This window comes from Homalodisca vitripennis, chromosome 4 (assembly GCF_021130785.1).
Source record: "Homalodisca vitripennis isolate AUS2020 chromosome 4, UT_GWSS_2.1, whole genome shotgun sequence".
In the NCBI taxonomy this organism is placed as follows: Eukaryota; Metazoa; Arthropoda; class Insecta; order Hemiptera; family Cicadellidae; genus Homalodisca; species Homalodisca vitripennis.
The window spans coordinates 172,879,511-172,942,223 of record NC_060210.1 but is presented as its reverse complement, the minus strand read 5'-3'; the positions used below and the strand labels follow the sequence as shown (position 1 = coordinate 172,942,223).

Sequence of the window (62,713 nt, the reverse complement as noted above, 5' to 3'; positions counted from 1 at the left end):
ATCTAAGTTGGATTCCTAAACCCACAAATGTTTGTTTTCTTGGGTCAGTGCAACAACATAAACTCAATTGTGGAACTGTAAATAAATGAGAGTGAAAGTGAATTTAATTGTTATAGCTGACTCTTTTGAACTGTAGTAACTTTTCAGTCTTACGTAAGTTATATATTTTCTTTATTGGGGGAAAAAAACAATCTACCTCTGTTGCACTTGAAAAATCTTAAACAGAAAGTAAATTAAAAGAGCTTAAAGTAGACGCATTTTAATCAAAGTTTGTTTTAGTTGGTATATAATATTTTTCATTTAATTTTTATGCATCTTTGCAGTGTTAAAATATGAAATCACAAATTTCGTTATTTATTGACTGAGTTCTTATAATTTTTTTGTTTTGTTCAACAATTTTTATATTAACAATCTTGTATTCATACCAATCTTATAAGTACTGGTCTTAATTTAAATATACAAAATTAAATATCTTTGTAAAAATCTTTTTAGAAGCGACTGTCTTAACGGCACCCAATATATCCATTCACAAATAAATAAAAAAAACACTTAATAAAATAAATGTCCATAGATAAACAAAATTTTAGAATAAAAATGGCAGTAACAAAAGTAATCTCTGTTAGCTTATATGTAATGAATTGATCATTAAAACTGACTGATTATTTGATTGTCAATTTGTAATACTGGGTTAAAATTATTTTAAAAAGGTTTTTGGTTCTTATCTTGACTTCCTAGTAAGTCTCTAGCTAGTAAATGCCTTGCATAATACTTACAGATTATACTAGATATGAACTTGAAATAGTTTTTATTTAGACTAAATGTTCAAAATCATCACTATAACATAATTAGAAAACTACTAATTATCAAACACAATAATTTTCCATCAAAACCTATTCGAAATGATATGTTTTTCTCTTTAGTTTTTACAAATACAATATTTTTTATAAACAAAATATTAAAGAATATTAATATACAATCAGGAATAAATTTTAATCCTGGATTTGGCAGTTAACACCTTCACTGTAATACAAGTCATGTACCAACTTAAGAATGCTGGTTTTGTTATAATATGTGTTACTACTATAAATGTTAATCCTGGATATGGCATTTAACTTTTCACTCTGGTACTAATCTTGTACTGACTTAGGAGAGCCGATATAGTAGTAATGTGTTTTACTAACATAAATGTTAATCCTGGATATGGCAACAAACAAACAAAAGTTTCATCAGTCAGAAAAGAGACAAATCTTATTTTATTTGTACATACGATATAATACATTTCTTACTAATTTATACCAAACAAAAGCCTAATATCTGTAATATTGTTTGATATCCTTTATATTCGTTGTTGATCAGCCGTCACGTGATACAGCTATTTCTCAAAAGCGACCATTTTGTAGGTAGTTTCATCACCGGACACAAAAACACTGAAGTCAGTTTGAGTTGTATATTGTTTAGTGCACATGTTGATGTTGTAATAAAATGGTAACATATCAATTTCTTTTATTATAAAATGCATAATTCAGAGTATGAAATAAAGCATTCAATTATATGATGCTGAATGAAATATTGTTTTGTTGTACACAACGCAAGAAAATAAAACTCGTTATGTTTTCATAAGGGACTTGAATAAACTCGTATTTTCTCAATTGTCAAAGAATAAAAACTAAAGATTCTTATGTAGAAGCTGTTTAAGTCATTTTTACAAGTCGGAGGATATAGAAATTTATAAACAATATGAAGGTTTGTAAACCAATTTGGAGTCCAGGTTTGTAAGACCATTTGCAGATCAAATAACACAGTGTTTTAACAATCAAAGAAATTTTCCTATATCTATGTCATTTATATGGATTTGAGAGTATTTTTGAGAAAATTCCAAACTATACAAATATTCCTGTAAAATTAGTAACTACTAAAATTCATAAGCATATTCCTTATAATTTTACATTATATCTAGTTTAAAATGTAACAAATAAAACCTATGTGTTATAGAGCAAAATCTGAAGGTTTATTTACTGAATGTTCAACAAAATTATTCAAAGAATTCAACAAATTGCCAAAATATAAAGGAAAAATATAGTTCTAAATATCTAAAACCTATTAGTGTAACTGTAGAAGACGAAATTTTATAAAAACATTCAGACATTTATAACAGTTGCAGAACTGAAGGATTCTAATGAAAAAGTTTAATAATTAGAGATCATTGTCATTTAACTGGTACATTTAGAGGAGCAATTCATTTATCTTGTAATTTAAATCTGAAACTTCCTCAAAATATTTCTGTTTCTGTCATAATATATCGTACTATCACAGTCATTTGTACATTAAGAAATTTCCAAAATAATACAGAAATAATAATCTAATTCCAAACAATGATGAGAAAGAATTAACGTCGTAATTCTTTAATTCTTTCTCAATTTTAACAATTGAGAACATTTCTAAAGATTATCAACATTATTTGAGTGTATGAAAAAAATAAAAATTTTAAAATCTAGGAAATTATTCAGATTTATACAGTACTAGCAGTTACCCGTGGCATCACACACATTTTCACAGGCTTGGCACGTGTAAGAGCGCTTCTGGTTCGAGTGATTTATATTTCCGACGCAATTGTTTTGTTGCCACAATTAAGAACATACGTCAAAAATATATATTTATGGCTATCACGAAAATATATACAAATCTATGAGAAGTATCTGTCAAAAGACAACTGAGATGGGTTTTATAACAGTCTTTAAATTTCTAGTACAATTTGGATAGTAACTTTGTCTGTGATATCTGCATTACAGTACTGACCAAGCACTACATTAATTAATAATTTCTAAAATGTATAGTTAAAAGTACAATTTTAATAAAACTTTAAATTTTCTTATCTGGATATTTTCTTACTCTGTGCTCAACAGCGGTTGTAGAAAAGGTTGAAATAAGGTTATTAATATCAAAGATTCAAGCTTACTTTATTCTTTTAAGTCTATATATATATATATATATATATATATATATATATATATAAACAAATTTAAAATAGTAGTTAAAAACATGGTTGTGATGTCATATGTCATTTATCAATGTATAAAAATATATGTTCCAGCAAAAAATAAATATAAGATTTTTACGTTGATACAAATAATTTTGATGGTTGGGCACTTTTACAAAATGTATATTATGATGATATAAAATGGATAAATCCAAAAAATGGAAAGAAACGATTTTACAACTTACTGGTGAAGAATCATATGGATATATTCTTGAAGTTGATCTAGAATATCCAACAATTTACATGAATTCATAAAGATCTAACAATTGCTCCAGAACATTATAAAAATAAATTATGCACAACTTTTCTTAGTAAAACTTAATATTTTATGCATTTAAAAATTGAAAATATTATTAATATTATTAATTCTTTATCTTGAACAAAGAATGATTTAGAAATATGTTAATAGAGTTATTTGTTGTGATCAGAAGCCTTATATGAAAGAATATGTAGATTTTAATACATGAGAACTCTAGGTACAACATGAAGGAAGCAAGATATTTTCTAGCTGCGAGTGATTTTGAAAATGATTTCTATAAGTTAATGAACAATTTAAATTTTGAAAAATCAATGAAAAGTGTTCAATGTGATATGACACTAGGAAATGAAGAATTTCCAATGCATCAAGCAAAGAAAACAAAGTTTATATGCTTTAAAACATTTTATAAAAATAGTATAGAACATGGGAGAAGAAAAAAGTGAGTTTTAATATACCTTTGGATTAACAAATTCATATTGGATTTTGAATTTTAGACTTCTCAAAATTGTCAATGCATGAGTTTTGTTATAATAAACTTACAAATATGATCCAGATTTTAATCTCTGTTACATGGACACAGACAGTTATTTTGTTGAAATAAAACAAAATCATTAAAGAAAATTGGAATGAATTTGATACAAATGATTATCCAAAAAAATCACGAATGTTTTAATAATACAAACAGGAAAATTATAAGAAAAATTTTTAAAAAGATTAATTTAAATGTACATTTTTGAAGAATTCTGTAGATTGAGATTGAAAATGTATTTAAACAAATATTTATTTAAAATCCAGTTAAATATAAAGGAATTAAGAAAAGTATTGTGGGTAAAACAATAAATATGGACAATTTGAAGGGTTGTTTATTCAAAGATTTTTTTTTAATTGAGAGATGACATGAATTAGAAATTATAATCATCAATTGTATGTCTTCTTCTATGGGGGGGGGGGGGGGCTATTAAAATGCACTTAAACCTCAAGGGCCTTTTGCGCACTCATTATATATAATCACTATAATCAAATTAGCATTGTATTCAAAAGATAATAACAGAATATTGTATTAGATAATAAAACTGAGCAGTACCATATTATTACTAAATAAAATCTAATATTTTAGATTATTCAAACAAAATTAGTAGCTTTTAAAACATATAATCTATTTAGTTTTAAAAAGTCATATATTTTAATTATAAATGGAAGATGATTCAATACATTGCCACAAATGTAAAAAAAACTAAAAATATAGAATCCAAATTGTTCAAACTGAAAATGAATTGTTGTTGTTTTGTTTATTATTTGTAGTCAAATAAATCATGAAATAAATTATAATAGTAGAAGATTGTCAAAATTCCTATGACTGCCACTTCACAAACAAGGAGAAAACATTGGAAACCCGATAGTTGTCATTTATAGGATTAATGTCAAGATATGTCTTTAAGGACATAAAAGCTTGAAACCAAAAAACCTCCGTAATGTTTAAACATTACAAGAGTTAAATAATTATTAGCGTATAACTGGTACAAAAAAAGTACATTAACAAATCAATTGTTTTGTGTGTTGTATAAGAATTTATATTAAGATATAAAAATTGTATGGATATAAAATCTCGCCATTTTAGAGCATTTAAATTCATTAATCCGCTGTAAAACAATCAGTCAAATGTTTCACGAATTGATGAACTCTCCCACCAGTTAATGACGAAATCTCATTTGTCGGTCTACATTTAATAACTTTTGAACAAATTTACCTAGATGGCTGAGATTTGGTGTGACATCTACCTCTACATCGGTATTGGTCAATTGGCAGTCTTGATTTCTCCAACTCGAGGAAGGGACCCTGGTTACATTGGTCTTATTGGTAAACATATTGACAAAGAAATAAAGAACATCAATGAACTCTCCGAGATCATACCGAGTCCTGAGCAGTCGACACTTGCAGGACCTTTGTCGGGAAACACACTAACAACGGCCCAAAACTTAGATACTTCAGATATAATAAGAGTGATACTATAACTCCTGCACCTAACCCTAGCTGTAGTTTAAACCACGTTTTAGTAAGCAAGCCCTCAGGTTATTCTGAACAAACTAGAAATACTTCTGACTTTACTGTGTGTGTTATAGAATATTCAGTCAATAAGAAACAAATTAAATGAATTAGCTGGAGTTTTAGATGAAGCCAACTGTAACATTGTTCTTAGTTACATGTAAATATTTATAATGTAATTTTTATATCTGTACATAGGACACCCAGCTCTATTTGCACAACATTTCTTACATACCTTGACGATTTACTAAGCTATGTACAAAAGAAAAAACCTACTTGTAAAATTATACTAGGAGGAAACTTTAACATTGACATTTTAAAGAGTACTAATAATGATACAATAATGTTCATTAACAATCTAAAATCATTCAATCTGTACTGTGTAAACAAACTACCAACTAGAAATAAAAAATGTGTAGACAACATAGCCAATGATTTAAATAAACATTTGTACAGCAGTGGCATATGGAAGGTGAGAATTTCAGATTACTCTATAATTCACCTTGAATATACTGTTGTGGGTACTGGTCCTCAATCTAAAAATATTTCATACAGAAAACTAAGTGATGAAACTTTGAATAGGTTCTTAGACACAAGCTCTTCATTAAATTGGCATTTGTTGTATGATATGGAGGATGTAAATAGTGCATACGAATATTTTGTAAATAGGCTGTCAATTGTATTAAACCATAGCTGCGCAAGGAAAACTAAAAACATTCAACAAAGAAAACAAAACAAGCATAATTCTCTCTGGTTTGATGATAGCTTAAGAAAGTTGAGGAATACATTAATTCTGCTACAAGATCTGTTAAGAATACCAAACTATAAAAGTAACATGTTTCTAAGAAACTGCTATATAGCTAAAAGAAAATTGTATCGATAGAAAATTAAAGAAGCAAAGGTTATGTACAATGAAAGCATAATACAAAATTCAAAAAATAAATGTTTGGCTGCATGGCATGTAATTAAATCAGAGGCTGGTAACTACTATAAACGAGAAAATCCGATTCCACCCATTGCAGCTGAAGAATTTAATAACCATTATATAAGTATTGGGGAAAAGGTAGTTCGTACTAACTTACAAGGACATTAAATAATAGCAATTTAAGTTATATGTCCTACCTGAGGAAAGTTGAAAGGCCTTCAGAAACTTTTCACTTGAAGTGTGTTAGTGAGTTTGAGGTTCTTAATATTATGAGATCCTTAAAGTCTTCCAGGAGTGAGGATGTTTTTGGTTTTAGTAACAGAGTGATTGAACACATTGCTAATTGTATTGTTAGGCCCTTAACATTTTTAATTAATCTTTCTTTTAGCTGTTCTACTTTCCCAAACTGCTTAAAAAATTCCAAGAGTAAACCACTTTTTAAAAAAGGTAATAGATCCAATATAGATAATTATCGAACAATTTGTATAGTTTCAGTGTTTTCCAAAATAATGGAGACGTGTTAAAAACCAAGTTTTAAAATTTTTGGATAAACATAATATTTTAAGTAATAGTCAGTTTAGATTCCGCCCTGGTCGATCCACAAGAGAAGCTTTGAATGAAGTTGTAAATAGTATTTTAAGTGGTTTTGAGAAGGAAACAGGATTTTTTCGGACATTTGCCATTGTTCAGTGAAACAAGAAAACAGTAACACTACGTTTCGAGATCTGCAATCTGATCGTCAAAAATAACCTTTAAACAAAGAATGGTTTTGAGAAATGTGAGTATGCTAATATGACTCTTGTGGACCTAAGCAAGGCCTTTGATAGTATTTCCCATCACACTCTTCTCAGTAAGCTGAAATTTTATGGTATTATCGATGAACCATTGCACTTTTTTTAAACTTATCTTTGTGGCAGAATGCACAGAGTGTCAGTTGCTGATACAGAGTCCACATTTCGAGAGGTCCTTGCTGGGGTTCCACAGGGATCTGTTCTGGGTCCGCTTTTGTTTATTATATACATTAAGGATCTGCCTTTCAATGTTCCATGTAAGACCACTCTTTATGCCGATGACATTTCATTTATAGTTACTGGTGAATTACTTAATGAGGTAAAACCACATAGTGATGAGGTAATGGAGGTTGCTTATTCTTGGTTTAATTGTAATAATCTAGAAGTCAATACTGATAAAACAGAATCAATTTGCTTCACATTGAAAAAGTTGAACATAAAAGAAAATTGTTCTAAACCAGTTAAGTTGCTTGGAGTGGTTTTTGACCAGAAGCTTTCTTGGGAGGCTCACACCAACACAGTAATTTCCAAACTGTCTAGGGCATGTTTTCTACTTAGAAAATTAAAGTGTTGGTGGAGATATGATGCTTATCTCCTACTTTAGTGAATTTCACTCTCACTTGCTATATACTGCAATGCTGTGGGGAAATGGTAAGGGTGCTAGCCAGGTTTTCACATGGCAAAGAGAAGCAGTGAGAATTTTGGCCAATTTAGTTTATCAGGATGATTTTAAGCAATGTTTTATTGATTTTAATATAATGACAGTTCCTTCCATTTTTATATTTCAAAATTTAATACATGTAAAGAAAAACCAAAATGAATTTGTTTTAATGAGGTCCATGACTGAAGGGCACAGGATATTATTATATCTTCTTCCAGGCTACAGAAGACTATAGCTAGTCATAGACATTTGCAAATTAAGTGTTTTAACAAACTACCACAAGAGTTCAGAAGTTTAGAACTTCAACCATATTCATGTAAATTGTCACGTTGGCTTATAAGCAAGGCCTTTTATTCACTTGAGGAATTTTTTACAACAAATATTAATTTACCTTAGAATAGGTGGATGTGTGGCAGTTTCTCTCTGAATATGGCTTTTTCTGTTTGCGCTGACCTGAATCTATTATAGTATTCTTTCTGTGTTTTGTATAAGCACTTAAATGTGTCTGGATGGTACAGGCCTTTGGGCAGTGTGGACTTTACCTTAGTCTCATGATCATGTTTAGACTAATTATATTATTATGTATTTTAAATTAACATAATGTATAGTATGTATGTTTTGTATAGTGTAATGTATTATACATTTTATTTCTTGACGTTGTCTCTAGCAATGTAAAATTGACAAATGACAATAAATAAAAATGAAAATATTGTTTAAAAAAGCAAGAGAAAATGGATTTTGAAATTTTCTACATATAAACCAAATGATCACACAGACAACAGCATTTAATAAAGTCTTGTTACCTGGATGTTTACTCTGAAAGGGTTAATATCACTGAAACTGAGCAGATTTAGTGTTATACAAGGAGGACCAAGTTCAATTTTTGTCCATTTGGTACTAGCAGTGGTAATAGATAGCTAAAACTACTTATCTTTTAATGCAGTAGTAAACCAAGTACAAAGTTCTTTATTTTCCAACCAGGAAGCGGTAATTTACATGTGCACAGTAAACATCAGTTTTTCTTCACTGTTGAAGTGAACAAAGTACACAGGCTATTTTTATACATTTACTTAGTAACCTGTATTTGACTGTAAGTTCTTTTTGACTTAAACAAGATTTAACATTTTATAATGTCATCTTTATATATTGTTATGTCTGATGATCAGATTCCTTCTTAATTGTATGTACGGGATGAAACTTATGGAAGGAGTTCAGAGAATCCATGGACAGAAGCATGTACTGTATCATTAGAAAAATGCGTTTGTTACCAATAGGAAAAAAGATAATGAAAATGAACCATTACTTGGTTGAAATTTTACAGGTAGACGTTCGCCTTCTGAAAACAAATTTAAAGAAAATTAATGAATACTTCGGGAACTTTCATGAGAACTAACTCTGCAGCTTCTCATGAGGAGGTTTTTAGATGTAGGCAAGATGAAATTGAACATTAGTAACACAAAATTATCATATAATGAGCTACCACTGAATATTACATAACTACTATACCACTACTTTGGATATTTTTCTATATTGATATATTTTATACCTCATTTGAAAACTCTTTCAGAAGCAAAAGGCTACACGTTTTATTAAATGTTGGTCTATCAAAATACACGTAATAAATTATTAATTAATTACACATGTGTAATCCAAGTCAGACTCCTATAATTAATATATTATCTATATAATTACAGCTGTTTAACTTTAGAGGTGTTTTTCTCAAAACGGGGTTGTGTGAACTTGGTTCACTTTAACACAGCACCATCTATATTAGGCATAACTAAGGTGCCTATTAAAATACAATGTTAATCATTCTTCTAAATTTACAGATATTCCTCACAACCCTTTAGAGAGTAATTTGCCTGTAAGAGTAAGGGACAAAAAATGCCAAAAATAGTAAATAAAATACTTTTGCTGAAAATAATTAAACAGATATTGAAACTTATATTTATATGAATTTTTTAAATATTGATATACACAATGTAGCACATTACAGTCTTGACATTTGAATGTTGTATCTGTCCAATTCTTTTCATTAGTTGACGTATGGGAAAAAAACTTGGCCTCCCCTTCCCCTTTTGAGTTTTTTGATAGTGAGCCTCAGGCATCACCAGCAGGCGAGGAAAGTGCCTGCTTGTCAGACGGAAGAGTTGTTTGTCTCTGGCAGCAACCAGCAAAAGTATGACACTCAGCGCAGCAGCTATTAGTTTTCCTCTTCGGGTGTGATGAGTGTATCTCTAACATTTGGAGTATGAGATTCGATTTTACACTTTTTAAAATGAATGTAATTACTATAGTTTTACAGGTGGAACAAAATTGTCCTGTCAATTGTAACCTGAATAGTGGTACAAGCACAGTACAATTATATCGGAAATACCTTTAACGATGAACAAAAGAATACTTTCAATGGCATGGATTGAGTGATTTCTCCAGGTTTCTGATTGCCAACTGAGGTTACATCTCATGTTTAATGTCTCATTGTATTGATCAGGAATATTTAAAATTATGATAACAAAATAAGAAAAATGCTGGATAAGAATACTTAATTTTTTTTTTAATAGCAAAAGAAAAATAACGTTTAAATTTATAACTGACATTCTCTCTAATATAATTTGTAAATTTTATTTGAAATAATTATCAATCATTACTTGTATCTTAATATTATACATGAGTACTTATGTCGCATTGATTTGTCATTTTTATATCATACTAGCTGTTTCCCGCGGCTTCGCACGCTTTTCGTAAGCTTTGCCCGTGTATGTGTACTTCTGGTTCAAGTGAAATTATATTTCAAAACGACAATGTAGAGTTTGTATTGTTGCCACGATAAAGAAAATATGTCAAAATTGTATATTTATAGTCTACGTACATGTACTTTATTATAAAGTGGTCTAACATTCAAGCTTTAAGCAGAAATTTATTTGAAGACAAATATACATCAAAGCTTAACGCCTTCAAATAGTTTTTCGCTATTTAATATACGTAACTATCTCGTAATCGCAGTTTATAGTGTGCAGGCGCTTTAAAAACTTTTAACGTATGCAGTACGTCTGGTGGCGAGATACATTAATAGGCATAGTATATAAACCTTCTCCATTGAAAAATACATATGCATACTCATTTTCATAATGATCGATCAAATAGTTTACGATTCTATAAAGGACAAACACACAAACATTCATTTTTTATATACAGGGTGTACATAAAGTCCTGCACGGGTATAATATTTTCTGAACGATAACAGATAAAGAAACAAGATTTGGTACATCAATACTACACCTAAAAAATCTACTTTTTGAAGGAACTATCAGTTTTCTGTAATATCATGGGGACGTCCCGCAAGGAGTCAGAAGGAAATCTTAAATAGGAGCATAGGTCAATATGGACATCATTTTAAAGGGCTTATCTAGCAGAGTTTAATGCCGCAAACCGCACTCAAAAAGATTGATCCAGTACAAAATGGCGGCTGTTCAAAGATTTTACTTGGTTACATTTTATTAGTAGCCATAACCCCAGTAAAGGAAAACTGCAACCAAACGAATACTGCAGCTAACTACTACATTATGCTTGTCAGTTGTACAGATGTGACTTATGACATTAGTTATCCTCAAGGGTTTACAAAATTTTGGTCCTAGTATATTGATAACGGGGAAAACCTGATAACAGTAACAATTAGAAATCTCAGCGAACTATGACGATCGGGAAACACTTCCTGTTTTCATAAAGTGTTGAACAGTTCTCCCTATAGTTGTTCTAGAAATTGGCTGCCTCTCGTGAAAGTAGTCATTAAATAAATGGCATGCTTCCTCGTGTGATCGTCTGTTATTTCCCCAAACCATCATAAGAAGTGTTATACGTTCACGTTCGTCAAGCGACATAGTGTAGTTGAAGAACTACAAGCAATACGACAAACTCTTTTGTACTAAAGCGCACTGATAAAATGGATGGACAGCACTACTAAAACAAGAAAACTAGAATAGCCTACTATGAATAGACTGGCTAATAGGAAAGTCCTAACTGGCGACCCAAAGATAAGAGATTTCTAATTGTTACTGTTATCAGGTTTCCCCCCGTTATCAATATATTAGGACCAAATTTGTAACCCTTGAGGATAACTAATGTCATAATTCACTTCTGTACAACTGACAAGCATAATGTAGTAGTTAGCTGTAGTATTCGTTTGGTTGCAGTTTTGCTTTACTGGGGTTATGGCTACTAATAAAATGTAACCAAGTAACATCTTTGAACAGCCGCCATTTTGTACTGGATGAATCTTTTTGAGTGCGGTTTGCGGCATTAAACTCTGCTAGATAAGCCCTTTAAAATGATGTCCATATTGACCTATGCTCCTATTTAAGATTTCCTTCTGACTCCTTGCGGGACGTCCCCATGACATTACAGAAAAACTGATAGTTCCTTCAAAAAGTAGATTTTTAGGTGTAGTATTGAGTACCAAATCTTGTCTCTTTATCTGTTATCGTTCAGAAAATATTTTATACCCGTGCAGGACTTTATGTACACCCTGTATATAGAAGATAGAAGACTATAAGTGTAGTAATTAAATTATATATAAATATATTTTTTGTCGCATTATATATGTTTACAAAGAACAGCTGATTAAAAAATTTGAAAAAGACTCTTTCACTTAATAACATATGTTTGCTGCAATGCATTTCTTACGGGTATTTCTGTAACCAGTGGGGCGGAATCCTGAATCGGGGAAAGGGATAACATCAATGGGCATAGCTTATAAACCTTCTCCGTGGAAAAATACATATACGTACAAATTTTCATCATGATCGGTCCAATAGTTCACGATTCCATAAAGGACAAACATACAAACATTCATTTTTATATATATAGATGTCATATTTGTTAATATAAATAACCAATATACATCTTCTATATTACAAAATGAGGATAATACAAATATTACGATAGCAGATAATCATAGAAATGTATTCAATATATACAATCCTTTTTAATATGAATAAAAACAGCACTTTGGGTGTATCAATAGCACAACATTATAGCTCACCAGCCACATGATTAATCTAGATTTCAAGGTACTGAGCCACAAGGCTTTTGAGAACCATACTACTGAGTAATAACTACTGATTATTATGACCTAGATTTATTGCTCCACTGAAACTATAAAAATACTCAGCCACTAATAACTTGTGTATTGAGAACGCTGTCTATTCTTGATTTTTGCTTCTGAGAACAGTACCCTGGAATATCTTGTGTTTGACTTCAGTTACCTTTCTCTAGCTTCCAAGTTATGGCAACTTCCAACCTCTGGAACCTCTCGAGAGTGTCCAGCGTCTGGTAGATCCGAGCCATTTTATTCTGAGAGTTATAAGCAACTGGAAGCTTCATAACAACCAAATTACTGCATAAAATAATAAAAATAATAATAGTCTTTGGAATATAAAAGCTTGCTGCAAAAAAAGCGTTTAGTGATTTATTGAGCATGGACCTCTGGATGTATTTTGCTTAAAGAAAATTCCAGTTTCTAGAACTTATTGGACTTTGATCAAGAAGTTCTTAGTTCCTGTAAGGTTCTGTTCAGTAAAACCTCTCGAATCAAGTAGTTTCAACAACTAGCTGTTTTCCATTTTTCTAAAATTTCTGATGCAGGAAAATTTGAAGTTGCACTTAGTAATAATTATACGATTAACTATCTTGAAATACAGGTTTGTTATATCATTGTACAAGTTAGTTTCGTAATATATTCAAATTACTCTCAATTTAATTGCCAAAAAAAAGAAAACGATGCAACTGTAGAATAATCACTAAAAATTACTGTTTTAGAATTCATTAATGATACTGATGAATAGCGTTAACAAAAAGCGACACAAGCATTCAATGATGTAAAGGAAATTAACGTTCTAAAAGTGAACATACAAAAACCAACACATACCAACTTTCTGAGAAAAATCCAGAATAACATATAAAAGACTAACAGATTAGGATTGAAGGTTTCTCCATACCACCTGTGGAAGCATCTTTTCTCCCAACAAAAATTTACCATACACCGAGATTGAGGATGAGATTAATTTTTTTCAGAAGCTTTTTATAAACATTCTACCATCTTACAATAATACAAACCACTACAAAAGGTGCCTAACAATGTGTGTTATCCTTAACGCGACAATTAATCTGTATTTTGTAGAAAATATTAATATGATTGAAACATAGATTTAAAGTATACATTTTCTTAAAAGAAAAAAATTATAACTGCTTCTTAAAGAAGAAATAAATGATTTTGTGCAATCCAGCTATATATATGTAATTTCATGGGAGTATATATTTAATCAATATTCAGACATATTTCACCATTATAAATGATAGTATAAAACAAATTTATTATACCAACAGTAACATAATTCCTGCCAGAACAGGCTATATGCAAAACCAAATAAAACACCAATTAAAGAAAAGTAGTCATCAAGATCAAGTACCCTGGTAGTTACAGTAAAATCCCAGTTTCATGCAAAATTTTGATTCTATCTCATTTAATTCTCCTGCAGGCCAATAATTATACTGACAAATAATACAGAAAAGAAATTGACACTAAAGTTATGCTCAGATAAATTCCATATATTGACATTTTCGTTCATTAAGTTCAGATTTCATAGCCGTATTTTTATCATAAGTAGCTATGGTAGGAAGAGTTGATTCAATTGGATTTTTAGTCTAGCTCTAGTTCACCTTCCTTTTATTGCAGCATCTGGTATCTGACGCTGTCTTAGACTTGACTCCTGGAATCTGGAGTCATGTTCATCTGAAGGGATCCAATGAAAAAGGTCAAAACAAAACATTTACATTGTTTCGATATCAGAGAAACCAATAAATAGGTGAAGTGTAAGTCTCATCAGTACTACTATGTGATAGACACAATCTCTAAGCATGGTGGAGCAACCGAGTTTTATACACATAACGTGTAGGATCTCTTCTGAAGAACATAACTTCAGATTCCAGGAGTCAAGTCTGAGACAGCGTCAGATACCAGACGCTGCAATAAAAGTAAGGTGAACTAGAGCTAAACTCAAAATTCAATCGTATTCAAATGATAAAGATTTTGGTTAGCTAGGGTATTTCAACATAACTATGCATTGAAATCAAATCTTGTTAACGACTTTTAACATTGACTTCCACTCCATTCTTTTTTTTTTATTATGTTAAATGTTCCAATCTCATATAATTGTACACAGTTCTTACAAATTTATTTATTCTGCTATTTTTTTGTTACCAGTATGGTTACCCTTCGCTGAGGTTGTATGAAAACGTCAACTATAACTCATTTCATTCTCACATTTCCTGTGGGCAAATAAGACAAGACAGACATTCAGTCCTTCAGAAAAGAAATTAACACAAAAATTACATTCTGCCAGATTCCTAAGTTGGAAATCCACCATCATAGACCTCATTATCTATGTAAAAATGAAGTTTCAAGCAAATGTGTCTATAAATGAAATTTTCCCCAGAATATTTTACTACATGATACACTCACATTTTTGTTCATACTTTAGTGGAAATGTTCATATAGGTTCATAGCATAATGACATGGAAGTAAGTTTCAAAGCAGAACTCAAATAAGAAAAGTTTTGGTAAAACAAGTGTACTACAATGTAAAAATGTGCTGAAACAAATACTGTCACAGACATTTAATTCTTTGCGCTCAAAAGGCCAATAGCACAGGCCACTCCAAAGTTTGCAGACAGCTCGCGCTAGTTTTGTCATAGTTTATCCTCGCAGTAGAGATAGCCATGCTACTTTCATTGGCAGCTCGGCAGCCATATTTGTTGTTTGCCTCCTTTTTTTTCAATTTCCTCCACGTTATTTGCATAGTAATTTAAAATGTTTAAAGCAGAAATAAAAAATAATTTAAAACATATTTTTCATGAATCTTTACAACACAAAAATAAACATACATTTGGGAAATTTAACTCTTATATGTATATTTTTAACAAAGATATGTAAATAAATGTTATAAAGTAGGCCTTTATGTTATGTTATATTCAGACATGAACTATTTTACAGAATAAAACTTTAAAAAATACGCACCTATGTGTAGTCAAGAATAGTTAACACACACGTCTTGTATATACACATCACTTCAGTGTATAGGTCCACTATATGTCATTCGTCTTATTTGCACAGTCAATGTTTAGAGAAAAATTATAGGCTAATTTAAAATTTACTGCTTGACTTAAAAATAAATGTAAATAAAGCTGCTCGATAGGTTTCAGCACTCACCATTCATTATACAACAAAGAGAATATTACAAAAATAACTGCTATGTTTAATGGACTGTGGTGCTGGCCTTACGAGCTATGGACATATTATATCTTGGCCAGTACAACTCGACATACAAGCATAAATAACATTATGGCAAAAATTAATCCGTGCCTCCGACAAAATGGCGACGGTCAGTAGAGCTGGCCATATGAGCTCCAAGGACAAATTATACATACTGTCTTCCATGCATAGGGTTAATATTTAATTAAGCTCTTATTATATTTTGTTTTAGTATATGAATAAAAATGTCACATGTTCAAAGTTCATATGATTGTACTCGGATGGTTTACAAGTTTATTTATTCTGCTATTTTATTGTTGCCATCTTGGTTACCCATAATACCAATGTAAAGATATTCACTCAGCCAAATTCCATGGAGTGAAATGTACCATCATTGAACTCAGTGTTGCTTATGTAGAAATGAAGCTTTATGCTAAATTTAAAGTCTATAAGTTATTTTGTTTTTGAGACATTTTGTGGACAGGCAGCCAGAAATTAACAGAAATGAAGACTTTTGATTGATAGGCTTTGTTCAAACTTAGCTAATAACATAAAGTCTTCTATAAAACCCATCTTAGTTGTCTTTTAACCCATTAGCCTACTTCGACGAGACCATCTCGCCGCTAGCGCTATGCACGGTAAAATACTTTGACGAAACCATCTCGCCACCAAGTAGTTCGCCTATTTCTCACAAGATGTCAGCACCATTCAGTCCTAACTTCGTTTCTGTGTTCTATGCAATAATGGGAATTGAATAATTTAACTTTACAGCTTGGCAACACTGCAGTTGGGGAAGGGGAACATAAACAGACGATCGGAACAAGTAAACAGCTGACTCGAGTAAACAAACTAAGCGTGTGTACAATGGCGCGACATGGAGCTTTACGTAGTAGTGAAATTGATCGTTATATTGACAATGACGGATTTATTTTAAGTGAATCTGATGGTGAAATCGGTTCTAATCATGTGGAAGAAGAGTGGAGGATTGATGGTGATGAAGAATTCAGCGACGGTGAGTCTGACAATGCCCTCTCAGATATTGATTTTGAAGAGATGGACGTAGGCCTAAACAATGCCGATGATCCTATGAATGATTTACATTTACAGAATGTTGAAGACGTTATTAGCAGTGTGGCTTCTGGTGTAACTGGATTATGGAATTTTCCAATATGGAATGACGAGCCAAACGAACCTAAAAATATTATGTTTTTAGGCTTTTTTATAAAAGATTTTTATTTTTAAGTTAACTTAAAATTAACCAAAATTAACATTAACTTACTATTTTTAAGTCGACAGTATTTGTATACTTAAAAACATTGTAATAATAAATAATTGTCAGTAAAAAATAGAGTGTTTATTTTGTAATTAACATAAAATTAACACAAATTAACAAAATTAACATTAACTTTTTAAATTTTTTTTTGTGTGAAAAATATAGTTTCGGATGCTTTTATTAAATATCCCAAGTTTTATTAAAATCTAAACAGTACAACTAGAGTAATGGAATTTTAAGTAAAATTCTCCATTTTGGCCCAAATTAATTGGATTTACTGTGGAGTTGAGAGGCTGGAAATACTAGTAGGCCAATGAGTTAAAGAAGGTTTTCCTGTCCTGTGTATGTATATATTCTTTTGAGCGGGAAACAAGGAAAAATCAATTATGGAACAAAAAATGCAAAGACCAGAGTGAATTACAATGGCCATAACTATACTTTATGGCAGATTTCCCTGATCATGGGGACAAGGCAACGCATTGATATATATAATACACTTGTACAAGAAGTTCTCATAAACGTGTTTATGAAATTGCGGGCGAAGACACGGGTAACTGCTAGCGTGTAATAATTGTGAAACCATGTTCATTCTCTTCTGAACATTTTTATAAAATGGATGTTGCCGTGTTTGTAAATAGGCTGATCTTTTGCGAAAATGCTTTTTATTCTTGATTTAATTCTATTTTGATAACTTTTGGCTTTGATAATTATTTGGATTTTATGAATTACTTGTATTGCCCAAGTATCAACAAATATTTGTAGAAGATGAGTCTTCAATAAACTAAAAATTGTATTTTAATGCCTACTTCCAAAAATACTTAGTAATACTATAGTTTATTTTACTACTCATATTTTATGTCTTCTTGTGCAAAGTTGTGGTTTAGCATCTACAACTTGATTTTCATTTACAGGTTCATAGATCATGAAATATAATGTTTGGGATTAATCAACTCCCTGTCAAGAAGCTGTTCTGATTATTTCTTGATTTAATATTTCTTTGGGACTGATAAATTGATCTCGATATTTTCCCAGTTTTGCAACGAGGTACCTGGCTGTCAGGTGGCCAAGATGTTGTAGATGCTAAACCACAACTTTGCACAAGAAGACATAAAATATGAGTAGTAAAATAAACTATAGTATTACTAAGTATTTTTGGAAGTAGGCATTAAAATACAATTTTTAGTTTATTGAAGACTCATCTTCTACAAATATTTGTTGATACTTGGGCAATACAAGTAATTCATAAATTCCAAATAATTATCAAAGCCAAAAGTTATCAAAATAGAATTAAATCAAGAATAAAAAGCATTTTCGCAAAAGATCAGTCTATTTACAAACACGGCAACATCCATTTTATAAAAATGTTCAGAAGAAAACGAACATGGTTTCACAATTATTACACGCTAGCAGTTACCCGTGTCTTCGCCTGCAATTTCATAAACACGTTTATGAGAACTTCTTGTTCAAGTAAATTATATATCAATGCGTTGCCTTGTCCCCATGATCAGGGAAATCTGTCATAAAGTATAGTTATGGCCATTGTAATTCACTCTGGTCTTTGCATTTTTTGTTCCATAGTTGATTTTTCCTTGTTTCCCGCTCAAAAGAATATATACATACACATGACAGGAAAACCTTCTTCTTTAAAAGACAACTAAGATGGGTTTTATAGTAAACTTTAAGTTAATAATAAAAGTTAGATAGTAACTTTGTTTTTTATATTTACATTACTGTACTGACCAAGCACAACATTTTGTAAAATGTACAGTTAAAATTATATTTTTACTATCACTTTTAATTTTATTATCTGGATATTTGATTACTTTATGATAAATAGCGGTTGCAGAAAAGATTGATGTAAGAAGTGATGTTATTATATGTTAATAAAAATGTAAACTTTAAAAGAGAAATTTGGTTATTGTGGGTTATTCTTTGGAAATAATATATGCCACTGTGGACTTTTTTGCACGCCTTTTTGAAATGTACAATTCCGTAGTATATTATTTTGTTAAAAGTTGTATGCTTTAGTCAGTATAAACGATGAAAGCTTTCAAAAATATAAATATTCGCATTATACGAACTGTCCTCTACTTTCTATGAGTAAAAGATTGATGGAAACTGTTCTAGTTCATAACGAAGCCATAGTGAGAACCGTATCAAAATCCATTGAATAGTTTAAAAAATATTGATGCACAAATAGACCAACACAAAAGCGACTTCAATTTATACTATGTATCAATATTGATTAATAATTTTAAAGCTGAATTTTTTGTGTGAGCTGACTTCTATCCCAAAATTAAAATTATACATGATGATTACAACAACCCAATGATTTAGATGTTTAGACAATAAAAATGTACATAGCCGGGTTTGTAACCAACCCGTGGACCTGGCCATATTTGTAACAAATTTAGGCTGTCTTCAATAATTCGACTAGGTTCATTTTGGGTTTATATTGTTATTAGAACAATCTTTACATTGTTAGTTTATGTCAAAACAAACTATAATCTTAATAAAAACAAATATATCATTCAATTTCAAAATTAAAAAGTAAAATATGCTAGCAATAATAATTGTGTGCTGAACATTACGAACTAGTGACTTTGGCAGTGGATTCAATTGTGTAAAGTGCCTGAACACATGCATGCCATTGAAAGATGTCAACTGCAAGCATACGATTGGATTCTCCACACCCACATCTACCTAAGTCTGTCATAGGCTTGAAATCCAAAAGACGATAAACCCAGGTATTGTAATAACAGTTCTTTACCACTATGTTATGTATAATTTCTATACAAAAATCGTCAACAGTCTTTACAATAAAAGAAATTGATAAAGTACTACAGAACATTAATTATACATGTAAAATGTCAATAAAATTAATTGTTTTGAAGTAGTAAAATTTATTACTTAAATATGCTAGGTGAAACCTTTATAAAATAACTATTGACTGTTAATTTGTCAAATTAATAAATAATTGCATAATTTCAGATTTTCTGAAATGACATGGGCAATCTCTACAAGAAGGTTAAAATCTAAGTTCAGTTTATTTATTATATTATGTACTGTTACAAATTAACTTACACAATAAATATTTTATATATATAGAGTAAAATTTGTCATTGAGTGTTTATATATATACAATATTTATAAAAATCTACTATAATACATTTCAAAAAGCAACATACTAAATTTAGCAACATGTAGATTTTGCCGGTTCTGCCTCAACTAGATTGAAATCAAAACCACTTGGTCTTGTAAATCCTGTCTTAATTCCATCCCAGCCATCTTCCAACTTGTATTCTCCTGATTGTATCCTGTTGTAAACCTCTTGAGTAATAGCTGCAAATGCTTCTTCAACATTAAGACCTGTCCTAGCAGAGGTTTCTATAGAAAAAATATTATGTTTATCTGCGAATGCCTTCACTTCTTCTTCACTGATCTCTCGAGCTGCTCCTACTCGTATGAGGTCCAGTTTACAGCCTACTAAGGCAAAGACTGGGCGATGAGGTTCAATGTGTCTTTTAGCTTCCAACATCCAAGCTGGGATGTTATCGAAGCTTGTGCGGTTGCAAATATCATACACTAGCAATGCTCCAACAGAATTTCGATAGTACGATTTTGTTATTGACCTGAAAACAAAACGTGTTTATAGTAAATTGCTATTTCATTAATATTTTAAAACAAAATAAGCACAGTTCACATGCATTCTTAGTACACAAGTGCATGCAATGTACATGTTGCCTGCTGAACTTAATTTGTACCAGAGTAATACAATTTGGGAATAAAAACTTAAGATATTTATGTGCCATTTTGATGTTAATTTACCTATATGCAAAAATTATATTTGGTGCCTCAATATAACTCAATTATACTCTCACTACAATATCAAAGACAAGTCTCATGGGTGAAACATATTAGTTTGATGTTAGTTTGTTCATTTCTTCTCAACAATATTTTGGTTTAATCTTTCCTCATAATTTTGAAATTTTTTGAGGCTAATTACAGAGAAATATTTTTCAAAGTTTGGATTATGTTGTGTACAGCATTTTAAGGCACGGGACTAATTAAATTTTGTTGTTGAATTAGCATGACACCTTAACCTGAGTAATGTTGAAGTTTTATCAATATAGTCTTTGAACATGTCAACATGATAACTTATAAACCACATTTTCACTTTTACAAGTAACATGTCCTGAGATAAGATATTGCTTCTTGGAAACATTGCTTTTGTAAACATTTGTAAATTTTATAATAATGCAAATTCCAAATTGTGGCTTTTGTTGCATGAGTGGCATTTGTACTTGAACCCTTGTTTACTTTTCTATTGTTCAAATAGTTTCAAATTTGGTGGTATTTTAAAAATAAGTCTAGTAGGTTTACTAAAAATATCTTTTGAATCTCACAGAATTTACTCTATTTGTATAGCAACATGCTATTACAATTTGATCACTGAGACATTGTGATACATATATACTAAATACAGTATATTTAATACATACATCATTTACTTAAAATTGATATAGTCAGAAAAGTGTAAATGTCTTGCAATACCGAAATTTACCATCTGTTGAGAATTTTCTGCTTTTACGACTTAACACTTTGATTGCGGCAGATGCCCTGTGACATAGAGGCTGATACATCTGTTCAGTCTCACTTAATATAGACCAGCAGTGAATATACCTTTGTTAAATGACACTAAAACAAAAATCTATGCTATTTCCAGGAAAAATTTGTTGCTGATGTTGAAATCGTTTCATAACAGAAGTGAATTCTATTGGCGATAACTTTCTCAATATTTTACTTATATATTTACAATATTTTACCACAGTCTTTCACCATTGCTGGTGGGTTAGGATTCAGTGAACTTGTTCGTGCAGTGACATGGCTGGACCCTCAGATGTATGTTTACGTATTTTTGACATACAACTTTTTCAGTTGTTAGTCACAATTTCTGTGAGCTCATCGCCACATACGAGATATGTTTTTTAAGTATTACAGTTTTTACATATAAAAAAATTAAATAAACACTTTCTAACAATTTTATTTTTATATGAAAGCTTACACACACTTTTATCTACTTTTCTACATTATTGCCATCAATATCAAGGCACGTATTACATCTAAAAACAACCTTTTGTATACTTTCATCATAGGAGATTGCCTCCTGATCTAATAGCGACTACAACACAATCATTTTGATGCTATTGTCGTTGTTGCGGCACTCTCAAGATGCTTCTTCTGATGACAGAAACAAATCATAGTCACTGAGTGCTGAATTGAGGCTGTTTGGAAGTAATCAAATTATCCACAGCAAACTAAATATTTCTTGTAATAGAGCACACTTCTTGAAATTTGAGGATACTCTTCTGATAATAAAGAAATTATGAAATGTCTGTTCATCTTCACTTTATCATTCACTTTCTGTACCAAGTCGGTGATCATTGTGGGTTGTCCACTCATTTCTCATCATAATTATTTTTTTGGCCATCTTATAAGCTCTCACCCATTTAAATGTCATTTGATCACCTATAATGTTTTGTCTATACACTTCACAGTTGGGGAGATTCTCAACTGGTGAGGGCATTTGGACAGATGACCAGACATTAAACTTAAATAATATTGTATTCTGTGACGAAGCAACCTTCATGCTAAACGGGGAAGTAAATAGACACAATTCTCGTCTCTGGAGTGATGTTAATCCTTACTGGGTGCAAGAACAACACACTCAACATCCTGAAAAAAATTAACGTTTGGGTAGGTATGATGGGAGGACAAATTATTGGACCATTCTTCATTGAAGGGAACCTTACTGGTGATGTGTACTTAGGTATGCTCCAACAACAAATAATTCCAGCAATCCAGGCATCCAGAGATGATTTTGAACAAGTTTGGTTCCAACAAGACGGAGCATCTCCACATTATAGCCGGCAAGTCCGCCACTACTTGGATAATGTTTTCCCAAATCGATGGATAGGTAGACGTGGGTTTATTGAGTGGCCCGCCAGATCACCAGATCTGTCACCACTCAACTACTTCATGTGGGATTATGTCAAAGACAGAGTGTACAAAACAAAGCCACGAGATATTGATGATCTGAGAAATCGAGTTGTACAGGAAATACATGGGATTCCTCAACAAACATTGCAGCGAGTTGTATCACATGTTTACACCACTCTAGCGCATTGTTAAGCCGCTGAGGGGAAGCAATTTGAACACTTCTTGTGAAACGTTAAGCTGGTAAGTAATGACAGAATATCTGCTTAAAAAATACATAACGATATTAGAAAATTCTTATTAAATATCTCTTCTTTTCCTTTATAGGGAACAATAAAAAATACAGGTTTCATTAGAATTCTCCACTTTTCCTAGTTTGTACCTGTTATGAATACCTAACAAATGAGAGATCAACTGAGTGGTGCTTAAAAGTGACAGTTTTTAGCTGCCCCAAAAGTTACTTATTCCTATGTTGTAAGTAGTTTATTCTGGCTTATACAATTTTCAATGGGCAGTCATTTTTTACTGGGTTAAGATAGAGACCTCTAGTTTGCGTTGTTTGTTTTCTTTTATCAGGGGCTTGAAAATGACAGGTCACTTGATGAGGCTTTACATTTAAAATTTTTGAGCTGCCTCCAAAGTCCCCCATTTTGGGTTTGTGAATGAAGCAGTAATTATGCCCAAAAAGTACCTCATAATATAACATAAATGTGTGGCGAGTTCAGTTTTTCTCATGTGAGCCGTTACAATATTAGTCGGGGGTCTCCAGACTTTTTATTAACCCTGTATATCCTAAACCTCAAACTCCAGCCCACTATTTTGGTATTGTTCATGCAGATGACAAGCCCCTCGCTGTGTGTCATACACTCCAAAAAATATAATAAAGGTGAAATTGAAAATTTTTATAAATTAAAAGTTATTGATAACGTAGCAGTACACATTGATTTAAAGGTCAATATATTCAATTTGAATAAAAATGCAACTACAAATCAATTGGTATTAAAATAAAAACTTTTGTATCTTCAATTAATTATTACTACATTTTTTATTCATACTCTGACATTTAAGACAGAACATCAGCTGTAAAGTATTTGTTTGGTGTTTATTTTTCAATGAGTTATGTTTTCTAGTTAACCCATTGACTACCAATTAAAATTCAAATATTTTTACCCTCAGGTACCAAATTAATTTTTTATTTTGTGATAGAAGTGTGGGTGCTTAAGGCCAATTAAAAATAATAAGAGACCACATAACTTGCTAAAATTATATTTTATTATCTTATATTTTAAATATTTAGTTCCGTAGCAATAATTGAATTTATACCAGATCTTCCACTAAAGAAAAATTATTTGGATTATTAGGTTGCCTTGGCCACTCGTTTGAAGGCTAGGCCTTGTCACATAATTGTCTTAAATTTTTTCATTGCCACTTTCACTCAAAATTTTGTTATCAAAGTTACTACCACTCACTTCATTCTTACTTTCATTGAGTATGTTCTATACAAAGTTACTAAAACTCTCAGAAAAGAACGTTATTTTTCCACATCAATTCAGATGGCAACTAATCAAAACAAACAATCATCAGATGAAACAGTAAACAACAATCAATTTTGAGAGAATCAACCAGCTTCAAAATCGAACATGTTATATTATAACACATCATCGATATACTAGTATACACAAATGCCAAATAATAGGTATAATCAGGAATATTTTTCAACTCCAAAATTATTACGAACTTAGCGTGACGGGCAGCACCCGTCATCGGTAGCCAATGAGTTACTTTTATTTAGATAAATATTTACACATTTTTGTCTGAACAAGTTTACTGAATATGTACAAGCATTTATACAGAACTTAAACATATTTGGTTTTATATTTAGTAGAAAAGAACTGATATAAAATATTGTTCCTTTTTTTCGAAGCTACATAGTTAAACCATCAATACCTAAATCTTTCCTGGCCAGCAGTGTCCCAAAGTTGGAGTTTTATCCGAGTCCCATCTTTAACTTCAATTAATCTTGCAAAGAAATCAACTCCAACTGTAGGGTCAGACACCTGAAATCATAAACATATGTTCAGTTATAGAATTAAGATTTCTTATAAAAACAAATATAATAGAACTAATACAGCAAAGACACTGAACTGTTATCATGGCTATTTTAATCGAGTGTGGGCTGGCTGGAGTTGTCCTTTGACAAGCTTAATTAAGGAATATGAATGTGTAGAGGATGGTGTAGATAGAACTCCTTGTTCACTGACAGGGTAAACTGTATAACTTACCAGCTGGTGACTTTCTGGGAAGTCACAATTTTGACTTACAAAACATGGATGACACCAAATTCACACTATAACCATCCATTGATAAATATACATACAAAAAATCATCATCAAATGTCTCTTTATTTGTTTATAATTGTCTAACCCTTTACTTAGCATGTATCCATTTAGTAGGATACATCATCCTGACTGTGACTACTATTACAGTAATATCAATCACTCACTTTTATTCAGTCAATAACATAATGAATTGTTTCTGATGATTGTGTAGACCTACAACCAAAGTTTAAATACAAAACTATGATTCTTTACTTAAAGTTTATTACTGACTCTGGATGATTTGAAAAGATAAGTTTTCGGACATTCTATGTTACTAAAATATAAAACAACATTTCTAGAATTGGTATCTATCTTCTTAAGACATAGAAACACTTTGAAAAAAAAAAAAAAAATACCTTAAGGCATAAGGTTAATCATACGCAAAAATTTTTTAAACTCTCTAATATATATGGCTATGAAGTCACTAAAGTCAAAGTTAATAATAGGATAAGTCGTACTCCAAAAAGTTCAATCATGTACCTGAGCATCCAGACTAATTAGACTAATCAGCAACAAAGTCACTGTACAGATCCACTAACCAACAACAGATGCCACACACCCTAGAGAAAGTGAGAGACCGAGGAACAAACAAAATGAACAATTCCTGTAGCAGCACTGCACGTAATTTGAAACAAAAGAGAACAGCATGGTGTTGGTTGACGGGAGGGTAAAGGGCATACACCCTTGGCCTTATGCCTGGAACTGTATATAATTCTAACAGTTTTATAATTATTGGGATCAGAAGTTTAATTCCTTCATCTAATGTTTCAACTTATTTTAATCTAAAAAGTTTCAAAGACGTTTAGTGAAATCCTGTTATCATTTATAAACATAGGTGCTGTCACAACTTATACTCAAACCGCCTATTTATTATCAAAATTCAACACAAATCAACAGTATAATGTGTCCATTTTTGCATGTGTGGGTTTTGTAAAGTGACAACTGTTTGCCATATGATCAAAGACATCGGACTTTAGATCTAAATTAGAGATCCAAAGTAATAGGTTATAGAGTATTAGAGTAGAGTTATTAGAGAAGTTATAGGTATCCATGAAGTTGACTTATGTGAATGGTTATAACTATAAACATATTTCTTATTTCACATGTCTTTTTGTTATTGTTGACATTCTTTGTTTATATCTTTCAAAATAAACAGTTTCTAGTTTTTATAGTCATTAGTCGAGCTGTGAGAATAATTCTCACATTTTCAGTTTTCTGAGCACCAAGTGCGATCTAGTGGTAAGTGGACGAAACTGTTCCAGGTATTCCTCAACTAAGACTCTAGTAGCACTGTGAATGTGGAATATTCATTTAAACTGTATTTTGTGTTAGTACTGTGTTCCCTAGTACTGGTGATGTTGTGGGGGTAGTCACGTCAGTGAGGAGAAACTTCTACACTTGACTAACCGTGTAATCCGTATTGTGAGATTTATTCTCTATAGCCGACTAAGTGTGTGAGTGGGAATGTTTTGAAACTTGTGTTACTCTTTATTACGTTGTACCATGACAAAATGAATGAAAACCAAGAAAATAAAGTGTTACGTTGGCTACAAAAGACTTACGATGACTCTGAGGATTCTGACAGTCCCATTGAATATGATGACGATGACAGAAATGTCTTGTTTGGGTTCAGAAACAACAGATAGACATACAAATGAATACACAGAACTTGTATCAGAACTATCTATTCTCAAAATGATGTTGATTTGTTTGCTAACCATACTAGTGTTGCTAACGTGTCTTTGAATCATATTTACGGTTGTCCAATTGCTTGCAAACGTATTTGTACAGATTGTGAACATGCTTCTGTTTGTCCAAATTTGTCGAGGACATCAAATATTGCGTGTATGTAGGAGCGTACCTAATGAAAGAATGAGCCAAAACCAACCTATCATTCGTCAGTGTCCTCCAATGTGTTACATTGGGATAAAAGAGGATGTATTTTGGAATATGGATCACACCCACTGCGACAAAAACCTGTCCCAAAAATATTACCAGGTGTAAAGAGAGCAGCCCAAATTCACAAAACAGGAGTGGATTGTTCAAAGATTTTTATCCCTGATTCAATGGTAAGTGACAGAGTAATGTTTACCCACCAAAAACTTACTAAAATGAGCAAAACACATATAGGAGTCACCAAGACTGCAAGATGACTGATGAAACAGAGCTGTTGGCATTTTTAGGTTTCATGTACATAATCAGAGTAAAAAAAAAGATGTCACAACCATTTAGATAAGCAAGATGGTACAGCACCTATAACTCTTCAAAAAATAAAAATAAATTCCAGAAGAGCTTCTTGAGATTTCAGAAAGGCGTAGGTGTTCCGTCATTATTTGCTTTTTCACGACCCCCAAATGTGCTCCATGGTTTCTTAAGTACTAGATAAAAAAAAATTTGTTTTGTTACTATCTACACTTATGCAAATTATAATATTGATGAAAGTAATGGAGTAGCACTTAAGCCTGAAATGATAACATACAATAACAAAAGGGGCTGTAGACGTGGTCGACCGGCTGAAGTCTGAATACTGTGTTTTCCGGATAAGTTGCAGATGGCCGTTTACCGTATACAACAGTATGCTGTACGTGGGTGCAGTCAATGTTTTTATAAATTTTAAGGCAAAAATACTGATACTTATGACTGTTTAAGAAGAATCTTCTTACTGGAACTAAGCAAAGAGTTGATAAAAATCAACTGCTCAAAAGAGTTTAAATCAAAACATTTTCAATTCTACCAAACAGAAAATTAAAAAATGTCTTGGCAATGTTAAAAGACTGAGTAGAGTCACCGCCTGACAAACCAAATAACAGAAATACTCCAAAGTGCAATAACTGCCCTAAAAGAATATATAGTAACACCAGCAACAAGTGCAGAGATTGTAAGGTAGCAATATGTAAGGAGCACATTGCAACAAGGACAGCAAGTAAGCTATAATCAATCCATTTATCTTCTTAGAGTGAAGAAAATGGAGACTTTTTACCAGTAATGCGGAAATGATTTTATTATATTTAAAGTGTTACCTACTACTTGTTTATTCTTAGAATGATATGAATAAAACTTCTTTTCTTGTAAAAAACTTTACAATGAATTCATACGGATCTGAAACTTTATAAAAAAAGTAAATACACTGTCTAATTTAATTTAACAATTTAAAAGTAAGATATTTGTAAATTACTCCATACTAAACTAAAACAAGTATTTTCAATTAATTGTATCTCTTGAAAAATACAGTGTGAGTTAAATGTATGAATATACTGTTTAAATTTTAAGGATAAAGATGGAGGGATGGAACTCAGATGGACAGCTTTCTAGGAAATAGAAGTGAACATTTTAATCACTGTTACAACTTTGCCCATTTCCTCAAAATGGGATTTTAAGGGGTGGCTCAAAATGTTTAAATGGTAAGACTCATTAAAAGTCATACCTCATTTGAAAAGGCTTGATAAAAGAAGAAGAACAGTAAAAGCTAGAGCTTTCTATTTCAATTCCGTACAAAATGGCAGCTCATTGAAATTAAGTTAAAAGCATGGATGGAGCCTGCTCAACCTTCAATGGACAAAGATATAAAAATGAAACTCAAGACACCCCTCTAGATAGGAAACAAAAGCGAACCATTTCCCCAAAATGGGCTTTTTGGGGACAGTTTAACATTTTTAAATGGAAAGTTACAGTAGCACTAGTAATTACAATTACGTTAAGCAATGAAATGACTAAAACTTACTAACCTGTGTTTATCAGATGGCATTTTAGAATTTCTACTACTATTCTGTACCTTAGGTCATGAATACATTAGGGTTTTGTTTTATAGATGTTTTAAATGTGACCAACATCACACAAAATAGTCTAGTGAAATAGATCTGGCGATCTTGGTGGCCACTCAATACTTCCTCTTCTGCCTATCCAGCGATTTGGAAAATATTGTTTAAATACTCGTGGCCATAGTGTGGATCTTCTACAACAGACTGTAAAACGTTAAGTGACAATGCTTCATTTGTAGCCGATTTTGTTCATACAGGTTTGGGCCGGTCTTTAACGCTGCCTGTTTCCTTGAAACGTTGGTTTGTTTTTTAAACTCCTGATTTATATACAGAATTTCAATTGGGATAAGTGTCATTAAATAATTTCTTACTCCATCATAAGATCTCATCCGGTCTCTATGGCCTCACATCATCAGGATCATAATACGCTCTTGTTAACAAACACTCCAATTCAATGTAAAGTGTCACAAACACGTCTTAATTTTGTTAATTCCAACCAGAAACTGAACATGATATGGAATTCCTCAAAACTGATAAGATAAGGAAGGCCTGTCCTGCAGCAGGTAATAACCGTAAGTTTGAGTTTGTAAGGAAAGTGGTTGCATATTGAAGTTATTTACCTTCTGAATGTGGATGTTTTGCCTCAAATATTTTAATGAGTTGCTATTTGGTACTGGGTTGCAATAGAAAGCTCTATTTCCACTGTTCTTCTGCTTTTATCAAGACCTTTTATGTGAGGTCTTTATATTTTAAGATTTTGAGCCGCCCCCCTTATATCCCCATTTTGAGGAAATGGGCAAAGTTGTAACAGTGACTAAAAATTTCAGTACTATTTCCTAGAAAGGTGTCCTACGTTTCAGCCCTCCATTTTCAAAAAAACCAAACAGAGTTTATCCATACTTTTTAGGATGATCAAGGAGTTGGGAGAAAAATGGGAGGACGTAAGCATAGATGAAGATGTACATTATTTTTAAATTGTCAGACCATCCTTCGTTGTATTTGAAGAGTCAATAATTACCTTAAAAACTATTTCTTAAGTCCAGTATTCATTTACTAAGTTTAACTTTGACAACTTGAGCCAAGACAAGAATATTAAACCACGTAGAACAGTACCTACATTGTAAATGTTTCAAACTTTAAACCAGCATAATTTTGTAAAGAATGAACCTTTTTGGAATTGCGGCATTATATTCTACTAATTTAGTAGAGACCTTTAATTTGATGTAATACTTGACCTATCCTCTAATTTAAGAATTCCTTCTGATTCCTTGTGGGTCTTCTCTCTGACATGATAAAAAAAATGGCAGTTACTTCAAAAAAAAGATCTGCAGAGCTTGGCAGGGAACCGCTATCACTAAAGTCTTTATGGCAATTTATAACACCAGTTTCAGTATTATTTAGACTTAGTTTTCAATAGTGTCATCATTGTTCATACTAGAAGTTCCTGCTTTCACAAATGTCTCACTTGGGCCTACCTCAACTAACCTATTAGGCCAACAACTGTTTGATAATATAACCTTTTTAACCTCAGCACTACTATCACACTGCATTTGTCCTGCTCCTTCAACAAAAGGATATTAAACCACAGCTTGACAGGGAACGAATATCACTAAATCCTTCATAATAATCTATAATACCAGTTGTATTACTTTAATAGACATAGGTTTTCAAATGTGTTTCCATTATTCATATTACAAGTTCTCGCTTTCTTACATGTCTCACTTGGCCCTACCTCAACTGGTTAGGCCAACAACTAACTGACATAACCTCTTTAACCACACTACCATTACAATGAGTATGTCCTGCTCATTCAACCAAAGCATATAAGTTACCTCAAGTAATTTCATTGATATTTAAGGTTTTATTATTCTTAGCCAAACTACACATTAACTTTGCACATTTCATACTATTAATCAGAGATTTCTATTTGTCAAATTCCATTAACAGAGAACGCACTGCACTAACAAAACAAAATAATGCCACCAGTATTGAAAAAAAAACATTAAAGGTGAATAATTTTACTTTTCCATAGAGGTAAAACTACCCACGTGGCATTTGTGTGGTTTTACCAAAAATCAAATTATTACAACTGGTATATATTTTAGAGGTAATCCTAGCTGAATGCTTTTGGGTAATTTTACCTATAGAAATAAGTGGTTTTAGGACTTGAGTAAAATAATAATCAGCTGTAACTATTTTTTTATGCAACTATGGACATGGGGACTTTTACCACTTATAGAGCTGAAAATTCTGTACAATTAGGTATAGAAATGTAAAATTTGAAGAAGAAAAATGGACTTGGGTACTTTTACCTCTAAACCCTCGGTATCTTAGAGGTTACCACATATATACACATCTGAAGCCACCAGATTTCCAGAATAACAGCACAGAAAAAATTCGAACATGTATATTAAATACGAAACCAAGTCAATTCTAAGGGCACTAGCACACTCACGTGGGCCGTGAGGGCCGTTGATGCAACCTGCATGACACTACACATGATCTTTCTAATAAAGGGATAAGCATGGGATAAGATATATTGTGTACCTTCACATGGTATATGTGATTTTATGGAGCCGTTATGTAATTTTTTGAAAATAAAAAGGAAGTTTATATAATCAACAAGGAAATCTATTATTTATAAATTCATTAATAGTCTGATAACAAACAACTCGGCAGACAATAACATAGGAAATATATGTTATTTTATAGTGTAGGCTATGTTGTGTGCTATCACAGGTTGCAATATGCCTTCATGGCGGTGTTTTGTATTTCTGAGAAAAAAGTAAGTTTGTACCATTTGTTTTATTCATTGATAATCTCGTAACAAAACTCTTAGCTCACAACAAATTTTATTTTATGTTGGTTTGTAGTGTATATATTGTACCTCTCAGTATGGCAAATGTGCCCTTATGGAGCATACATTGTCTAAAATGTTACTATAAACATTCACTTTTTAATATATTTCTTTTTTTTAATAGACCTTCATACAGTGATAGTTGGGAATTGTCCTAATGAATAATATAAATTTAACTAGGCCTATTATAACTGCTCTATTTTCAATAATAAATTTCAGGAAATAAATATATTAAATTAATTAATAATTCATTAATTACAATCAACAAGCCAAAATGTAGCTAACTTATTTATTACCAGCTCTTTTTATTGCATTGGATTGGTTTAAAATGAATTTAAAGTAAAATCTTTTGTATTATATTAAAGTAATGACCGTTCAATGGCAATAAACATGGATTATTTTGTGTGACAAAATCACAGACACATTTATCCTTCAAAATATTAAAAAAGTACCTAAATGTGTTTTGTTCATTACATTTCATAAATACACATAGCTCAGATTGGTTTTTATTCACCATTAAATCATTTATTCAACCCTTTGACTGGTGGAGGTTTCCTCAATAAGAGTGCCTTAAACAGTGATTTTTTAAAATGTTTGATTATTTTTAGGTGATTTGGGTTTAAGTACCTATATGTATTATGATAAACCCTCAATTAAATGTTTTAAAACTTTTTTGTATTTATACAGAAATAAATCAAATTATGCACAATATTTGAGTAGGGTACAATAAGCGGCCCGGTTTTTTATATCGAAGAATATAGTCATCGATACCTAATATTCGCATCTCAAATCCTAGACTGTCAATCGATATAACAGTACCTATAGTCCTCAATAACAATCATATATTTTAAATTAAAATATGAATTTAATATTTACAGTGATAAAACTAAAATTATTATAACCAAAATTAGGAAAACTGAAGACGACCATATTTACTCCTCTCACAGTTACAGTTGTTTCTTTCCCACAAATTTCACATAATGGGTTTTTCGGTACAAGTCCAACATGTTGAAACAACGAAAAAGCAACGTCAAGTAGTTTTCTAAAATTGACTGCTATTTTTAATAATCAGAATTACTTATGTAAAATTGAAATATTATCCTATGTGTATTATTTTAGAGTGTTTACAGCTGTTGATATAGATTATTTAAGTTAATAGTTCAAAATAATTAATCAGTATCGATGGTTATGATTAAGTAACATCGTTTGCCAATTTCGATATAAAAAACCGGGTCAGCTTATTGTACCCTACCCTAATATTTTACAATATATGAGAATAAAATAAAATATTTAGCATTTTCTCATAAACATACTAAGGTGAAGGTTAGGTACAAGTTAGTAACATTACACAAGTCTCCTCATAAACCTTTGGTGGACTACAAGGCGTGAAAACAGTTGGACACATAAAGCGGAACGGTCCAATCTCAGCACATCGTGTCCTGGTGCCGCTGTTCACCGACACTGGTCTATCTGCACACGTGGCATGCTCTCTTCGACTTGTGCTTCTTATCTGTAGAAGGGATGGTGGGAAAATGCAGAGCAGTAAGGGTACTTTGGGATTATACCGACCACACCAGTATGAAGAACACAAAAATATAAATTTATAGAAATAGACATAATAGAACGAAAAAACAACTCTTTAATTGCAAAATTACAAACTTACAAGCATTTCCAGGTATTGTGATCGGTATTTTTGTCGCTGTTATCTTATCTTTCTCGAGAATCCCGATTACGGCAGGCCGCGCGGCATCACATGATTTGCACTGTTTGCACTGTACATAATTGCCTTTCCATTACAATTCAATTTATATTTCTGATCAGCCCCTCTAGAATTTGATATTTTACTGATAGGTACTATCTCGAGGGATGTTTTTCTTTCCTTGACATCAGCGCGGGCTTCGGCAGCACCAAAGGTGCTGCCGAAGCCCGCGCTGATGGCCGGAGGCACTCGCATTTTGGGTGGCGGAATGTGATCAAGAATAAAAACAAGTTTTGAGTGTTTTTTCAATAAAGAGTTTAGTTTTAGTTTGGTAATGTTTGTTTTTGTTGAATTTTTGTGTTTGGAGAAATGTAGAGGTAAAACACGGAAGTACAACAAAGCGACGAACCAGCTGAACGGGCGGCGAGACTCTGCAATCACGTTATCTACTAGACCGCTCGACTTTGACCTCTGTCTGAGGATGGGGAGGGGTTTGCGATAAGACAATTCCTGTTTTATATTGACGAAATATTGTTCTACGCTAATCTAGTAATCAGTAGAAGCAAAATGTCAAATAACGATTCATGTCTGGGTGTGGTCGGTATAATCCCAAAGTACCGCAGTAAGTCTCAGGGTAGTATCTTAGTCAAAAATTCGTCTGTAAGTGTTTCTCATGCCATTTTACGTCATCAGTAATTTCACAAACAGCCATGTTTATTTACTCATATTAAAGACAGCAAAACGTTTACGTTTAATCAAGGAAACAAGTAACGTTAAATTGAGGATGCAACCTGTATTCACTATACAAACAAAAATAGAATCAGCTGATTACTTGGAATAACTGATTGAATACCGTCATATGGCCTGAATACCATCAAATGGGCCTGAAAAAAATAAATAAAAGAACAACTGCATCTAATGGGAACAACGAAAACTAGTACTTGAAACTGCTTCTTATTTATTCCACTAGATCACATTCATATTCAAGTGAAAGATTAATCATCACAAAACATTATTAAGAAGACTTGTCTAGCATTACAGCGCTTCCCAAACGGCTATCGGGATTACTGCAGGTGGCACGTAGGGCGTTTATGAATGTGTTGCAGGATTACTAGTCAAAGGGTTAAATATAAAAATAGTTTAACTATACTCTAACTATAAATATCTATAACGTAACTCAGTTCAGCATTTTGGTTTCAATAGCTTAGATAATTGTAAATAAATATCAATGATTGTGGTGGTAGCCTCTTATACTGCAGCCTCATGGTACTACCCAGATGGAAAGAGAAGTTACGGCAGGGGGAGGTTGCAACAAATGTATGTGATATATACCATTGGATATAGGAATGTTTCTGCATGACTAAAAAATGTTGTGAAATAGCTTAACACTCATTTAATTTTTAAAGCACAAAATATATTTTTGAAACTTTTTTGACCAAAAATATATCATATTCAGCAAGTAATTTTAAATGAAAATGGCAAAAATGTTGACTTTTTTAAAGTACCAACTGTCCCATAAATAAGTATAAATTTGATTATGGTAGAATATATATTTTTATGCTTTGACAATACACATCAAATCTGCCAAAACGAACTTACCAATCTGTCACTACAGTCTAGGCCTATGGGCAGATGGGTGGTTGAAGTCTCAGAAATTTAAACATCTATTGAGCTATGAAATCTTACCTCAGCAAATTTGCCATCAGTAAAATACTTTAGGAGTGAACTTTTTCCCACAGTGCTATCTCCGATTAAAATAAGTCGAAACTGATAATCAAATATTGGCTCAACCATAGTGTTATTTACACATTCATATCACGTCCAAAATACAATAAGTAAGAGAGTAATCAAAGCATCAAATTTGCATTAATATTATTATATTAATTGCGAAAAGCTAAGGAAACCAAATATTGATAAGCATAGGACTTCATTTGATAATCAACACAATACGAAATACTTCGCAATATAAATTAATATGCATACAATCTACACTGTAAAATATTTACTATGATATCAAGATTATCAGCTGACAAATTAGTGAGAAAAACCAAAACAACTGTGAATTAGTGAATATAGTATCTAGGAATAATGAAAGCAGTCTGTTCCACGTACCATAGAGTAAGGAGTAATAAAACACATCATACTACTTTTAGAGTGTATTGTTAACATCATATCTAAATATTTCTTGGATAATTTTAATAATATACTATTTTTAAATGCAATACAATATTAAATATTAAAATGCAGTTTAACTTTTAATGGCAACCTATAAAGACTGAAAGTCGTTACAATGTTTATGTGTTTACAGTTTTCTTAAGCTATTTTTTTTCTCGAAATGAATGAATGAAGTCAAACCACTTTTCCTCATCTCAGTGAGCAGGACGTGACTTGACAAATGGCAAGTAGGACCACAAAGGAATAAAAAAATGTACTCTAATCACATCACAAAAAGAGATATGAAGTATCAAATTAATTCTTCTAGTAAGCCAGGCAACTAGAGCATACTTGTATCTAATAACTATGTTGTTCTGCCCAATGATGACTTCATCACATTGTGAATGTTGTATAACTACAGTTCACCGTCCTCTTAGTGCAGCGTCAGAAATCAGACATGGGCACAAACTTGCCTCCTGGAATATAGAGTCATGTTTGTGTGAAGAGATGTACCTATTAGGAAGAAGTTGCATAAAAAGTCGTTTGCGTAGAATGGGGCAAAGATCTAGAAACAGATTGATAAAACAAATCTGAGCCTACCTCGTACTTTTTACAATTTTATTAAATCTTATCTATCTGAAAGAAACTTTAGAATTAAATTTCAGAAATAAATTAAACTATTATTCAGCTCTGAAAAATTGAATCTAGATTATCGTTATAAGATTGATATATCTATATTATAGAAGTAGATTGGGAGGGTTTACTGGTTTAGGCACGACAACAATTTGGGCAAACTTCCACTGAAATGGAAAATATTAAAATCTGATAACTGCATTAAAATAGTATAGTAAGTATCACTGCATTTTTTGTAACTCCCCCAACACCCAACACTCTTCGCGTTTAAAGATGAACTGGAGCTTTTTGAGGATTCAGCCATTAAATGGTTTTCTTCACATCTGTGGATTTTAAAGGTCTGCTGGGAGTACAAGTTGGTTAATAACGTCAATAAATCCTAGTATTAATAGACTAATGTCATAAATCTTATCAAATGGATAAGAATTGAAGACACCAGAAGAATATTCAGTAAATAAATAATGTTTTTCTATGTTTATCTTTGCCCAAGAACCATATGGTCTATATAAAGGTGGAATTAAAGTGCGTGGCTGCTTTATGTTTGAGTAACTTTTTTTTCTTCTCTCTTTGAAGCCTTAGCTCTCGGCTATGCTGGCTTGTTTTAATACACCGTGGCTGCTATTCATGTATGATAGGACCTCCCCGGGAGGACAAGGACCTAGTCTACGGAGGAGGACAAGCAACTTTCTATAGATTAGTCACATTTGTTGGGAAAAACTGGTGGCAAACATTCAAAACTACTCATTTTTAAGATCTTGAAGTATGGATTTCAATTGACAAAGATGTTCTATTCAGGTTTGGTTGGTACCTAGATTACATTTCTAGAATGTTGCCAAGCACTTCTTAGATGCCTTTTCTCAGCTATTTTTTTGCGTAATTTATATAGGATAATTAAGGTGACTACTTACTTTACTTATCAATAAAGGGGTAAATTTTCAAACAGAAGACTGTATTGAGCAGCCAAATAATATAAATATACGTTTTATGTTTCCGCTACAGCCCAGAGGAATGTGGATTTTAGATTGTTATTTTTTATTTGGTTCTTTCTATGCTAAAGTATTTTATTTGGGGAAACTACACCTGTTTAAGGGAAAGCAGTCCAAACCTCCTTACAAGTATTTTTTGACCTTAAGTATATTTTTTTTACAAATATGTTGGCCAATAAGTAGGTTCTCCTATGAACAAATAATTGACATTATTGTTATCCATACACTTTAGCAAGTTTATTCAGCGGGAACTAATAGCGTACGACCATACATAACATGCTTGGCAATGAAATCTTCATCTGCCAAGAATCGAGGACTTAAAGTATTGAAGAACGGACAGAAATTGTTGTCAACGTACTGAATGATAGGCTTTAATACGCTTAGCCAAATTCCGTGGTTGGACATGAAACTCATGGAATGCAACTAATCCTTGTCCATGTAAAATATTAAGTTTCAGGCAATTGTTTATGCATTCGTTTACAAATTTATTTATTTTGCTATTTTCTCGTTGATATCATAGTTAACCATAAGACCAACGTAATTATTCATTATTCAACGCTCAGCCAAATCCCATGAAGTGACATACACCATAATCGAACTAAGTGCTCCTCATATAGAAATGAAGATTCATGCACAATTTAAAGTCTGTAGGTTCATTCATTTTTTAGATATTGCGCAAAAAGACAGAAAAACAAACATAAATTAAAGCCCCACAAGAGATACGCTTCGCTAACCAATTAACCAATTAAATCAGATTAGATTTAAGAACAGAACTTTCTTTTAACTGTATGACAGTCTATTATAATGTATTTCATCACATTCTAAAATCTCTTACCACTTGAAACGTTGTGGTTGCTCACTAGTATTGGGAAAATATCGGTGATTCTAAATATACAGCAGAAAAGTATTAAACATGTTACATTGGGCGAACAATATTTAAAAAGCATCCAAAATTTAAAATTTCATTTACTAAAATTAAGTAATTACTATAATATTAAAATAGATTACAATTGTAAAGAAATGTTTAACATAGTAGCATCAGATGAAAGGTTTAAATATATGATCTTTTAAAGTGTTATCTTTTAAGTATCATTATAGAATCTAATATTATTTAGAATGTGATTTTGAAGGAAATTGCCAAAGCCTTGCAAGTGCACATTCCCATTCTACTGTTTTACCATAATAACCAGTTATGATCCGTCACATTACTGGTATTTCTGTTAAGTACCCCATACATTGGTAACATTTTACGTAACCTATTGGTCTAAGTAATCTATTACCACTATTCACCCCGTTTTTGCCTGTGATTGTTTGTTACGTTATATTATTTTATATTAAGTGTATCTCTATATTCAAGCACCCAGTGGCTGTTTTAGTTCCAGTAATCCAGTCGTGAAAAGTACATTATGTTGGTCCAGACAGATATTAGCAGTTTGGGGAAGGTCGTGTTAGACTGATGTTTTAAGTTATTTTAACCGATCCTGAATTTAACCACAAAAAAGCAAAGTGTAGTGTTGTTACATGTTTGGCGTTGGAGTTTAAATTATTTGTTTAAATGTGACTGTATGTTTTGTAAGTGTTGGTACGTATATTTACCTACTCGTTATTTGTTTTATTTAATTATGCTAAGTTAAAGGACGGTAGACTCATTACAACGGATCCAACCAACGTCTAGTCATCTCGAAACTGCAAAAGCAGTTCATAGAATCATGGAAATGAATTGTTATGATCAAGATAGGTTTATAGATATAAATACCAAAGTACTGCAAGTGATAAGAGAAAACATTATTCAGAAAATCTTAATTCGGTCAATAACAACGTGAAAAATATTCGCCCCTCCCCACCGAAGTACTAAAGCAAATATTTACTCAGAGATAGAAAAATCATCAGGCACTTTCAAAGTTTTAGTAAGTTAATTAATAAATCTAGGGTTAACCTCTTTGCTGTAGGCAAGCTATTGAAAGGCTATGCGGATAATATTTCATTGATCAACCTCAAGGATAAACATATTTCTATCTATTGAAATAATTATGAATTCTTTAATTCACTAACTTAATTAATTATCATGTATTCATCCCTAGTTACAGGGTATAGATGGGTTACCTAGACGTGAATCTAGTGATGGGAGAATCGAATGGTATTCAAATACAGCCCGGGTATTCACATATTCGAATACCTACAAATGAATTCGAATACCTTTGAAATAATTACAACGTCTCTGGAAGAATCGAATTAAAACCTACTGTATTAATTCGTTTGGACTAATATGTTATTCAAATAAAATATTCAAGAGCTGTATTCGTATTCACATACAATTATTCATTGAACGGTTTTAGATAAATGAGTTGGTATCTCGGGCCTTAAGTCCAATTTCAGTGCTGGAAGCTTACATAAACGAGGGAAAATTGGATATATATATATATATATATATATATATATATATATATATATATATATATATATAAAATACTTAATTTACGAAAGTTATTTTTTTAAAGGTGCTGACCTACCGTTTAAAATAAAATAGACTATGTCGTAAAAAGTACACGTTACTTATTAAACAATGCTATAGGCTTTACTCCTTTAACCACTTTGCGAATGGCTGTGTAATAATACCAATATATTTGGCAACTATATTTACCATAAACATACTAAGAATAGGTCACGTTTGGGTGAACGAAACCTTATTCAAACTAAACTGTTATTTTTCACCAAAATGCCCCAACTGCGATTCTAGTCAACTGTAAGCCTCCAACCTTTAATTTTTGAATGCATTTATCACAAGTGGTTTAGGAACCCATCAATTAAAACACTCCAATCAAAGGAAATTAACTCACGTTATGTACTAAAAGGCATACTTGCCAACTTTGATCATAAAATGATCAGTATTATAAATGGTAACCTTTTTAAATCCCACAAAGAAAACTATATAAAAATGGTATAAAACAAACAGTAATACTAATTTTGTCTTCTATTACATACCTAGAACCACAAATGTCCCCACCAGTGGGATCTAACAATCTAACAAGTGTGCGTGTGTGTGTACAGAGCCTGTAACTATTTCGGGGTAGTCCCTTGGCGTGACTATATCTGGACTGGGCAACAAGTGATCCAGTACTATATAGTCCTATGCCAGCAATGGACCTTCCTCTAGAAAAATACCCCAAAACCTTATGATATAATTATCATAACAGACAGAATTACGTATAGAAGCTGTTACTGTGACTATAGTACGAGATATACTGTTGCAAGCCTGGGTTGTAGCAAATAAACGGTTCTTTAATGCAAGTGCATTAAAGAACCTGAGATATATTGATATAATTCACATGAGTGAAGAAGATTAGTTTCCATGATAACTAGTATTAACATTCCATTATTTATTAAGATCTCTTTACATTATTAACACATAATAAAGCCAAACGGCCAGGCTTGACATGATATATCATACTATAATATTTGTATTTTGAATGCTAACGCTCACCTAAATGTGATTAAAATCAACACAGTAAATCTGAAAATATAACGATTTTGACTGTAACTGAACTAACTTACAGAAGAAAGAGTGTGTAAAAATTAATTCACATACTAAGTGTTAAAAATAAATTATTCTGAAATATACAACACGTTTATTGAGATTACATGTCCAAAGTAGGTGAAACCTGCTGAATGCAGAAAAAAAACAAAAAAAAAAAAAAAAACAAAAACAAGCCTGACTGCCAAGACCAGACTTATTTATTTCTGGACTGTGTAGAGTTGACTGTTGAGTGGTGTGCCGTGGATTGTTGATTACAGAGACCGCAGAAAGACTGGATTGTTCCTGTTGTAATAATATTTTCATCTTAACCCTGCGACTACCAAGCATTAGGACAATATTAATATTGTAATTGCAAAGGTTGGTTATTAGTGGTTAAAAAGTTAATGGTAACATACAATAATAACTCTTAATTTCTGTAATCTGATTTTCGTAACATTTTTGTATATAAAATGCTATTTAAGATATTAAATTTACACATTGTCTGCTGACAATTTCCCCTCATGATTTTAGTTTAATGGATATAACAATTTTAATGGTTTTACCCTAAAACTGACAGTTAAATTACTGTACATTAGCAACATTTTTAAAAGAAAATTTAGAAACTTGACATTAGGCTTTTTTTTTTTTTCAAAAGGAAAATGCTTAATCCTAGATATGGTATGTTAGAAGTTCAAAATGGTCATGAAATTGGCTGCATTATAACAAACTCTACCATGACAATAGATATTTCTGATTATCAAAATTATGGAACAATAAAAAAACCAAAATGTTGAACCGCATTACATTATAGATACTTTTAATTATAGCATAGTTCAGCTATGTTTTTATACTTAAAATAGAGATGATTTAAAGAAAGTTAGGTAAGTTTAGAAGTCAACGGCTATTTTACATTTATCGGCAAAATACACTTTCGCGTTATTAACCAATTGCTATTGTCATATTGAATAAAATGGTTTCAATGGGTAGAAATGACAAATAACAAAGTTAAAGAACATTAAAAGTGGAACTACTTTTCTCGTGCCGAATAATATTTTATTGTTCTACGGGCCTCTCTGGGTCTTGTTATGATCGTATTTCAACCTCCTATTGGTTGCTAAGAGGCATGTCCATGGTAACTCACGTTACATTTCAACATGGGTCCTAAGTTATTTGTTGAAACATTTTAATTTTTAAAGCATAATGATTAAGCAAGAATTATACTACACACTGGCCAGATTTCAACTTCCTGAGACTAATAATTAAGGTAATAATAATTCTCTAGTTTAGGTAACTCATGTTACACAAAAAGGATGTCATAATTTGAAAGCAAACTTTAACATGAAACAACTTTTATCCTAAATGTTGAATTTTCTTAATCTAAATACTTAAGATTGGCTCAAGAGTTTGTAGTTTAACTGTGACGACTACAACAATAAGAACTGAAAAACATAATTTTAATAATATACTAAGGCTAAGTGAGTTTTCTATGTAAGGCAAATGCTGTATTTGTTCTGTGATTTATGTTGAAAGTCTTTGGTTTAAACATTCTATTTTCATTATTTGAAATTGTTCTATTGAAAAATATTTTTTATTGTTTACAAAATTAATATTTTAAAATTCAAATTTATTGTGATAATCGATATAAACAATACAGATTGCTTGAACCAGTGTTAGATTGATCTACAAGGTCTGTTTCGTGTGTCTTACTGACAACAAGCAACAGGTGTGGGTCCTATGTGGTTTATGTTACATATTGTTTACTATTTCTGATTCACGCTGTCTCTGATGTGAATTGGTTTGTTTACATTTACCATTAGTTGCTTGCATGAGTTTGGAGGTTAAATATAATGTTATACAAGGTTAGTAGCAAGACGTTCACAGATTATGTAAGTTTGGGAAAAGACTTAATAGCTCGATGTGTATGAAACAGTAGTGAAACTTTAGTTTTTCAAATAGTGTCACTAAGTTGAAAGTTTAAATGCGCAATTTATTATTTTATATTGACAAAATAGTGTCTTGAGTCTATCTAAATTAATTAAAATGTTTGTTACCAAATTGTATGAACCAGACATCCATGTACATAGTTTTACTTTTGATGGTTTGCTGTTCAAAAACTTGGTTGTAAACTTCATAATAAATCATTTTTTAATTTGAAAGTAAGCAGTGTAAATGTAAAAGTTTACATCACTCTTGATATTTGCTACATATTTAAATTGGCTCTCGTAGTATGTGTACTATAAAATCAGTAGATGGTATTGTTGATTTTAAATATTAAACAATTAAATAAGTGTGCTGTGCAAACCCAAAGTGGTTGTGTTGTTGATACAATTAAGTTTATTACTCACACAGAACTCGATTTGTTGGAGCAAAACTTGCTGTTGATTTTATTAAAGTCAGATAGTTTGTTTGACTTCTTCAATAGTAGAGACCCATATAGAATATACCTAAAACAATGTATAAGGAAAAATAATAAAAACCCTTATTTTAAAATTTTAGAAAAAGATTTAAGAGGCTGACTCTGCTAACCTCAAAAAAACCTTTGCACTCGGATTTTAACAAAAGTATGCGCCATGAAAATCTTAACAAAAAAGCTGTTTTTGATGATGTACATTTTAAATATTTTAACATATAAGATCTTTTTTTAAAGGATAACAGGATTTCAGAAATTTGCCATCGTTGTAAGTTATAAAAGGTATAATGCAACATTCGAGGATTGGAATCTATCTTCTTTGTCAGGTGGGGGAGTTATTACATACAAAAATAAAGACCAGAAAGAAGTGAAGGGAAGGGAAGGGTTCAAACATACCCAAAAGCTGCTTGGAGTCCAGTCCAGGCATTGTCACTGTACAGGATGCAAGTTCCGAGCACAAGAACGAGGATCACAGTCACATGTCACACTAGCACAAGCTACAGTGGGTTACTAACAAGAATGGCGATGTTGGCTCTTTTATCGGCACCTCGTAGGGTCATCTGAAACAATGAGACAGGAAGGCGATGGTCAGGAGGGGGATGGGGTAAAGGCAAGCCTCTTCCAGCCCTAAGTTTTGGTCCTAGGCCTTGTATTTGTTGTATTTAAACAAGCCATTTGCACTTAGCACCATGTGTCCAAAAACATTAAACATGACTTTTGGCATGCTTCATGGTTCTGCGCTCGTCCATGTACACATACAACATCTGGTCGGTTGAGTCAATACCATTCATACTTTTATTGTACTGAAGAGTATTTTTTGTTTTGGTCCTTATCAATATATACAGTATGACAACTGAGCTCCCTAAACCAGACTCAACAATTCTTTCATTTTCCCGAGTTCTTTTTGCTCCTCTGTTGCACTAGAAAGCTACAAAACATGTTATTGAGTCATGAAGGACCCAAAAATAAATTTCCCATTTATAGCGTTTCTTTTTTGGAAGGTACTGAGTTAATCTGACTCACTTCTTTGTGCCAACCAACGATTCATCAACAGACAGAGCCTGTGTTGGGGAATAGTAAAGTTTGAACAGTCTACTTGCATGGTCAATAATAGGTTGAAATGTACCACAAGGGTCTTACCACATCTGGAGTAAGTTTGCGAACATCTACAATATGGAAGAATTTTAAAATATTTGGAATTGGTTGCATGTCATAATATTGGCAAAAAAGGGGTTGCATTTGTGAAATGAGTGTCCCAATAACTGATTTTACTTGGCTTGGTTATCATTCCATATTAATGATTGACAAAAATGCTTTCACTTCCAGCAAGGTGAAAAAATCTACCCCCTACCTGACTTGGCTAAAAAGAGACAAAGTCTCACGAGTTTTAGCGATATAGGATTTTGCATATTGATTTGTTTTAATGTGACACTAATAACCTCAAATGAACCAGAATTCATCTTTTGAGAATGCTTTCAAAATTTGTAATACATCCTGTTTTATCTTCTCACGGTTTTAAAATGAGTTCACATCATCAAATGGACTGGTGCTTTTTTTGGTGCAGAATCCACAAGTTGTTTTTCTCTATTGATGTTGACTTGGATCAGCAATAGCTCGGTTGGGTAAACGACTCCTTCCTCACAATTTGGTCAATTCTTTGGATGTTTTCGTCAGTAGTTGAAGTGCAAGCGCGTCCGGGTTGCTCATCTTCCATCTCTTCTCGGCCTTCAAGCAACTGTTTGTGCCATTCAAAAACACACAGCCGCGACACAGTGGCGTCACCCAACACTTTATTCACCATATTCAAACACTCGTTAGCTGATTTAGAAGTTTAACAAAAAACTTAATCACAATCTTTGCACTGATCATTTACCCAGTAAAAACGATTTTCACTCAATGCATTTTAAACACAGTTGCAACAAGACTAATGGACTGAGCAATGTTATTTTGATGTCCACAGACACTTGAGGAGATAATCAGTGCCCTATCTTCCTGCTATCAGCTCGCTGGTTGGTAAGCTGAAGATTGTGTCGTTTTCAAATACCTGCGCCTAGTATTGCTTATACACACCATGGCAAAACAATCTGGTCCTCAAGTAATTAAATGTTTCTATAATGGTTTTATTAAGGTTTTTGTTAAAATTGGTTTCTTTATCATTTTATACTAATGTAATTGATTGAAAATGTGTTGTGTGTGTTTAAGAGACTCAGCATTTTCTTGTTATTGTAATTGATCATAAATTAAATTGTCATTGCACTTATAAAAAAAATACTTTCTAATACTGTTCAAAACCTGTATCACTAATATAAAAATGTTTAATATATATATATATATATATAAATTTAGATATTTAAATACTAAATGATTAAATTTTTATAGATGCCATCTCATAAACATAAAAAAAGGAAGAAGAGCCACAAACAAAAGAAATATATTACATCAAGCTCTGAGGATGAAGGAAGGCCATGGAAAGTTAAATTATCAAGTTCAGATAGTGAGGATTCGGCAAATGAAGAAAGATTAACTTCTTTGGTAAGATACTATATCCTTTTTTTTAACTTAATTAAATTATAAATGGACTGTCATTATGTCAAAATAGTATTTTAGTAATAAATGTCAATAAACATTTTTAATAGCTAATTGAATGCTAGGCATATTGATTCAGCGTCGCCTTTGATGGCTCATGCATGAAGAATCAATTATTTGAAAAATATTTATAAGAATTTAGAAAATCATTTATATCTTTGTTATTTATTTCATAAACCAATCTTCTGTTCTTTTCTTAAAATTGTTTACAAATTGATCTTTAATGTGCTAAAATAAAATGAAATGATATAATACATTATGTATGTACGTATAGTTTTTATGTTTCTAAGGTACGTATCTACAGTGGAAACATTTTTGGGCTGGTTTTAACTGGACTATATTTAAGTTTATACTATGATGCCTAAATCAAAGTTATATGAAATTTTATAAATTAGTGATTTATCTACAGCACTGATCAACACCATGTTTATTATATGTTAGCTGCTTGGTGGAAGAATAAACACTTAATTCATTATCCATGATCGGTTGATCGTGCATGTATCTTTGAGGAAACAGAGATTAAGTGTGAATATTTTAAGTTAAGCTCCAGTTCACCTCACGCTTAGCGCAGCATCTAAAATCTGGCACAAATTGTCTTCTGCAATCTGGAGTCCATGTTTTTTATAAGAGATCCATAAAAAAAGAGTACTGTAGTAAAGGGAGCAAGACATCTATTTAGAATATAAATACTATAGCATATAACTTGTATATTTCTAAGAAATCATTCTTGGACTGCAATATTGTAAATTATTTTAATTACAAATTAAATAGATAACTAAAATTTCAGTGTACATAATTTAAATGCAAGTTAATAATAGTAACTACATTGCATGCAATTTGAATTTGTTTCAGGTGAGAAAATCATATTTAAATCATCTTCAACAAGCCCTATCACAGAATTTTAAAAATTGGTACAAGAATACCGAAGAGCTACCTGAATGTTTAGTACAAGAGTTAGTGAACAAGTGGTCTTTAGTTTTGGAACAGAAAGCCATAAGGGCCTGTATGATGTCTGAGCTTTACAGGAGAAATATGGTTTCATCGGTAAGTTTCATGACAATTTTTGACTAGCTATTGTAAAAATATCGTGAATACCTTTAGGCACAGATGCAGAGTATGTCTCATCGTGTGACATTGCCTGTAGGAAATTTTAGTCAACTCAGGAAAATGTGGAGAAAGTAACTCAATAATACAAAAATTATGGCACTTTTTAATACTTGTAAAAACAAAGACAAAATGACTTCAAAAAAGCGCTTTGTGTGTCAGATTAACAAGAAATAGACAACTGCAGATGGCACAACTTGTCCTGGGCGTCTGAACCTCTCACTGAGTGCTTGAGCAGACTAATGCCTTTTTTTAATCACTTTGGTCTTTATTTATATTTTTAGTACATTTTTTTATTTTGGAGTAATAAATATTTACAATGTCTACTTATATTTACAAGTTAAATTTTAAAATCATCAAAATTGTACTAACCCTTTGAGTGCCATAGCATCGACATAGCAGACATGGTAAAAACCTCTTTAAGATATTTGATATGGTACAGGTTTAAATATGGTAATGATCAGTATTTAGGTAATATTTAATATAGTACGCACTTGAAATATTCCAGTAATTATATAACCGTTTTCAATGTTTTGATGTATCCATTAATGCCTATTTTTTGTTTTCTTCCTCGGTGGTCTTTGGAATGATGGTTAACTAAGATGTTGTTATGGTCTGTCACCTGATGAATTCGTCAGATTCTTGTTACACGTTTGGTTAGTAGCAATGTACAATTTATATTTATTAGTATAATAATATCAATATTGATATTTGGATGTTTCCATAGCAACTAGCATTTGTACGTTTTATTTTTTCCAGTATTACTGCCATGTGCATTAATGTTTGACCATCTATTGTTGACATTATTTTATTGCATAAGTAGTGTCATTTTTTCTTTGTCTGATATCTTTTATTTATAACAATGAGTTTAGAGAATTTTATGACAATGATAACCATCTCCTACAGGGTTTAGTCAAGAGTATTAGCTTATTAGCTCAATATTTCTCAGTAGTAGGCCAGGTGGTGCTGGTGATGTATGGGATAGTGTTTTTATACATTGTTTTTCAAGTTTGTTTTTATTCAGAAAATTATAATATTATGCACGAATTTTGTTTATATTTTCATGGCCTTATGAATGAAACTCAAAAGTTCATAAAATGGTTTAAAAAAGATTGTATTAACATATATAAGAATATATTGTATTTTATTTTTACTAGAAAAAATAGTTATTATATTCTTAATTCTATTGCAAACAAAACAAAAATTATGAATATCCGTCAATTGATTATCGAACAACTATTTTTAAGCTTGCAAATATACAGAAATCAGGCTGGCAATGTAAGGGGGTAACAGCAAAATAGCTACGGCGCTCAAAGGGTAAAAAATGTATACTGTTGAAAATTTATCACTAAACAAAGTGCTCTGTGGAAGGTTTGGGTGATCTAACATATTCTGCATCCATGCTTTTAGGATGTTCCATAATAAGGAACCAGTATTTCAAAAGTTAGTTCAGGACATCATAATAAGTACATAAATACAAGTATATGAAAATACTTTGTTTTTCATCTTTTTATCTGTATGTGCTTTAACTCAGACTGTTTAATTAAACAAATAAAATTAGGAATGCTTCCAGTTTTGTTTTTTCAAGAATTGAAAATTTTTTAGGGTTATTAGTAAAGAAATGTAAACATAATTATAGAATGTAGTACTAAACATAGTAATAAATTCAAATAATTCAGAGCTCACTTAACAATAAACTGTGTAGTTAGTTGTCATTTACAGGTTATTTTGCACATAGTAGTACAGCAAGTTGCATTTTTCCTGCCTCTCCCTAAAAAAAAAAGAAAAAAAAAGTACAGCAAGTTGCAATGCCACTGATTATATATTCTATAGCGTTTGTAAAATACTGTATAAAGTTTAGTTCACTATTTGATTAGGACAAACAAGAATTTGTTTCTGATCTTTCTTTTTTGTAGAATCCAAATGCAAGTTTCATTATGTTTTACAACAATTAATTTGTAAACATCCATATATACAGACATTGGGATTTTGTGATGATATCATTTATATACCGTGGTGTTTTACAGCACCTTAAGACGTATTCGTGTTACAGCACCTAAACTTCAACCGTCTAATAAGGTCAATTCTCATAGCACCTAATGTCATAGTACCTATCTCACAGCACCTAAAGAAATGCCTGAGAGTCGCACCGTACCTACAGAATCGTACCGGAGTTTTATAGCACCTAATGTAGCTCCACCTAAAAGGAAGTGGTGGGGTTCGCTGGAGGGGTAGGCTGCCATCACTGTCAGTGGCCAGTGTGTGACCGTCCCATTGCATGAATGGTGTGTAGTGGGGAGAGCTCTTTGAATTGATTATTGACACGTGCGGTGCGGGTTGCATCAAAGTGTTCGCTGGAGGGGTAGGCTGCCATCACTGTCAGTGGCCAGTGTGTGACCGTCCCATTGCATGAATGGTGTGTAGTGGGGAGAGCTCTTTGAATTGATTATTGACACGTGCGGTGCGGGTTGCATCAAAGTGTTCGCTGGAGGGGTAGGCTGCCATCACTGTCAGTGGCCAGTGGGCGACCGTCCCATTGCATGAATGGTGTGTTGTGGGGAGAGCTCTTTGAATTGATTATTGACACGTGCGGTGCGGGTTGCATCAATGTGTTCGCTGGAAGATTGTAGGCGTTGAACATTGCAGATTACTACAATTTCAATAAGATGAAAAATATAACTTTTTACAATGCTCAATGTCAAATTATAAATTGTTAGTTATTTAATATACATATCGGACTACTCCAAATTTTATGTAGCTGAAATGATGTTATTGCCATCAAATGCCGGCGACCTCCCTCACACGTTTTAACATCTCATTTCAAACGTCTACCACATTAAAATATACACATATAATACATCGCAAATACATTTTACTGCTAGATCGTATTAATTCATATATTAGAGCAAATATTATACAAAAAATATTTAGATAACACATTTTCACCAGTTTAACTCCTCATTATTAAAAAAATATTATACAGCATTTGTTTTATGACTCTTAAAGAACGACATACTGAAATTTGAGAGTTCTAGGTTAATAATAAAAGGAGTAACAAATGTTAAATCTGAAAATCCTATTTTCTTGTTGATTTTTATTACAAACACATAGTATGAGTTCGCAACAGTAAAGTTAATTAAGTGAAAAAATAAATTCCGGTTTCATTTTTTGTCTCTTTATAATTTAATGAAATGATCATGGCATTCAATGTAATCCTACCTTTTTCACAAAAACATTTTCATGCCTGTGGATAGTTATAAGGAATGCCTGATTTTTAAAATTAGAAGTGGCAGAACTTGTTTCGAGGGTCTTGGGAATATTCCCTAAAATTATGAATCAATTTCTGTTTCAATATTTTCCATGTAAGGACCTAAGTTTAAATGATCATAAGTCTTTTGATTCAAATAGTCATTCATTTTACACTGAAAATTTACTTATCGGACAGATATAGAATTATGTACTTGTAGTGTGCATTCTTGATCCTCCACGTGAAGTTCAGAATCTATGTTGGGAGTAAGGGCACATCTTCTGTGGTTTCATGTTCATATGAAAAATTTGTTACAATATCATGTTTGTTGCCAACATATTCTTATTATCAGAACCTAATAATTTCATCATTGTCTTCTGTTAATTGATCTTTTCTTGCAACTTGTATTAAGAGACTTTCAATTATCACTATGCAAGTTAACTTTGGTTTAAGATTCAGTTGGCTCCAACTCATTACAGTACACAAACTATACAGCAGATAGTGCAAAGTGAAGTCACAGACAGAAGCAGCAACTCGGCTGCTGATCAAACACAATTACTTGAAATTGAAATACTGAGAAGAAAATGAGAACAGTATTAAAAATATTCCCAGTACATAAGGAGTGAACAAAACATTGTAGAGAAATTGGAGAATTCAATTAACACTCACCATTCAATCAGTAGATTTTAATTTAGCCAAAGCAAGAAATAAACAAATTACATTAGCACGACCTATAAGTTCCATAAAGAAAGCACTGTACTGAAAAATACAGTATACTTAACAAAAAGCAGAAAATGTTTCTCCAGAATCATCTTCAGCTGTATTTTAAGGTCAATACAGTAGTTAATTCGTTGGTAATAAAACTTGAGGAATCAAGTGCCGAAATAAGCCAAATGTTATGTTCATTGTCTTATATTGTTGTAAATTTGTTTTTTAAATTTTTACAACCTTAAATTAAGTTAATTGAAAATCATAGTTCTTACTTTTTGAGTGATTTTTACATATGCCTAAAATTCAACATTGTCGCTTAGCAACGTATAGTGAAAAATACTTTCTTATTGTTGTAAAATAGTAGTATATTTTGCTTGTATTTTATTACTAATCCACAAAAATACTAAAATTTAGCTATCATTGATACTTGATTTTTAGGTTTTTTATGCATTCAAACATTATTAGAATGCAATATAAAACACTACTAAAATAAGTGACATATTTGTAATGAATTTTTAAAGAAAGCTTGCAATGGCAAAGAATCCCATGGCATTTTCAAAAAATGACTGGCAGTTCCACGGTTTTCCTAAATTTTTTACCTTATGCTTTTGTACTGTACTTCACATTTCAATATATTTCTAAAACATTGTATAAACAAAGGACAATTTAATTTTTCACATGGCATTCAATTGTTATAATCAATTATGTGATATTAACCCTTTCAGTGCCAACGTCTGTTTAACCAGCCGTCTATAAACAAATCGCCAAAAATCAAAATAAGTTTTTCAATATTGTTGTTTTTGTATTCACTATAAAATAATCTTTCTGAAAAACACTATGTAATGTTTTTGAGTATATGTAATTTGTTTATGAATTTTAACAAAATCATAAAATATTGCAACTCAACTTCTTTATACATAAAAAGTGTGAAAAAGATTATTTTTCAACAATGAATGTTTAAAGTTATGCACTATAATACCTGTGGGTGAGAACTACAACACCATCTACTATGTGAGAAATTTTTGTATCTTTAGATTTATAGGTGAAAAATGGAAAAAAAGAAAATAATTCAACATGTCATTATTTATTACTATGAGCAATATATATAATTTTTTCATAATGCATGCACAATAAAATAGGTTCATATTTTAACCTATAGTTCAAAATAGTTTAAAGTATATTTTTATGGAAGAAATACAAAAATTTAAGTGTTTTAGACCAAAATTAACAAAGTTGTAACATTTAATGTCGGTGGCTATAACAAAAATAAAGTTTGGGCTGGCTATTCTTGATACAGTATAGGGCATATACCTTGGCATTTTTATGCAAAGTAACATTGAAAAATGTCTGGTGCTGAAAGGGTTAAGTTAATTAATACTGGTGAGGAAACTGAGCAAAATATTTTTTTCCAAACAGCGGTTTTAAACTAAATATTCTGATAGTTTTTATACAATACTCTTATAATATTAACATTGGCACTTTAGAAGCTTGTGGGGCAAAGCCTTGTAGTCAGATATATTTCTAATCCACAAAAGGCTCATTTAGAGTGTAAGAGCTTTCGATTAATAAAAAAATTCTTTTAATAATTTATATAGATAATGGCGAAGTGTTAACACTGGATTCCCCACTTTTAAAGTATTGTTTGTATTGTTACAGAATAAGTAGTTACTAGAGGGTGAGCCTCTAGTACATCTTCCCTCTATGAACTACTGTGCATTTTCAGTTGACCTTGCACACTTAATTTAACATACAGGCATTAAATGTCATTTAGCGGGGTTTTTCCGTCTGCTAGTGAGAGTTTTTGTGAGTCGAATCATATTTTTTATGGTTCTGCATTTTTGTTACCAAGGTATCAGAGATAGAAGGAAATAAGAGTATAAAATTTAGTTTTAGAGTATGAGAACAAAAGTGCAGGATATGATTCTGACATAGAGGAGTAAGAAATAAGGGAATTCATTCCTGCATTTTTTTTGTTAGTTATTTTAACTGGGAATAACATGGTGCGTTAATCTGTTGTATATTAAAAAATGTTATTTGCTTTAATGATTACATTAAATATAGTAATACATAAACTGTAATGTAGTAGCAAGGATACTTTATTTTACTATTCAATAAACCTTTATTTTTAACAGCAAATAGTAAAAAAACTAAGTAAAGGGATCCACATTGCATGTGTCATTATGTGACTATTTTATGCATGTCACACAAAGTCAATTGAATGGAATACAAAGCTAAAAAAAATAATTTCTAATATCGTACAAATCTTTTTATATAACTGCTTTATTGAACAATCAAATTATTTCTGTATACCGTAGTTAATTTTCATGTGTATTTACGATTTAGACTTTTTACTACACTGGTGAAATTTGAAATAGTTTTTATTCATATAAGTTTATGCATTTATTTATGGTTTACAGATAAAAGAAATCAAAGCTAGCACAAATGAAGAAAGATTATATATAGATGATATAAGTATGTCTTCATTGAAATCAAAAATTCCCTTGGATAAGAACATACAGACGGAGAAGTTTGGTAGTGAAGTTGAGACACAGACCCAGGCTCCAATTTCCTCATTGCTGGAACTACCCTTGCCCATAAGTCCCTCTAGTAGGCCATATGACCCAGCCATTGAATTTTCCAGTACTGTTTCCAGCACGATTCCTCAATCTTCTGATGTCTGTAATATCACGTCTACTTCAGATTTCAGTGACCCAGCTCAGATCTTGTTTAACATTGTAAAATCTACAGATAAAAAAAATATTGTTGGTTCAATTGATAAACACAGAGATTGTTATGATAACAGTACTGAGCAAAAGCTGGATTATGAAAACTCTTTTGAAGACAATGTTTTTCAGAAGTCTAAGAGTAGTTATAGGAATTTAAAAACATGTGATACATTAGTCCCTTTAAAAGGACAAACGTTAGAGGGATGCCATAAACCATCATCTGGTGATAATTTTAAAGATAATCTTGATTCAAGATTAACTGCAATGGGCTTGCTTGGTGCCATCGACATAGAAACAGAAAGAGCCATTGCTGAATTGGCCAACGAAAAATCTAAAAAAAATAACTGGTTTGCCGAAGAAATAGCCCAATCTTGTAATTTTACCAGAAGTTTTTTGAGGTTGTCTACACAGCAAAGGAAGAGAGTGAACATAAAAATTGAAAAGTTATTTGGAAATGAAAACAATCCTTTAACAGAGCTAACAGAGAAAAATATCACAATATGCCGCAAGAGAATAGCATCAGTGGTTGTCATGGAACTAACTCCAATATATCAAGCTAAGAAAATAGCATCTAGACATCTATTTAAATTTTTAGCAAAGAAAATTACAAAGTCCCTGATGGATAACTCATATGCTCCAGGTAACTTGACATGTTTCTTTTTACTATAACAATTGATGTTGGAACCTTCTTTCTACTATGTGTGTGTCTTCTAAATATTCATAATTAAGTTGTATTTTTTTTATTGTTATATCCAGATTAAGTTTTAATTGGCAGACATGGTGAACATGATTTATTTTTACCAATGGTTGTATCAAATTTAATAATCCTAGTAAAAACTCTCAGTTTTCCACAAAATTATGTCTTTCATTAGCAAGGTTGGCATTGTTTAAACAGCCAGAATAATCTGTTGTTGCAACATTTTCAGATATATTATGGAAGTAAGGTGTATTTCAATAAAAAAGGGGCCAACCAACACTACCCAGCCAGATGTTTAATTTTTTTGGATACTGCATATGTGCTCTCACATCCAGTGAGGGTTAACAACTTAAGACATAACGACAGTTGTGTCAGTTTAAATTGCCGTTTAGCATAAATAATGCTTTGTCTGTGAAAAGAATGTTATTTAATGCTACTGTATTGTTACAAATATTCCTCATCATTAACTCAGCGATCAAAGCCATCCGTAGAAAATATATAAACTAAGTGGGTTTTGAAAGTTTTCAATTTGTTATTGTGCAGTATTTATATGCAGGCATTTAGGAAATATTTCAAGCTTTTGAAACAGAATGAATTGAGACATTGGGATTTTCTACAATATATTGCAAAACATCTATTGACATTTCAATTCTAGTAGCTGACTTGGGTCTTCTAGTTCTGAGAAGGTCCTTGACTCTGTCTGTATCTTCAAAATGTTTTATAATATCTTTGCTCTCCTGATTTTATAATAGTGTTGTGATTTGGTAAAGTATCATTGAATAAGTTTCTCGCCCTGTCATAAGATCTAATACAGTCTTCATAACCACCAATCAATACAATTGTTATACGTTCATATTCATTGAGGTCCATACTGTACTAATAATAACTAAGTACATAATGTAGATAACTATATGAATAACACTTATTAACTTTGTGAACACCATCAACAAATTAATACTCAGATAATCTGTTGAGTCAAACAATAGAAGATAAGGAGATTGGAGATCTTTGTTTTGTTGGGGCGGGAATGTGATTGTTGGGTTTGCTCACCGTTATATTTAATATTTGTATCAGCTGCCATTTTGTACTGCATTGAGATAGCGATCTAAGTTTTACTGTTAATTTTTTTTCATAAAGACCTTTAAAGCAGTGTTTAATTTAATGAGGGTTTAAATTTAAAATTTTTCTTTTGGGCCCATAATTTGTTATTTTGGGGAAAGGGTCAGTCTTATGATATTAACCAAAAAGTGCAGTATTGTAGCCTACAGATGTATACTGTTTGGTTTTTCTAGGTGTGGTCATAAAAATGTAATATGGGGTATCCATACTTTTTATTCATCCTGTATATTTGGTGATATGACTAAAAGTAGCAAAATCCTGGTTAAATCGATTAATTAGATTTTAAGTTATACACAATTTGAATAACCTTTTCCTATTTTAGCTTAAATCGAGCTAAGATGAGTTTAGAAATTAGATATCTACAGTTAGAAATTTAGCATTTCCTTAACATCAATTAATTTTTAGCACGCCTTTACAATCTTTCAAGGTAGCTGGAAGCTGATTACCGCCTCTGCCCATTTGTTAGGGAATTCATTCACCATGCTTTGGTTGTATAGAGGATTCAAAAACTGAAATATCGTTTGTTGAAGATTCCTTGGATGTCGATGCCAAAGACAAGACGTCAGGTAGGGATATGCTTATTCAGCTGATAAATAAATGCAGCGTTTTAATAGATAGGGTAGAAGTACACCACACCACATGATACATTACAGGCTTCACTGAAGTTGCATACAAAATTTCTATAGCTCATTTTATTCTCGAGATGTCCTGCGGACAGATAGACAGACAAGCAATCATACAGAAAAGACATTTTTACATCTCAAGGCAGACAAGATAGAAATTATGTCATATGTTTCAGTGGCGCTCAGCCAATTTCCATGGTTGTACATGCACCATTATAGAACTCATTCTTGTGTATGTAGAAATGACATACCATGCAACATTTAAAGACTACTGATGCAATTTTGCTTGAGATATCTTGTCTCATGATACATTTACAGTTTTATTCAAGAAGTAATTGTTTATCTTGAAATGTCCCGAAAATACTGTTATTTGGTTTAATTACGAGGGGGTACCCAAAAGTAACCGGAATTGTATTGCTGGCAGCCGGCAGCGTGTAGTACACATTCCTGCCGCTAGGCGTGTGTCATGCAACACATTGCGAGCTCAGTGACCCCAGTTCCGTTGTCCTAGTGCATTCTGTTCGTTCGTAGTGACTGTTTTCGCTAACCCTGTTTTGTTCTTGTTTCGTTTTTTGTCATGGCAAGTTTAAGTGAACAACGTGCAGCTGTGAAATTTTGTTTTTTACTTGGTAAAAATGCTGCAGAAACTATTTTAATGTTGAATACAGCTTACAAAGATGATGCTATGGGGAAAACTCAGGTCTACGAGTGGTTCGCTCGATTTAAAAATGGCGACATGTCGATTGAAGACAAACCTCGTTCTGGACGTCCATCAACCTCTCGAACGGACGAAAATGTTGAGAAAATTCGTGAACTTGTGCTCACCGACCGTCGACAGACAATTGAGGAACTATCAGAGAGTAGTGGGTTAACTTGGAGCTCGGTTCAGCGAATTTTAACAGGAGATTTAGGACTGAAAAGGGTTGCTGCCAAATTTGTTCCTCGACTTCTGACTGACCATCAAAAGGCACATCGAGTTGAAACTTGCCGCCTTCTGAAAGAACATCTCGAAAATGATCCCGATTTTCTGGAAAAGGTAATTACTGGTGATGAGTCATGGTGCTACGGTTATGACCCAGAAACGAAGCAACAGTCAAGCCAATGGAAGTCGCCATCTTCACCTCGTCCAAAAAAATGTCGGCAAGTCAAATCAAACATCAAAACCATGTTGATTTGCTTTTTTGATGCTAAAGGCATTGTTCATTCTGAGTTTGTTCCTCCAGGTCAGACTGTCAACCAAACATTTTATTTGGAGATTTTAAGAAGATTGCGCAACAGTGTTCGCCAGAAAAGACCCGATTTGTGGCAGACTGGAGACTGGTTCTTCCACCACGACAACGCACCGGCACACACAGCCATCTCAGTTAGGCAGTTTTTAGCCAAAAACGGCATGGTTCCCGCACGCACCTTACTCGCCTGACCTCGCTCCATGCGACTTTTTTTTATTTCCACACATGAAAAGAGGCTTGAAAGGTCAACGATTTGACAGCGTTGAAGAGGTTAAGAAAAAAACGAAGCTCGAGCTTGCAGCCATTTCTAAAGATGACTACAAAAAATGTTTTGATCAGTGGAAATACCGTTGGGACAAGTGTATTAGTTGTAATGGAGATTATTTTGAAGAAGATAAGGTCGTATTGTAAAAAATTTGATAATATATAATTTTTATTAAATAATTCCGGTTTTTTTTTGGGTACCCCCTCGTATGTGCTGCCATTCAGCTATTATGGGTGGGTTAGCTATGTGAAAGTTTCATTTCTATTAAATTGTATTCTTTTGAATTTTAAGTGAAAATCTATATTGAATTGGATTTAGTTTTTTCAGATTATTTGTGAGTATAGTTGATAAATATGAGTTGTAATTTTACCAAGTTAAACTTAACTTTAGAAGACGTCACATTTACAGGTAATGTTGGCTGTCAGCCATATTGGATTCATGATTCTATAAATGCTTGCATAATATAGAAAAATAAGAGATAGTGAAGATCAGAAATAACATAAAAGAAACTTACGTTACTCTTGGCATTATTCCTTTTTCCCAGAACTTATAGTCCATAGAGCGTGGTGAGATTCCCAGACTAACAACCCAAATCAATACGAATCGTATTATCCGATGAAGACTATTTTCGGGTTGAGGTTAGAAAAGTACTGATAGGAAATAGTCCAGGCCATCACTGTGGCCTTCGGTGATGCCTACAGCCCCACCCCACATTTCTGAAGAAAAAAGAAAAACATCCCTCAAGATAGTACCCAAATTCCAGCTCAATCGCATGAGTGCTTGTAAAGGTTATTTTTAACTTTGGTACTACTAGTAACATATTTATGATAATGTAATCGAAACCTACTTATATCACCAATAACAAGTAGTAGGTAAAGACAGAGTGGCCTCTTTCTCCTCGACATTCATTCTTTTTGAAAGGCAGAAAACAAGAACTGATTGTCATGACATGTAACTTTTACAGTAAGTCAAATAAAGTCTGTTATTTCTAATAATGTCTTTTTTTATGTCCTCAGTAAGATAAACTCTTCTAAAGAAAGTGGCCTCTGGATAATAACAAAGTACCCCGAAATCTACCTGTTCGGTCTTTAAGCCCCATGCAGTATTCAACTGTGATAAATCACGGTCTTTAAGCCCCATGCAGTATTCAACTGTGATAAATCATTTATCGTAAATATGATACAAATCGTGTAGAAGTATAATAATAAACAATTAATTTTAAGTTTATGCGGATTCTGAATTTTGTTAATGCTTTTTAAAGAAAAACATTCATCGAATCTTTTGGTATGCTCCGTTGCATGGGCCGAAATAGGATTGGATTGAATTTTAAGGTTTGTACTGCTGCGATTATGTTCATTCTAATGTGCAATGGAGTTATTGTCTGACTAATGTAGTCTTTTGGACAGTCTTTACATGATAATTGGTAAATGACATTGCTTGGTTCACAAGTCATTTGACCAATTATCGGATAATTTCTTTTTATTGTGCTAGTACAGAAATGTTTAGAATTTATTATTAAATTACACGTTTTGCAGCGAGACTTTTAGCCATATATATTATTTTGGTTAACTTCAATATTACAATTTTGACTTTTATCTTTTAACTAAGTTTATTATAATTAGCTATAAAAAAATTCACTTATCAATGCAAAGAAAAGAAAACCAGTGTATCTATTTATTTCTGTAGCGTAAGTATTCTAGTATGTAATAGCTAAGTATATCTAAGTCTGTAGTAGTATAATAATAACAGAAAACCATAATTTTGCACAACTTTTTCCCAAGATTTGCAATTGGTAAATATAGCTTAAAGAACATAAAGGTTACATTGTCTCATTTCAGTTTTAAGTGTAATAATAATGATGTTATCATTTCAATATATTCTTTGAATGTTAGTGAAGACTTTAGCTGAAAGGGAACTGGCAAAATTTCTCCTCTGTCTCCTGTTTGTAGGATATCTTGAGAACGAAAATTAATATTTAACTTACCTTAAAAAATTTTTGACACTCACTTTGCTTAGTCTGAATACCACCTCCTGTACTATGTCCAATAAGCCATACTTGTCATTATTATAATGTCTACGTACCATATTGTTGGAAAAATAGTTTGGCGCTATAAATGAAATATTCCATCAGATCAGAATTTCCTAAGCTCTTTGGTATAATATGTAAAATAATGTGAGATAAAAAATATTTTGTTAGTACAAAAACACAGTTTTATTTGCTTTTTGGTTTACGATTAGTATTTTTATTTTCTGTATTAATATGTTGCTTTATACATTTGCTACCGAGGGGCCTGGAAGTGGACATTGGTGATACTCAACATATTATATACTGTGCCACTTGGTAACGAATCTGTTAACATATATTATAGCTAGAGTTGTATATCCCAACAGTGTCAGAAAGCAAACATTCATTTTTTAATCAAATACAATAATTTTATTTTGAAATTTAAAATTTAGCGTACAATGTTTCAATCACCATAGCAAAAATAAATAGTTATGCCATGAATAATATAATTTAAATAATGAGATAGTTTCCCGGGTCTAGACAGACATCCAGTGTAAATTATTCAAACCGTTGATTGCATTTTAACAGTTGTTAGATGCCAAAGGTGCCAAGTGGCACAGTATCTGATATTTTGAGTGTCACCACCCTTCACTTCGAGGTCCCTCGGTAGCAAATGTATAAAGCAACATATTAACACAGAAATAAAATTACTAATCAAAAAGCAAATAAAACTGTGTTTTTGTCTTTTATCTGTAGGAGACACATAGCTGTCAAGAGATAAATATTAAAAACTATTGTAAAAATTTTAAAATTTACAAGATTGCTACCTGACAATTTTTATTTTCAAATTTTAAACATTAATTCTCTGAAATAATATTGTTATTATAAATACAGTATGTTTCTTTGCTCCATACATAAAATATGATGATTATCTAATTAATTAACAAATCAGTTTCCGAAATTTAAATCTTTCTAAAATGAAAGGAAAAACAAAAAAGATAAATTTTGATGGTGGCTTTGTTGTGGTTCAGTTTGGAACTAATCCTGGGATGTTTAGCCTTAAGAAAATATTTGGTAATATACAAAAGGTTTTACTATTCTTAATGATTATATAAAGTGTTCCTTTTATTGTACTGTTGCTTGATGAAGTATTTGTATGTTTCAGATACAAAGAACATACGTTGGAAGGTGAAGGAATTTTTCAGTGATGGGAAAGTTATAATGTCTGAGTCTGATTGTGTATAGATATATGTTTGTGATGTCCAATAGTTGTACATTTTTCTATCTGTGATATATACCTGTATTAAATAGAATAGTTTACTATTTTAATATTGTTCAAATATAATTTAATTTATTGAAAAAATGTGTTTTATAAACATAGTTACATCCTTCCTCCAAACAGTAAAACTGAAATCAAGACTCTTACTGCACTTCTTTTGATATGGTAAGCTGCTTATAATAACGGCAATATATACAAAATATGTTTAATATGAATTACTGGAACACTACATATATTCCTTTATTAAATGTGCAGATTGGTACAAAAAAATTAAAATGGTCTGCATATAGTTAATTAGTTGATTAAACTTGAGAAAATGTTAAGAGTGACTGCAACCAAGCATTCAACAGACTTGCCACTGACATCATTGTCTCTGTTCACGATGTCTCCACCTTAGCCAGCTGATTACTCTCTTTCAGGCCAGTTTTATAGTTATAAATAAAAGCATACTTCCCATACTGAATAGTGCTCACTAATAAAAAAAGCATGGTCCGCTTGTAGGCGAAAGCTATAGCAGAGCAAGTTTTTTATTCCCCATTGTTGTACCACTATCTCAGTCCTACCTCTCACTTCTCTTACAGCTTTCAACTTCAGACCTCAAATATTTAAAATTTGATATAATATCACAAACAATAGGTGTTATACTAACAATTGTATATTATTTTGGTCAAAAATGATCAGATACATAATTTTAATATACTTACAATACTATAAACTTTATTGAAATAATGTGTATTAAAATTGGGATCTTCAATATTTTTATTTTATTTATTAGTTTTAGGTCATCTGAAAAACTAGATTCACGCACTCTACTCCGACTATTCCCCAGTGCTTTATCCCCATGACAATTCATCTTGTGTAACATTATTGTAAACTACACCAAAGGGTTAAATCTTGACAGATTTGTATAAAATAAATAGCGTCTACCACAAAACCAATAAAACAATGTTTGAATGCTTGGTAAGCATTTTATTTACCTCACTTTAAATTTAACCTTTATGAAAACAAATAATGAGTATCCATTAATTAAACTAGAGTATTTAAAATTACAATAAAATCAGCTTTGGAAATATTTTTACAAGATGTCAAAATTACTGAAAGCGTTTTGAGATGTAAATATGGATCTGGTCCTGTGGAAATGAGGCATAACCAGAACTCACTATAAAATATTCAGGTTTTACGTTTTAATTTAATTTTAAAGCTGTATTCTAAGAAAACTTGTGCTCCATTGTTGCCCCTCCTATCCGATATTCAAAATTGGGGTATCATTATAATAATACCTTTATGAACGTCCCAAATGTTTATCTCTCTGTAATTTTTCCTAAATGAATTATTTTTCTTGGAATTTGACTAAAATATTTAGATGGCCGCCAGTTTGAAATTTGATTAAATAAGAAAAACGTTTTTGGGAATGTCATATATCTGAGTTGGTAAAACATCTGC

The 62,713-nt window shown here is 31.8% G+C and overlaps 2 protein-coding genes across 6 annotated transcripts; one reads left to right on the top strand and one right to left on the bottom strand.

Annotated features, from left to right (window-relative positions):
• Nucleotides 1–19,731: 19,731 nt before the first annotated feature.
• On the bottom strand, nucleotides 19,732–36,012 carry LOC124360656 (ras-related protein Rab-39B). The gene is made up of 3 exons (XM_046814467.1): nucleotides 35,669–36,012; nucleotides 25,238–25,347; nucleotides 19,732–20,925 (listed from the first exon to the last, which is right to left on the bottom strand). Exons 1-3 carry the CDS (start codon nucleotides 35,774–35,776, stop codon nucleotides 20,487–20,489), a joined length of 657 nt encoding a protein of 218 aa, XP_046670423.1. The 5' UTR covers nucleotides 35,777–36,012; the 3' UTR covers nucleotides 19,732–20,486.
• Nucleotides 36,013–39,213: 3,201 nt separating this feature from the next.
• Nucleotides 39,214–61,369, top strand: LOC124360655. Of its 5 annotated transcripts, none has more exons than XR_006922262.1 (7): nucleotides 41,495–41,647; nucleotides 45,640–45,692; nucleotides 46,059–46,211; nucleotides 47,118–47,309; nucleotides 53,745–54,693; nucleotides 56,297–56,435; nucleotides 61,157–61,352. XR_006922262.1 is itself a non-coding variant. In XM_046814466.1 (6 exons), exons 2-6 carry the CDS (start codon nucleotides 45,751–45,753, stop codon nucleotides 61,234–61,236), a joined length of 1,398 nt encoding a protein of 465 aa, XP_046670422.1. In that variant the 5' UTR covers nucleotides 41,496–41,647; nucleotides 45,640–45,750; the 3' UTR covers nucleotides 61,237–61,369. The 5 variants fall into 5 exon arrangements, 1 of the variants encoding a protein (XP_046670422.1); XR_006922260.1 differs by having other exon boundaries at nucleotides 45,640–45,774; XR_006922263.1 differs by lacking the exons at nucleotides 41,495–41,647; nucleotides 45,640–45,692 and adding an exon at nucleotides 39,214–39,337.
• The last annotated feature ends 1,344 nt before the right edge of the window (nucleotides 61,370–62,713 follow it).

Excerpts from the sequence above, each read along its gene's own strand:
- LOC124360655 (XM_046814466.1), top strand. The coding sequence starts at position 45,751 with ATGGCAAAACAATCTGGTCCTCAA. Across the intron at positions 45,775-46,058 it reads CAAAACAATCTGGTCCTCAA|ATGCCATCTCATAAACATAA; the intron begins GTAATTAAATGT and ends AAATTTTTATAG. Across the intron at positions 54,694-61,156 it reads GGATAACTCATATGCTCCAG|ATACAAAGAACATACGTTGG; the intron begins GTAACTTGACAT and ends TGTATGTTTCAG.
- LOC124360656 (XM_046814467.1), bottom strand. The coding sequence starts at position 35,776 with ATGGTTGAGCCAATATTTGATTATCAGTTTCGACTTATTTTAATCGGA. Across the intron at positions 25,348-35,668 it reads CTGATGGCAAATTTGCTGAG|GTGTCTGACCCTACAGTTGG; the intron begins GTAAGATTTCAT and ends TTATGATTTCAG. Across the intron at positions 20,926-25,237 it reads GCTGGCCAGGAAAGATTTAG|GTCAATAACAAAATCGTACT; the intron begins GTATTGATGGTT and ends TTTTGTTTTCAG.